The sequence below is a fragment of the Blennius ocellaris genome (assembly GCF_963422515.1).
Source record: "Blennius ocellaris genome assembly, chromosome: 6".
NCBI lineage: Eukaryota > Metazoa > Chordata > Actinopteri > Blenniiformes > Blenniidae > Blennius > Blennius ocellaris.
The window spans coordinates 23,549,652-23,610,863 of NC_137655.1; the positions used below are offsets into that span (position 1 = coordinate 23,549,652).

The window sequence follows — 61,212 nt, forward strand, 5'->3', positions numbered from 1 at the left end:
CTTACCTGCTGATGTTTATTTATATGAAGGCTACCATCAGAGATACAGGACTTTGCATTCTGGTTCGAGTCGTCTGCTGCATGAACCTACCACAACTCTCACATTTAATTGTGGTGTTCCACAGACACGGTTGTTTTTCTGGTTTCCTTGCCTTGTGATCAGGAAAGGAAAAATATGTCAGAAGTCTGATGTTCATGGAGGCCACAACTCTAATTCATTCAAATGGAAGTTGGTTTTCTGATACCTTCTGATACTGAAACTTGAGAGTAAGTTGGATAGTGTTGGATCACATGTGGCAACAACTCAAAGTAATCCTTTAAAGAACATTTATTCCTCCCAAACACAGGCTCATCTTTTAGCAGTATTTATATCATACAGTACAGGTTCAGCATCTTTACAATTCCTTTGGGATGTCCACAAAAAGTCCAAATGCAAAGTAGCAAAAGAACAAAGAGGTCAAAATTTTCCCAAAAATACGCAAAAAACCCACTGATGACCTGTTGCTACAGGCTGAACGCATCAGGCCTGTATCTAAAAGAGAAAACCTGCAAAATGCTTGCATTATGAAAAAAATAATTAAATAATATGAAGTTATTTAAAAAGATATTATTCAAGTGTAAACTTGTCCAAGACGGTAGTGACCATTAACACCATTTAAGTACCATTAAGTACCATTATGTACCACTGGATAGCGGACTTGTTGAAATGATGTAAACAAAAGTAAAAGCCACCCAGCCCAGTTGCTTTCCAGCCATGTTCCTCATGAACAGGAACAAAGACTGATGACTGAATGACACACGGGTCACATTGGTTTCTTGCTTCTGACTTGCTGCTTAAAGGAATGTTACAGTGGAATAGTGGAGTCGACACTTGAGGCAGTTCAGCATTGCATCACACTCATCTTTTAAGCAGATTACCAGTAATTGCATTCCTCTTAAAGCATGTACCAACACACACAAAGTCCCCTGCTTCACAGATGCACTTGCGCTCACTCAGGCAACCGACCTTGAAGTATTTATGCGAGTATGCGTGCTTCACACCGAGCGAGCAAGTCGACACGCGGCATGCCCTTCTGGCTCAGAGCTTCGGGTGGACAGGAACGGAAGCCTCACAGGTTCGTCTCATCCCACGTCGGATCATTGATGCTCTTCAGCACCCTCCTCACGACCTTCTCCAAATCTTTCCGTGCCCTCTGCTCCTCCTCCAGAGACCGCTTCATCTTCTTATTATCCTGCGTTGCAAAATAGGTACGTTGAAAGCAGATCTACGGAACACGTTCAATAACTCCGTATGTCACTCTTTAAAATCACCGCGTGCAAAAAGCTTGTAGGTAATTCATGACATCATCAGGCCAATCGTCCTTCGCGTTCACCTGTTTCAGCTCTTGGACCTCATCCCTCAGGGCGTAAACCACATCCACCAGGCTCCTTGGGGTTGAAAAAAAAAAATAGAAAACAATAAAGCATTACCGATTAAATGAAGTAAATCAGTTTGACTTGAGGTGACAATGTTAACTCAATGGCATGAAGAGCTAAAATGGTCAGAAATCTTTTGCAAATCTAATATGTAGTATTTCCTCCATTTTGAAAAAGAACAAAAGTCAAAAAAATAATAAAAATAATTATCCCATCAACAACTCTACGTGTGTTCAACTGTGCAAAGACAAACAAAAAAAAAACAACCTCAAGATATTAGAATTTGTACAAAAATAAAAAAAAATGTCATATGGCTCTAAAAAACAAGACGTACAACAAAGCGACTGATCTTACTTTTCTTCAGGGCCACTTTGTCCGTTGCGACTGGGATCCTCCATAAGAACTTTATCCTCTCCGGGAATGATCACGTGAAGCCCCGTTTCCCTTTGCGGTCCTGTTTCACAACAAAGGAGCACTCAACAATCGATGGCACTTCGTTCCGTTTCCCCCTCGTAACGTGGCTACAAGTCACTTTCTCAGACCGCAGTCTGAACTTTATTGGCGTCATCGATCACACCCCGGCCAAGAAAGCAAACACTACAGATGACAGTAGTAGTGTGTTAGTCATGCAGAGAAAAAACAAGAGTCAAAAGATAAGCGGAAGGAAATGAGGTGATAAGATCTTGCAAAAAAACAACAACAACATACCAAAACAAAACAAACCAAAATACAAGTGCAATCACATACAGTTGTCCAAACATGAAACCACACCGAACAGTCAGCTCCACTGCTGTATGAAAACAAATCACCAGAATGCCAGAGTCTACCAAATGACAGATTTATTCAAAACTCATCATACAGCGTTTGGGACTTGGGACACTTCAGCAGTGTAGAACAAATACACTGAAAGCGCTGTTCGCAGATAACACATGGTCACGTGTGTGAAGTCAACACAACATTAGAGCACAGAGAGGACGGTGCCGGTTAAAGACGGCTCGTCTCTTCACCCGGACCGTCCCACAGTTTGACTTAAGTTTCTTAAACCACGGAATACACCTGTCACAAAGTATAGCACATGATATAAGGACAGTGATATTCTTAGCTCAAATACTCATAGAGAACGTAGAGTGGATTTTTTTTTTTTTCCTTGCTCCAGGACATCTAGTATTTACAGAAAGGGAGACTATGTGCTCTTATTATTTCAAGTACGCTCTGACAGCATTCTGAGGTTGATACGAGTAGCTCACATAGAAATGTTCCTGTATAACCGCAGTCTCTTGTTTCTTTCGCCTTTTTTTCCCTCCCCCTCTTCTTCTTATTTGGACCGTCAATGCTATCAAAACACTGAAGGTGAGAATTTACACTACGAATGAGCATTTACTAACACTGAATACTCAGGTCTACCTTTTCAGATTATATCATACACATGTACTGTAGGCAGACGACAAAAAGTACAGAATTTAGAGTTTTTCCAACCATACCCCCCCATAACCCAACCCACCCACCCCTGGCCCATTACATGATTGTGCAAAATAAATTAAACACTTCATGTCATCATTTGAGTGTAAACCTTCATACAGAACAATATATTGTAAAAAAAAAAACCAAATAAACAACAACAAAATAAATTAAATTAACAGGAAACAAATGATTCTTGAAGGGATCATTTTGTAAACATCGACATATAGAACAAAATATAAATAAAAAAATATACAAAATAATAAATACAATAAAGAAATCATTTTGGAAACAGTTCCGACTGTAACCTGGACCAATATATTTTATATTTCACCTCACATTGCGTACTGTAAGAGGATGTTAACCTGTACTTTTAATACCAATACTGGAAAAATACTTCTTCATAAAAATAGTTATTAATGCAAGATAAGTGTGGGAAAGCCTCATAAGCCAGACGAGACCAAGGCAGGTGTGGCTTGTGAGGCCGAAGCATAGGTGCTAGTTTGCTGTGACACAAGGGATGTATTTTTCCGAGCGGTACGATGCTGACCGCTTCAAACTGTGGAGTCAGACGAATCCCTACTATCTAACTATTATTTAGCTTGTAATTTAGCAGTGCTTGACTAGTACACTATGTTTGGTTTGTTGTGAAACTTTATTTTGGGAACAGTCACTCGAAGGAAAAAGAAACATTTTTGATGCAAACCCGTTCTTCTGGCAGAAAACGCTACCTGATATACAAGCAGGCCCGTCGAGGCGGGAAATCATTCAAGACTCACATCCAAATTTGCATCTTTACATAGAAAACAGTGAAATGGTGGCATTTACTCTGTTTTGTCACATAGCGGCAATGGATTTTCTGCATCCAATGAGCTCAGAGAACTTGTGTTTGCAGCACTCACAGGACTGAAAATTGAATTTAAAAAAAATTAATTACTGAAGGGCAAATCTGAAAATTATAATCAATTGAGGAGACACCCAATATTCATCAGTATAATGTTATTGGTACACTGGCTTGTCATCTACTTGGTAAAATATTTGACAAGCGAGTGAAGACTATGTGATGATCTCCTCTTTCTGTAGCAGCTATGACAAGAGACAAAACCAAAAAAAAACAACTAACAGACTGAATTTCACAAACTATTAAAGTTAGCAAGGGCCCTTCTGAATATTCATCAGCTATCTGGATATGTTGAGCGTCGTTTTGCTTGGAACCGGCAGTGTGAATAAAACCAGCATTAGTGTGGAAAAAAAAAAAAAAGAGAATTTGGATCGAACCATTGCATGTTGTTATCAGACAGTGAGGGTGTCTGTGCCCCAACCTGTGTGTGTGTGTGCGTGTGTGCGTGTGTGCGTGTGTGTGTGTGTGTGTGTGTGTGTGTGTGTGTGTGTGTGTGTGTGTGTGTGTGTGTGTGTGTGTGTGTGTGTGTGTGTGTGTGTGTGTGCTTGTGTGTGTGCTTGTGCAGCGTCTGTGCTATGTTTGAGCATATATACCCTAAAAACACATACTGGAGAGAAGTAGTACATGATAAATAGAATACACTCGTTCCTGAATTGCATCTGAATATCAGACATGAAAAGCTCGGTACCCCCCCCAACCCCCCCGCCCCTCCCCACCCCTCCCCTCCCCCGCGCTCCACTCCTAAACCCCTGCACTCTCAGCTGACAGTCCAGCACATCTATGGTCAGACAAGGGGAGCCGTCACATTCAAGATAAATTAACAATAATTACTAAACACTTACTGCATGACTACAGAAAGAGAGGAGGCACATAAAAGGGAAAAAGTCAAAGGCAACAGGGAGATGCTTAAAACATCCTCAAACAAACCGTCAGAACATAAATAAACCAAATAAGTTATCAAAAAATGAACAAAGACAATAGAAAATAAATAGCTAAATTAAAAAAAAAACAAAAAGAAAACTAGTTCTTTAATACGTCGGAGATAAAAGAGGTAAGCGCGCTGTACGGTACATTGCAGCGCAGCGTGGCAGTACTGTACTTTCTTTAGTTCTGGTGGGAGATGCAGCTCTTGCGTGGCACCGAGCCCATCCTGTAACTGTGAGTGGTCCAGATGGAGTCATAGTCAGAGTCCTCCGACAGGTCGGAGGTCAGTTCTGGACGCGACACGCTGCTGCGGCGGCCCGGCGAGTCCACGCAGGACTGGTCCACGTCGGCCAGCACGTGGTTGTGCATCAGGTCGGTGCCCTGCCAGGCTGAGCGTGGCGGCGCCAAGCAACCCGCCGAGACGTGAATGCAGAGGAGAGGAAATGGTGGTCGAAAGGGACAACGGTGAAGGTGCGGGGGAGGGGGGGGGGGGGGGGGCGGGGGTGCAACACACAGTTCAACAAATGGCAAATCATAAAACCATAATGGACGGGACGATGGAAGAAATCAGAATACAGTGGAGAAAGCCAAAAATAATGAGTGAAGGGAGGAACTCAAGGTAAACCCAAGTGATGCCAACGAGTGAGGAATGGAGGAGAGACAGAAAGGAGAGAAGATATTGTTAGAAGGATCAGTTCAGAATAGCAGCCGTAAAGAAAGGCGCTGGGCACAAAACACAGGTAACAGTTACTCAAAAGATCATACGCTTCCGCGCAAACCCCTCTTCTCCAGTGTGCAAACGTGTGTGAGTGAGACTGAACGGTTTCTTACTCGAGTTCAGAGTCTGCCGGGTTTTGGCGCTGGTGCAGTATGCCTCGATGACTTTCAGGATCTGAGCGTCTTCTTCCAGAGCAGCTGTACCTGTGACAAGGAGAAGAGGGGAAGCGACTTACACTCCCAGAAGGGTTGCAGCAAAACATTTGGGATTTGTACACTAAAGACAATAATGCAGCATAAAAAAATACAAAAGTGATTTTGATGATGTCACTAAAATCGTTCCTCCCCACAGCAATAAGACTTTTTAACTCTTCTACCTCCGTCAGAGCCTCAATCATCACCACCTGGACTAAAATACATTGATACATTGATATATCATATATTTCATATGGCATATTGCATGTACATATACAAATATTTATACATGTGCAAGTACACTATTGCCATTGGTATTATTATTATTATTATTATTATTATTATTATAAGTTTACTATTGGTATTATTATTATTATTATTACTGATATATATATATATATATACATTGTTATTGTTATTTTATTGCTACCATATTGTTATTGTTATATTATTGCTACCATTATTAGTAGTACTATACACGAGTATTATACATTATTACACATTGTTATTATCTGTATTATTGTTATTATTATTATATAATGCCTACTTCTATGGCTCTGCCACTGCACCTTACTATTTATTTATCTTGCTTTTATCTCGTGCTTATTTCTAAGTGCCCATGTTCCGTTCTGTGTTTTACTTTATGTCTTACACCCAGATTTTTTTTAATTTAAATTTTTTACTTTTATTTCTATTCTATTGTATTTTATAATATTCGTATGTACCAGATTGCTGCAACAAAACAATTTCCCTTCGGGGATGAATAAAGTAATTATCTATCTATCTATCTATCTATCTATCTATCTATCTATCTATCTATCTATCTATCTATCTAATTGATGACTTTCAACTAAACTGCACATCAGTGGCCACAAAAGGAAGAACTTGCTTCTTAAAGGCAGCTGGTTTCCGTTGGGCTGCATTAACTGGATATTTGATGTTGAATGATTGCGAGAATCTGGGAAATGAAAATGCAAGTGCACTTCAACTGAACAATCAGAATATTAGTATTTTCCTGGAAATAGCTGTGATAAAAGTGGGGTCTTCTTATTCCTGGGAAGTTAGCAGGCGAAACGGAAGAAACGGAGCGCGAGAGAGGAGATAGCTGGAGCGAAATGCGCCATGCAGGAAATCGGAGCAAGACGCTGGGCTATGAAACGGTATGTAAACAGGAAATATGTGAGAAGTTTGGCCAAGCGCCACCTTTAAGCATGTGCGCATGTGTAGTTATCTGAATTCAAAAATGTTAACCGATGTTAAAATTCACGTCTTAAATAAATGCAAGTGTCGGAGCAGAATGGACATTTGCTCGTGTTACGCGGTGTCTTGGACGTCACAAGGGAAATGGCAGGTGAACTTTATGAGGGGGAACTTTCGCTTTTTGGGTAGGAGTTCCACCCAGAAGGAGAAAACAGTTTTTCACCTGTGAAGCAGGTATACGTCTGGATGTTTGTGAAATATGAGCATGTTGTGGATGTTAAAGAAGGAACAAGGCGATTAACCATAAATTATGACAGACTTTCAATTAGGTATCCTGGTTTAACATCTCTTAAAGTGTCTTAAAGCGTTGCTCGGCTTCTACACCAAGATTTGATCTTTTATCCAAACGTGAGTCTTGTAAAAGGTCAGGAGGGTCGTTTTAACTTTGGATTACCGAATAATGTTCAAGTAGAAACCAACTGGAACAACTATAATAAAGATAAGATGCAAAAACATCTGACTTTAAGGCATTCACACTCTTGAGATTCTGTTTCTGTTTATTCTGTACGTTTTACGGATCGCTAAAACGAGCAATCTTCGCCCGTTCGTCACCATTCAAATATTAAATCGTGCAGCTTTTTCGGCACTTTCCGGCCATGTTCCAGCTTGATCATATCTCGTCAACTTTTTACAATATTTCAACTTTTCCACATTACATTTTTACATGGAAGTGAATGGAGAGGAAAATGTAAACTCCTTCAACTTTGAACCCCGACAGCTCGGTCAAACTTTCAGCTAGAAACGTCTTTTTTCTATCTGTCACCAATTTTAAACTTCAAGTTTCATCAAGTTTTGAGCTGATTTTGGAGTTTAACATGGGTGTGTATTGGAGGCGAGAGTGCAGAGACTTTGGTTAGAGTGAGGGAAGCTGTTGGATTACAAAAAAAAAAAAACGTCTTTAACTCGTCGCCACGGTCACATTTCTTCGTCTTTCTCAACATATCATACATCAAACTAGAGCTACAGATCTTGTGCTTCTCACCAGGGGACACTTTTGTCTCAGAGAGACACGGTTCTCCCTCCATGGGATTTAATTGACAGGGAGAGCAGGATTTTCTGTAACCCGCTCCTATGTACTTTGACGAGTCATTTTCTCCCCAAATCCCAAAAGTTGGGACATTTGTTTCAAGTCCTCACGGGGAGACGGAACGTCGTGAGGACATGAGAAGCTCACTACATGTCCTTCAACTTCTTCTGGCGCCGACGGTGAAGACATTTTTCAACCAAGTGCCACGGTTCTCCAACTACAAGCGGCTGCCGGCGGGCAGGCAGCAGGAAGCATTACAGTTTGCCAGCAGCATTCACACTATCATGCATTTGCTGTGGGAAATGCAGATCATCTAGTTGACTTTTCAGTTCCAGACATCCTTGATTTTCTGCTAACATGTGTTATGTGTCTCACACTGAGCTCCAAGGTTTTCTCACTTACTCTTCCTCAAGGCAAATTCCTCTTCGGACTGTTTCCTTTCGGGTTTGCGTTTGGGAAGCAGCTTCTTCACACTCTTGGGACTTTTACTGAGATCCTGAATAAGCAGTGGATGAAGGAGGAGATGTGTGTCAAATCTGTTCTAAGAAAACACACGCACACGCACGCACGCACGCACACACACGCACACACACACACACACACACACCTCTTTGTAGCAGAGGGCTGCAGAGGGGCGTAGCGGCGGTGCGGGCCGCAGGCAGCTCAGACTCCAGGGTTTGGGGGTGTTGGGTGGCTCCAGGGGGCCCCACATCATGGTGCTGTGAGACGTTCCATGGGAGGATGGGTGTGGAAGGGTGTGGTAAGTCGGGGCGACTGTCATCGCCCTGCCCTCGGCTTGTCGTGATGGGGTGAGGGGGGTGAGAAGGGAGCTGAGGGGAAGCAAAACCACAAGGCCCAGTTACGACACAATAGAAGGAAAAGTGCATGAATTAGATCAATCAAAACCTTGTACACAGAAGTCAGCCACAATATTATGATCAAATATGTAGTTACAGTATGTGCTGGGGCTGCATTCAGCACAAAAAACTGGCCTTCTTCAAGCGCGCAGACAAACTCACTGGTTTTATTTCATTTACAGTGCTTCTCTACGTCTACAGTCCCTTCTCTGTATTCACAACGCCAATCTCCGTCGTATCCTTTTGGTCGGTCATGTCAGTTTTCAGCAGCAAATGACTGGAATCCTCTGCAACAGACTTTAAAACTTTATCTGCTCTCCTCTTTCACACATACCAGGAGGAGGAAATATGTGTTTCCCTGTATTTCTTTGTGCATTCATTGTTGCCTCTTGGCCAGCTTGTCATTGCAAATGAGAACTGGTTGTCAATTGATCTACTTTTCAAAATAAAATGAAAAAAAAAAAAAAAAAAAAAACTGCCTTGAGTAACTGAAGTTGGAGCTCTGAAGACTTGCTGGTACTACGATTGAGCAGCAGATCTTAAAACTCCTGTAAGTTTATCCAGCACAGAAGCTTAATGAGAATGACAGCTGGGAAATTTGAAGACACTCCAAACAATTTCTGAATTATATTATTTCTTTGAGACAGTCTGCTGTATCCTGCCGAATTCAGATGACCGCCACCTTGGACTAGGGATACTACAAAAGGGTGCGCCAGATCTGAAACAACACAGCCACTACATGTTTCCCAGCAGGACATTTCACAAAAGTGTCACAAAGCCTCAGCCAGGAAAGAATTTGTCCTGTAATGCATCCGCTTGTTCGCTCCTGCTGTCAAAGACATACTTTCAGCGTCGGTGATCATATCACCGAGAGCAGGGGTCAGCAACCTTTAATGCTCAAAGAGCCATTTGGACCCGTCTCGCTCTGCTCACAACACCCAGAGAGCCACACACATTTTATTTTGACACTCCCACAGGCAGACCATGCCAGGACGACACAACACACAAAACCTTTTCACTGCTGGTTGACAACTTACAACTAATAAACTTAAGTACATGAACTAAGCAACAAAAACACAACACAACACAATTATTACCGACACTACAAACCTAATATAACCCCCAATAATGACATTTAAAACACGACAAACAGAAACTCCCATGATGCATTGCAGCTCTCAGCTTCTTTATCGCTACACATTATTGGAAGATATATGTGGGAGATCTGGGATTGTTAGAACCATGAGTGTGAGTGGTGTGGCTTTCAATGTCCTTTAGTTGTGTAATTCACTAGAATTTGCCGTCACTCTCAACAAGTCTGCAACGAACCTCCCGGAACTGTCGGCGCTCCGCAGCGCGGTAGTTTTCCTGTGAAAGGTACAGGAAGCTCCCAGCTTCAGATACCAGTTGAGCCGCTGTCATGACCTGCAGCCGCAATTCTACGTTCTTCATGCCATTATTGTTGCGTATTGATGTTACATCGCTGCGTCGTTCACGACCTGCCTACATTTCACCCCACTCTTTGTAGCGGGACTGCGCTCTGGGTGCGCTTTGCTTCCTTACGTCCCTCCGGGATGAACTGCAGTGGGACAGAGGCTCAAGGAGCCGCAGTGGAGGGACGAAAGAGCCGCATGCGGCTCCGGAGCCGCGGGTTGCCGACCCCTGACCTAGATCATATTCATTACGGCTAATCGCTGTATGCAGGCGAGCTCGCCACAAAAATCCAACTGTAGCAGAAAACTTGTACGGGCTCTTGGATAGGCTTTAAATCCACCTTAAGATCGAAACCTGGATGTTTATAAAATTGAGAAAGCCTCAGGGCTGCAAAACAGCCATCAAAATGCAAAATGGCCACTTGAAAAGAAACGCATTCTGAGGACAAATGTTTATTATACGTTTATACACAGTTCATTAACCTCAATTGTGTACTACTGAAATTGTAGTGGAAGCAAACGGCAACTTGACAAGTTGGTTTAGTGTCATCTCTGATGATTGCTCAGCATTATATTAGCCAGCCTCTTATAGCATATTGATCACAACATGGGCGAAACGCGGCAAATATATATGCAGTTTTCTTACAGACTGACTGTCAGCATGTGGGTACATAATGAGGTGTTTCTGACCGTGTGGCAGGGAACAGTGAGCGGCTTGTGTCCGGGCGCCGTGGTGGCGGTGTGTTTGATCTGTCTGGTCAGGTGCTCCACCCAGTCCTGCAGGTCCTGCTGGTTGGTGCACGCCACCTGGAGGCGGTCAAACATGGTGCCTGAAAGGACAGGGCGGACGCTGCTGAACCCGATCCATGTCAAAGACCCCCCCCCCCCCCCCCCCCCCCCGGACGGCGTGCTCACGTCAAGATCTTACCATTGAGCTCAAATGAGTTTTTATGGGCTTCACAGTCTTCTAGTTTGGTCACGATCATTCCAGCCAGCGGCAATTTCCCCTGCACACAGAGAGCTCCATATTAGATACATGGGAAAAAAAAAACACTTCTTCAGTGAAAGACTGACAAGTGGTGTTAAGACAGTGATTTTCCATTGATTTCCATGTGAGCGATTACTGACCTGGAATATGAATCCACTCATCCTGGGGCTGGCAGACAACATGAGCAGGACGTGAGGGAAGAGCATGAGGTAGCGCTCATTCTTCTCCTGATGGAGGAGGAAACAAGGAAGAGGAAATATGTTTGGAGGGTGGAATTGATATAGAGGTTTGTGCAGATTCCAAACAGATTTTGTAAGATGTTATAAAAGATCCAGCAGAATAAAACAAGTGGGTCTGCTCAATTAATCGTGATTACCATTTTGGCTCCAGAAGATCCCAAAACTCATATAATGGAGGATGCTGTAGAGCCGATGAACGGGAGTCGGAGGCGGCATGTTCAGCAAGGAACTCCAAACTTTATTCTCCATTAATCCACACTTCTCAGTAACTCTTTTCTTTTTCCTCTTTCTCTCCAACATGAGAGCGCAGCGCCACACGCTGAGTAACACCAAAATACTACCGACTGGAAACCCTGCCTCTCTACAAAATAAAGTTCCCCACCACCCCACAGTAACTGGGTGAATTATGAACTTGACTGATCACCACAAAGTATTTATGTTGGACTTATTAATTGAAGTGTAGCTATTTCTTATTGTATTTTATTTATTTCTTGTTTTCAAAAGAGTGAGTGCAGCACAACAGTATATTCTCTTAATATGTTGGGCCCAGAATCCATGCTCTCCTTCAAGCAGTTCTCCCCCAAGAGCTCCCACACAGCTGCAAACCTGAAGCTTCCTTGCAGCGAAGCAGGGACCTACGAAAGCCCAGTCCATGGACGGTGCTGTTCCACAATGGAACCGTAAGAGAGCTTTTGTCTGCGCAGCGCTACTAGATTAGCCTGAAGCTAACCTGCAACTGCGCTTCCCAAGCGTCTCTCTCTCTCTCTCTCTCTCTCATTAACCACGTGTATCCCACCGCCGCGTGTGTTAACTGATTGATTCAAGCTCTACACATAGGCGCATTTAGCATCTGAACCGCTAACTTGTGCTGCCGTGATACATCCGTATCATCACTGGAGTTTGACTGTATGTCTCAACATCCACTTAAAGTCCTAGTGAAATGAAAATTCGGCTTCCAAAACACTCTGGCTGTCGCTTCTAGGGACATTTTTTATGCCAACTGGTCCAAGGGTAAAATGTTAAAACATGGCAATCTGCGAGAAAATAGCCGATAAACAGCGCTATTTTCGCTGCTGGGCGGAGCTTCTGACAATAATAGAGTGACGTCACTGGATGTGCACACGCCCAAGTTGTGTTTACATTATGGAGGATCAGAGTTTTGACGACGAAGAGGCTGAATTTAACGATATTTCATCATCATCGGGCATTTCAAACCCAGTGATTGATGAAGAAGACACAGAAGGGTCGTTCTGCCATCGATGACCCCATTTTGAACATGTTTGAGGAAGCAGAAGACGCTTCGTCCTCGATTCGTCCTCGTCTCCTCAGCCTCAGCAGCCGCCAGTTTTCACCGCGGATTTGAGGCTTCCTGACTTTGAAAGAACGACCCGGCTTCGTGGATCATGTCGAAGCGCTTTTCCGACTGCGCGGAATCACCGAAGAGGAGTCCAGGAATTACTTGATCATCTACTAGCCGCCCGAGCTAGTGGCTGGCCGCGCGAGCTAACGGCCTGTGCTCCTTTTCTCCTCTCTCAGGTCTCTTCCAGGCTCAATCTTTCGTCAAGGCTCATAAAACACCCACTATAACTTCAAAACACTGTTAAAACTTCAATATTTAAGAGGGAAGCAAGCCAATATATACACAACAGATCGAGATCTGCACATCTCTTGACGTCACGCTCACGAAAAAGGATTCCCCCGACTTCCTCGGCTGGAGATTCAAAATTCAAATAACTATGTTATGCGACAACAGTGGGGGGGCAGAGTCGGAGAAACCTTTTAAGTAGTAGCCCAACTATTAAAACACTACTTTTGCAAAGTAGTGTTTTACATTCCACTAGGCCTTTAAACTCCGGCGTAATATTAATGATTTTGCCCTGGTGAGACCGCTCGCCACGAGCGTCCCCCATGCATGCGCACGACAGACGTCTTGTTTATTTGATCGTCAAGCAACCGCCGGTCTTTCTCCCAGAAAGAGAGAGTCAAACGCCTCTAGTGGCTGTGTGGGTCATCGCAATCTCTCTCTACGCCCACCTGGTGGTCGCATCAAGTCATTGCACTCTCCCTCCCCTTGTGGTCGTCACGGTCACCGCCTCGAACCCAACGCCTGCCTCCCTCTGGCATCCATTCAAGATCATTACACCCACTCACACTGACCCTTCAAGGTCCGCCGCCACCTGGTGGACACTCATGGTCATTACATCCCCACTCAGACTCCCACACACACTCTTTCTTTGAACAGTGTTTCCTGTTTAATAGATCAGATCTCCGCGTCAGATGACGTTTATTACTTGATACAAATTCAAAAACCTAATTGTGTAAATAATCATGATTTCAATATTGCCCAAAATAATCCTGATTATGATTTTTTTCCATAATGGAGCAGCCCCCAAAAACAATTTTAATATTATTAGAGAAAAAGTTAATTGGTGAGAGGGAACTGTACAGAACATATTGGTAAAATCTGTCGAATCACAAGTGGGAGTATAAAAGCACAGAATTGTTTCAGTACGTTGTTGGTCCTAAACACTTCTAGGGGTTGTCAAATATAATGTGTTGATCTGTTGAATAAATTACTTTGTTTTGGCCTGTAGAAATATGCATTTTTTTCCATGAAGAACAATTCAAGTTTTCACAAAATTCCAGTGAAAGATGCTCTGAAAGTAACTAACTGATGGATCTGATGGAGATCCAGAAACAGAAGAAAAAGCTGCGACAACAGGCATGAAAAGAATAAACACAACAATCCAGGAGCTTCACAGACTGCTTGTCATAAAGTCCCGACACAAAGATATAAAGAAAGAAATACAAAAAAAGGACTGTCAATAAGCACGACTTCTATTTTCAACCCAGCAACTCAAGTTGTTCACAAGCTAGTGAATATGAATTATTTTCTTGGACCAGATGATGAATAATCATGATTAATCCATGGTTCCCCTGTGGATAACTTGATTAAATCTTTAATTGTTCGTTTCTATTATTAGCCAGAACAGCACTGAGACACACTAGTTAGAGCAGTGTGGCAGTAGCACCATCAATATACTGTCCAGGCAAACAGAAAAGTTCAGTTTTCCACATATATTTAATTTTAAAAGTAAAAGTTTTACTTGTTTTAGAGATACTACACAAACCAAATTAATACAAGCTTTCTAAGATTTTCTATTTGTCATGAAAACACAGTCCCTCAAGAATTCATAGTTATCACAAATTAAAATTAAAAAATGCTTGAATGTTTCTGTTTTAACTTTTATGAATGAAAATATATCAGTACATACGAGTAATAATCGTGAACTTCAAAATAGCATTTTAGTTTTCTGAGATGCATCTAAAAGCTCAAAGCACAACAGCAAAGAAGGTATCGCACTTTAAAGGACCCATATTATACTAAATCGACTTTTCTGTGCTTTAAACGTCATAAAAGTGCTATTTGGGGTTCATATACATCCCCAAAGTGCTTTTTTTCATTGATTCCTTCAAGCTTGAGTTCGAGGGCGATCTTTCTCTGTTCTAACTGGTGGGGGAGCTCAACACACTGATTCAATTTGGTGACGGGGCACAGAGCTGGAGAAGCCTGCCTCCAGGAAGATTGAGAGAAAATGTGTTTTCAGGTGCAAGTATGTGTCCACACTTCACCAAAGACTGCTTCCAGAACTACGGGTACTTTGAAACTGGACTTACTCAGAAGTTCATCTTGAAACCTGCTGCTATTCCCACAATAAAACACGCATGAGCATAGGATGGACTGTGAAACATGAAATATAGCAAAATATGGGTCCTTTAAACACATTTTCATCTGAATCAGAATATTTTTTATTACCAGGTTCTATAAAAAAAAAAAAAAGTTACATTTCCACAGTACGAGGAATTGTTTTTAGCCATTAGAGACCTAGAATTTTGAATCAAACATTAAGTGGCAGGTCATTAATGGGACAAACTAGGAGTTCAGCACCACATTCTGCTGCAAGCGTTATTGTGTAAATGAAGTGAAGGGACTGAAACAAATGCCTGTGCTCATAGCCGAGTCAGCACTTTCAGGCCTCGCGTTTGTTTCTCACATGTAACCAATTTATTATGAATCTCTGAGACAAACTGAATCAAAGTTTACTGATGGATGTTCAATGCTGTATTAACAGTAGGAATATAGAACATGTTAAGACTCGTGTGAGTGTTTAGATGACTGTTGGTAGTATTTTGCAACAAGTGGTGTGTGTACCTCTGACACGTGGCTCTGGACTAAGACCTGGCTCATGTAGATGACTGAGCCCAGAGTTTTGATGTCGTCTCCTTCCCACAGCCGGATGGACTCGGTGAGAATCTGCAGCTCCAGCTCCTTGCGCTTGCGTACCTCCTGGCACTGCGCCTGCCGTGATGGGAACCGACAGACAACTGCTTCAAGAGTGGCTTTTAATTCAATTCCCCCACATATCAATCTGGTTATGTGACGTGCCTGACTAGGAAGGAAGTGAGAACAGCTTACAGAAAGGTTTTTGAAAGTCGCCATGCACTTCTGAATGTCCGGCCTGTCGGGATGATTCTCCTGGATGGATGGAAACATGTTGCTCATTGAACACACTGCGTAGCACAGGCCTTGACTTTTGTGCATCAACACATACCTCCATGTGCCTTTCCAGCTCTTTGAGTAAGGTGGGGTATTTGTCCAGTCTCATAAAAGGTTTACTGAGGCCTGTGGTCAGGGTGAGGATCCCCGGTGTGACTGCCCCGTGGCCCTCCATGAACTCCCCCAATACTTCACTGCAGGAGGATGAGAAAAGAGAAAAACTCCGTTATTAAGATTCCCTTTACATTGATGCAGAGAAACTAGACACGGAGGACTTTTACACCCTTTGTGTACACGCCACAGCAGACCTCATTTGGGTTGCACACACCTGCGATCAGGTAAAGAAGGCCCGACAGAACTTTGCTTCCGCAGAGAATTCAGAGAAACTCGCCTCCTTCATCATTTCGTAAGCTTCAAAAAGACTTCTGACATGTTGCTGCAGCAAGAGTTTCTTCAGACATTTAAACTGGCAAAATAATTAAAAAGTCAACCGAGACCGTTGACATCACCTGAAGCATATACAGATTTACAGAGCCTCATCATATACACCAAAACAACAGCTTTTACCAACAAGCAGTCAAACTTAATACATGTTCTGAGTTTAGTTTTCAGTTTAACTTAGTTTTCTTGCATAGATATTTTAGTTGTCTGTACATCGTTTTGCGTTTTACTTGTATATATTCTATTCTGTGTTCATTTTAAATATCTGCTGCACAGTATCTCATTGTTTCTTCAAAGGAATAACAAAACACAACATTTTCAATTGGCACTATACAACTTTATTCAAACAAAATCACCAATATAATGTAGGCAATTAACTCTTAGCCAAAAAAACTCTCACACACATACGAAAGCAGCTAATAAATTCATTGTCGATTACTCCTGTAGAGTATTTTTTCAACTTACTGTGGCTTTAGAGAAGAGCAGAAAACACGCTGTTGTATTATTATTGTCATTTTTCCACAATTATTTGAGCAGAATTTAGTTTTTCCCCATTTTTAGTCACACTTACAGATTAAAAAACAAATCTATGAAGTGGACAAGTTATGTTGACAAACAGCAATCTTAAATAATAAGACCATAGCTGAAACCTAATTTGTTGCAGTTTAATCAAGAAATTACACAATACTGAATTATAAAAATGCATCTTATATTTATAGTATATTAATTAGATAAATAAGAACATTTCAATTAAAATCTACATTTGAAAAAAGGGCTAGTAATGAAGCTTGACAAACTTTTCTTCAACACATCTCTCTGTAACTGGATACTGTCTGGACTTTCTCGCTTGTCAGCCAGAAAAGGAAACAACACCTCCAACAAGCCACAATGAGCAGGGCCCCCTGCTGTGTGCTTGGCCCCACCTCAGTTCACCTGGCTGACCCGAGACGACCCGGCCAGATTCACTCCAACCACAATATTGTGTGTCTGAAGACGCAGACGTGGTGGGTTTGAATCAAGAACAGAAATGATCGATGTCTTCAGCCAGGAAGTGGAGGCACTGCCTCAGAACATGGAGAAAACTAATGAGATGAGTAATGACTTAAGAAAAGGCGGCTGCATCCACAAAAACTGGTAAATCAGTGATCGTGAAATATGTCGGACAGTCGGTCATTACCGATAAAAATGCCCTTGGTCCGGTTAATATCCTCTTAAAACCGGTCTCATGTCCGAATTTATTTCATTTATCACTCTCAGGGCTGGACATTAAGGCTTGTCTGAATGCCCGGGGCTCGTAAAAGCTTTGCTCGGGCCATTGAATCATTTTTATCTACCCACCTTGCCCGAACAAGTTAGTGGTTTGTTTGCAATATTTTGACGTTTCTTTTCCGATCCAACCTGCGGAGATTTTAGATCCATGAAGCCTCGTCCGCTTCACTGTTGCTGAAATGACTCCAGAAGCAGTGCTGCCAGATCAGATTGACAGTTTCCAGCCCAACCACATCTTAGAACCCACCTATTCCAATAAAAACCAGCCCAAACCATGAAGTTGCATGTACCATGAACCAGCACAATGTATTTTTTTTTCCGCCTGATGTAAACGAAAACCGCCCAATCTGGTGACACTGTCCACAAGTGTTTCCCTGCTGCTGCTCTGCAAAATGTGGAATGGATTTCCTGAACGGAGGCAGGTCTCAATGAGACACGGAGTAATGAGTCAGGAAATCCATTCCATGAGGAGCCAGCGAGGAGGCTAGGAAAGTTAGCATTGTGGCTATCATCCTTTTCATGACAACATCTCGCTGTTTGGACGTATTTTACGTTCAAAAAACCACAAAGCATCGACGTGGATGTTTGCAAAGCTGTCGTATAGCAAGGCGCTCTGCCACCAGACGTCACCATTTTAAAATGCCAGCTGGCCGAGGAGAACAGCTCATTCCTCCGCGGTAGCAAGCGATTCTCCATGTGGCTACGTCCTACTCCACGCTTAAAGCGTCAGAGCTGAAAACATTCTGTTTGTGCTGCGTTGCTAAATAATTTCTCCAGGAATTAATAAAGTGATTCTGAGGTTTTAAGGATGGACCTAGTTTATTATGATAGGATGACGTCACACAGACCCCCACATTGTCCAAAGGGAACAAAAATAGTTTGTACTGCTTCCTTTTCTGACCTTATACTAACATCAAGTTGTCTTTAGAGAGAATACATGTAAACATTTGTACATTTCACACTTTCCTGTGGAGACAAGTTTATTACAGCCACATATAAAAAAATATTTTCATCACACTTTATTTCGGTCCAGTAAAAACAGCATGATCACTGGACCAGGTAAAACATTTTGGCACTTCACGATCCCTGTAAATCAACACAACTCTCATTATAGAAGCTGAGAAAACAGCTAAGAAATACAAATGCAGGCGTGTACGGAAGGCCTCAACAGTAACAACCATCCTCATCATCCCTCTCATGACTTCTTTGCACTTTTGCTTTCTGAAGGAAGACATGAGAGCAGCCCTAAACCTCTTCATCTGATTGACCAACACAGCAGCCAGTGAGAAAGCGCTCCTTCTCTTACATGTACAAAACGCAGTCAAAGTCGTTAAGCATTAAGACATTTCTCAATCGATTTGTTGTGTTAATGCGGGAGAAGCCGTGTGGTGAAGCGGCTGATGGTCACATGGAAAAGAGAAAGAGGTCCTGTGGATGTGTGACAGAGCCGGTGTGTCAGACGGACTGGTTTCTGTGGTAACTGTGTACCAACTGGGCCAGCGGTTGATCGCAGCTCACAGCAGATGTGAGAGATGAAAGAGAGACACATAATACTACTAGGAATAGTATATAAAAGCTGTTCCACAGTATTTATGCAAAGATTTTTTTTCCTCCACTACATGCAGTCTTAAAGATTTTTTACTTTGACATGTACATTTGCCCAGTCAATCGTACACCAATGGCAACGGCTGCCATGCAAGACGTTTCTCATAAAGATTCAGTTTACTTAATTAAGCCATTTCTCTCTATGTCACCTGGAGTAAGCATTTAGATCATGCTACTCCTGTGCTCTTTTTAACACTGATAATTAAACAATAGAACCAATAACTATAACTGGAACAACAACTATACAACCGGTCTCCATCAAAATGTCTTGTCATAAAGTGTCAATAGCACAAATACCTGCTTCTATTTCTTATGTAAGAAGTTGCAATCACTTGAACTCAAAATAAAGATCAAACCGATGTACCTGTACTGGGTGAGGACATTTACTGCAGAGGGATGGTTGGAGCAGTAGCCAATATAGAGAGCTTTCATCTGTGGCATGAGGTTGAGGAAGAAGCCACCCACCCTTTGTTGGGTCTCTGGAAGTCTAAAGAGAAGCAAAAAGATATTTAAGTAAACGTTCTGATCTCAAGAGAACAAAATGGCCATTTGTCACAAGCTAAAAACTTTACAAAATGCAGGAAAATGCTGTGATGTGCAGAATTTGGTCTAAGTCAATATCCCCGCAGTACATGCAGTTTAACACTCGAGGTCTCTGCTTATCCTGAGGCAGTGAGGATGATGCTGCAGTGTTGCTGTGTGTGCAGGATGAGACTAACTTGGTGCACTCCTCTAGCGACTGAACAAGCATCTGCTGGAAGGTGCTGATCTCCTCCAGGTTTCCCAGAATGAGAGCGACGTCCAAGCAGCTCAGTCTGCAGGACAACAAGAGAAGACACAGCAAGATGGTGACGACACAATCGGCACATGGAAATCAGATTAATCAAGATTTATGTGACAGAAGAATCCCACAAGCACAACCTGCTTTACTGGCTCAGATCTATAAATGAGTCTTACTTGTCAATGTTCTGAAGAGGTCGCAGATAGTTCGTCAGGAGATTCTGAAGATCCTTGGAGTATTCTGTCTCGGTTTCTAAAATGTTCTGTAACACCTAAAAGAAAAAAAAGAAGAAAAAAAAAAAGACAAAAGCTGGTGCAATAGATGTGCTGCTATAGATGAAATGACAGTATTCTGACAGGTTAGTGTGAAAATCTGAATAACAAAAGCATTCAAACTATTAGATATTAAGTGAAAAGGTGATTCTAAAATGTACACTTGGATCCCATGTTTGAGTAATCATATTGGCAGCGATAAACCACTATGTTCATTCACCTTTCTTCACATTATGCTGCATTTTATTACTGCTCATATGGGTTGATGTCAGGCAGTTGGGATATTCTTGTTAATATTGTGCTATGCAAATAAAACTGCCTTGCATTAGTGTAAATAATGAGTGTGTCTACATAATAAATTCAATATTAGCAAACCATAACCAAGAAGACAGTTCCTCTCAAGGAGGAAACACGGGAAAGATAAACAATGGTGATGAGACCTTTGACTGTGACTTCAATCCTGTGGTCTCAAATTGGAAAGTGAGACGGATGCAGGGCAGCCTGAGATTCACATCATCTGCTTCCCTGTAGCGTGCAGTGTGACCGCTGCTGCAAACGGTCTCCCAAATCCATGTCACGTAATGTCGCAGGCCTTCAACTAATAGGGCTGCTGAAACTGCAGGTGATTTATAGATATGAAAGTATAGATGCAGACATGCTCTCCTACCAGGTTATAGTACGTCTTGCTGATTGCTGTAGTGTCGAAGCCTTTGGGGGGGCTCTTGAGGGTTCCAGACTTGGGAGACACTTGTTTGTCTACGGCCAGAAAAAAGAAGAGACGAGTTAGAGTACAGAAAAGTGTTTCAGCAACAAGAAGCTCTAAACTGATGTACGTCCATCAGATGGTCAGTAAGATGAACTGGACCGTCATTTTTTTCAGTACAAACATTTGTATACAATCTTCACACCAAACAGACAATGTGCTAATGATTTTTGAAGAGTCTGATCACAAACAAAAAAAAATATATATATTTTGGCAACATTTCTGACTTATACTGAGGAAAGGTAGAAATACATGAGAAGCACACAAGTCTCTCCACAGCTTGATTCAACAAATCTAGTGTCCGAGTCAAACAGTCAAACGACTCCATACGTTTCAATATAAAAAAGGGACAAACAGTAATCATGGTACTCACCCGAGCCTTTGATCTCACGCACATAGTTGCTTGGAAACCACCCGGTCCTGCCACTGAGCATCCCCTCCCACCAGCCGCCCTCCTCCTGACGCGTCACGCCGATGATGTCCCCCTTGTTGAAGGTGAGCTCATCCTCGTTGGTCTGCTGGAAGTTGAACCGCGCCTTCACCAGCAGCTGCTGTCCACTGTTCTCGGACATGTCCTGGATGGACGAGGCGGAGAAGCAAACCGGCTTTTTTTTTTTGAAGCATCGTACGACAGTTCTTACACTTCTATCAATATTGTACGTTTGCAAGTGTGGCAAATTAAGTTTTAATTTTTATCTGTTTGACTTTTTATGTGTTATTTCCATTAAAAAAACAAAAAACTATACCTCCGTAAACAAGGCTGTATCGATTTGTAACAGGAAAACTCAGATTTGTTCAAACGAAAGAGTGTGAAGGCCCATTGTTCTCCTATCGGTTACCTCAAGAGACGAGGTGTAATCATAATAACAGAAAATACTACACACGGGTGTGTGCAGCCTGGAACTTTCCCTATATAATTTACTGGAATGAAAACAGTGACAAAGCATTAAAAAAAAAATCAATCAATCAATCAATGCGCTAATTTGCTGAAGTAACCACTTCAAGTTATTATTGATTATTCATTCCACACCTCTCAGACACTTGCTCATCCAAAAAGAAAAGCAGTGAATGCTTACACTACCACATTTTTATTTGATTGAATAATATATGGCAGGTAGTTAAGTCTTTAAATTCCACGGTGTGGTTGGTTCATATCCACTGCGGCCGCCTTACCAGACTACGAAACTGGTTCTGCAGCAGCTTGGAGGATCGGCCCAGCGAAGCCTGCAAGGACAGAGACTCAAACGACTTGATGCGGAGAGCCGAGGAGTGCCGGGCGCACACCGAGTCACTGCCCACGCCGATATCTGAACACAAGACAGCAGAATAGAAATACACCAGACCTGGTAGCTGGAGTCAGCACCCACACACATTATCAAAATAAAACAAAACAAAAAACCACCCACATGCATTCTACATACATTTGTAATTTTATTTCAAAATTTTTTTACTGACCTGCTGTCTCTTTATTCAAAGCAACAAGGCTGCTCAGCACCTTTGAAAAGTTCAGTCCCAGCAGCAGGTCGCTGGCCTCAAACGGCTGTGGAGGGAAGCCAGGACAGTGTCAGTGGCAGAAAGTCATTGATTCATTAATTTCCCATTTAGACCAGGTCGCTAATTCCAGCACAGCAGAACTGTGTCATGAGTTGGCCGCGGTGCATGCGCTGAGGAGTTCATCGATGAGTCCCGTCATCTCTGACGGCCGTAATGGGGAAAAAACACAGACGCTCGGCAGACATCGGTGGCTGAGCAGCGGCTACAGACGACACCATTCATTACAAGTGGTACTGGAAGAACCCAGCTCCGAGAGCGAGCGAGAGAGTGACAGACATTCATTCACTAATTCACCTCAAAATGCAGTTATTTGTACTTTACTCAATAAAGTTGTTATAGTGCCAGTTCTAAACTTAAAAAAAATAAATAAAAAAGTGACAAGAAAGTTACATTTCCCACGATTGAGTTCTATGATCCTTCATCAACTCGAAGATATTCGATTCATATCAAAACAACAGGGACGAGTGACACTTGATTGGTTTGCTGATTTTTCTAAATCACCGATTGGAAAAAAAAAAATACAAAATACAAAATTTCAAAATTGAAGTGCAAGTTACTTGCTGGACATTCTTTACCATCATTCATTAACCTCACTTGCATGTTATTGGACTATGAAGGGAAATTGGGAGTAGCTGGAGAAAACCCAGCCATCAAGAGAGACAACATGTGAACTCAACATGGAAAGCCAAAGAATTAAACACTGGGCACTTATACGACAGACCCCGACTTACATCTAAATGCAGACATATAAAGAACTGATGGTCCCTTTGTGCCCAACAGGCAGGAATCACTTCAGAGAAAAGGTATACAGTAAAAGCTCGAAATATGTTATCTGGGTGATAGAATTTTAGTACTTTGAAAGTATGTTTTGGTACTTCTGCTTAACCAAAGATGCTTTTTTTTAAAAGACAAATATCTTTTTTCAAGTCAAGTGAAGGATGACTACACTGATTTGTCGCATATAGAAAAGTTGCCATGTAACTTACTTAACCATATCATGGTAAAAACTGAAAAAGCATACACGTACATATTAGTTTACTCAGAAATATGCACGATTTATTGTAATCCAGCCAAGCGTCGGCACAGATACAGACCGATACCATACAACAACATGTCACAAGAAGTGATTCATCATGTATGCAGATTATAATCAGGCTGATTAATTTTCTCCTGATTCACCTGATCAACTCACCAAGTAAATATTGCAGCACTAATTATGTAGAGCTTCTTTCCATCATGTCCTATGAAGTACTTTCAGTGTTGTTAATGAAATAAACGCTACATGTGATGACTGTTGCATAGAAGTGCTCTGTTTATTTGCAAAAAAACTAATGTGGTGAAAGTTGCATCAATGACAGAGGTGTGTGTGCGTGTGCGTGTGCGTGTGCGTGTGTGTGTGTGCGTGTCCTATGATTGAAAGGGCACCTGAACTGGAGGTTCCCTATATTCTCTTTAATCCTACGACCTGAAGTTGAATGAAACATTTTAGAAAATTGAAAGACAAACAAATTAAACAAAGACGACATCAAATAATTAAAACCAAACTTCAATAAGTCGGTACTAAATCCTGTGTTAGCACTGAAGACTGAAATCGCAAACCACATTCAAGCTCCTACTTTTGGTTCCGTTATCAACACGGTTGAAGATTAGGAAATAATAATAACAACAACAATAATAACAATAATATTACATTTGTCCCTCAGCTGCAGTTGAATTGTAAACGCTATCTGTATCACCATCACCACAACTCTCATTGGCCGGCCAGCGACTGCGTCTCCTGCGATGACTGCGGTCGCTTTCTCTTTTCCCTGAGCAACTAACAACGTGGAGTAACTAGTTACTCTCGCTTCAGTTACTTTGAGGATGAGTGGCTGTGAGGTGGGAGTCACTTCCATCTTCTGCTCTGATTGCAGACGTGTGCTCCGGGCGATAAGCCAATGAATGTCTTTGAGAGAGCGTGCGCCTGGAAATCACAGTGTTGGAAGTCTGACTCTCCCTGGTGAGGCATTCCGGTGGAAGCGCTTTCTTCCTCATCCACCCACAAGATTCAAAGTAGAAATGTTTTTTTGTTCTTCCCACCACTATATCTGGATAGCGCGAGCTCTTCCTCCACCCTGAAGTCACATTAACACATGACGAGTGGCGGCGCATGAAAGACTCGAGCGTGAAGGTAATGACTAATGGTACAAGCTTGGGCTCGTCTGCCGGGGTCTCAGCGTCACAGTGGAGGAGGGATCCTCAGAGCAGGTTGAGACAATAACACAACACCCCTCTGTGACTCAACACGCTACAACTGTGCAACAAATCACCCCCACACTGTAATGATGCATGGGATGAGCACGTAGCAGCGCGGGGTACCACAACAAACCGCCCCGTATACACTAGCATATACACCATATGGCGACATGGTAGACATCAATGTGTGAGAGTACTCCAGTAATCCTCCACATTAATGCACTACAAGATTGTATACAAATGTACATCCAGGACACAAGTCTAATTACTTATATATACGCTATAAAATAATCCAACGCGTTTCCTTCCAGCTGACCTTACCCTCCGAGGTTGTTCCCTTTATTCCTCTCAATTTCTAAATAATAGCTTTAAACATGTCGCCGATCCATTTTCTGTACGGCAAAACAGTGAAAGGTTCTTCCCTGGCCAAGTTGGTCACCTGACCACGCTGCCGCTGATCATGTGTTTCAGTTACTGAAGACAAAAAGCCTGGGTAAACTGAGCCTGACGAGGTTTGGCAAATCTGATTAGAGAAATCAGACAGGGAAATTGTGCGTCTTGTGATAAACAAAAGCTGCTGCTGTCTGTGTAAAGCCCATGCACCTCACTGAAATCAACTGTATATATATATAAGTTGAAATAATGTCTGATGAATATTTCCTGTTATAAATTCGTCCCACATTGTTAGTTAACAGACAAAGATCTTGGTTTTACTGCCGAGCAGGGAAAGGCAATGCCCCATTTTGGGTATCTGGCAAAAACAATGACAATATAGAATGGAAAATTCATTCTGTACAGTTCAGGTTTGTCGTTCATGGACACTGCGACGTGGCATAAAAGTAGATTAAAAAAAAATTAAGCTGGACACCCTTTACAGTGACACTGCTGCCGCAGATATATGCGATCAAGAAAATATTCTCACCTATGGATAAAAGGTATGCTGCATTTAGACTAATGTTTATATGTATATGTATATGTATGTATATACCATGTTTGACATTCAAACAGCAGAGCAAACAAACCTCTCATTATTTAGATTAAACACTAGCTTGGCTTTATTGGCAAAGGCAACGATCACTTCCTGTGGTCAGAACCATTAGAGGTTAAAAGATCAGTAGCTGCAGCTGCCCGAGTTTCAAACACAGTCTGCAGCACGTGAACTTAACTAAACACGCCATCCAGCACATACCCAGTTGGCATATTCCAATTTAAATTTAAATGTATTTAAAGGAAGCTGGTCAGTTCTCTCTGTGCTCTACATATAAGCGGCCTCCGCTCTAATCGGCTGTCCTGACGACCTGGGGTCAGAGCCAGCAGTGCTCAGAGCGCTGGAGAAGATCCATCTTCGCTCCACAGATGGTGAGGAGGAGAACTGCCATGTCCCAAATCAGTGGAATTCTGCTTTGGCCAGTTCACTCAAAGAAAGCCAGTTGCATATATTTGATCACAAACATGAGTGTGACAGAATGAAAAGGACAGGGTGAGAGTGTGTGTAGCCAAAAGCATTCCGCTGGGAGCAAGACCTCAAGGAGTGGATAGGGTAAGAGGAACCGCAGATTATTGCCGCAACCTGGTCCGTGTCGCCAGCCTAAACAAACGGAGATCTCCCCCAGTCCAATAACAATGCACGTCTTCTGCTCTCCCTATAATGTGACTGCTGAATGGCGTGTGTCGGACCAGCCCCACCTCTGGCCCAGTCCCTCTGCAGGCAGAAGCTGTGCTCAAACACTGAACTTCATTGTCGCGCTGGGAAGGTTCAATGACCCCCCCCTCTATGGCACTGTCCAACACTGGGCCAAGACAAACACTGTGTCCTTCATTTTCTCCGGATTACAGGGTTATTCTCACTGACCAAACCTGCAAAATACTTCTCTAAAGAAATGAACAGGGAATTCCTCAATCTGTAAACATTTATATGAGGCAGTAACTATCACGTTAAGACCAAACCTGCCTCCATAACAGCTGTCCTACGTCTCGGTGGCTGCAGTGGTGACATGATTCAGGTGATACGAGGAGGTGGCCACAATACAGTCACGCATAAGCCAGGCTTAGGACGTGAAGCACACGATCCAGGCGTTTTTTGTCTTTGTTTTTGTTTTTTTTCTCCAACATCGGTGTTACTCTGACAGGATTTAGTTAGTATGGATGCTGGTAATAAAGCAGAAGTATCGCTCCAGAGCGGTCAGGCGAGGCTCTCCTCGCCGAGCGATGGTTGATTGTTCTCGGCTGCTTATTCCCTCCTCCTCCTCCTCCTCCTCCTCCTCCTCCTCTTTCTGTCAGGGACTCGTCCGTCCCATTCCATGGACGCATTGTCTATTGTGCCCCTCCGAACCGCTCCGTAGCACAAACACTGTCCTAAATAAAACACCAAAATAAAAACACGCGAAATGTGTGCTTTAAAGAGTGCTTACCTCGACGCGAAACGCCGTGCAGCCCTTGAGAAACTCCTTTATGTTGCTCAAGCACTCGGCGTCGTTCTTCGGATCCGGGTAAATCTGCACAGACGGAAACGCTGGTTTAGAAAGAGAACTTCCACTTCACGCTTCGTTTTTCCCCCATTTGGCTCGCGCGTGCGGCGGCCGGCCGAAACGTTGGTGGAGCTTTTCAATAGAAACAAAAATCTTCTCGTGCTTCGACGTCAGAAAGAGAGAGAGAGGGAGAGAGAGAGAGACGCTCAGACGCACGACGCAGGATGCACAGCGCGGCGCGCAGCGGGGAAGTGCAAGAAGCTGCCTGCCTGGAGGAGCTCTGGGTCGGGGGAAATGACGTGTATAAACAGGGATCCCCCGCCGATCAGCACACAATCTGGACGGATAAATACTGTTACGTGGACTGGAAAAGAGCCCGGCTTTCACCTTCTGAGTGCAATATCCATAAGTAGGCCGAAGAAGTACATTTCATAAGCCTACAAATCAAGAAGGGTGCCAAATATTGATCCATATGCTTCTTTCTGCAGTCAAGCTCCTCCTGATTCCTCTTTTCTACAAATGTCCAGAATCTTGGAACATTCTGGGTCATCACTTCCTCCAATAATGCTTACTCCCTGACTTTTAACTCTTTTTATTTTTTGTAATGAAAATCCTCCAGAATAGAATAGAATAGAATAACTTTATTGTCATTACATGTCTCCTATAATAACAGAACACGTGCTGCTCAATTTGTGCATCAATATAAAAAGCAAAAGAAATTGTACACATAAGATAAATATAGAAATATAAAGTGTAAAAGCGGTGAACTCCTGATGTGCTTCAGTTGCCTCAGGGGTTTCATGACAACCTCCCTCGAATTATATTTGGATCAATACAAAGTTGATCAAGTCTAATCATTTATTAAAAAAAATAAAAAAATACATATTGGCTGGAATCACACCTTTAAATCTCGGGGTGTCAAACCGGAGTTAAATGCTTACAAGGATGACCAATTCTGATCACTTATATTGATGAAAGGAAAAAAACAACAACGAAAGAATTTCAACTGAAATTTGTGTGCGCCTCTGAAATATGGCTGGTGGAAGTCAAAGCTTTGCAACGTGATCAAATCTTATGACTTGTAACAAGTTTATTTCTTCAACAAAAACCACAATTGTCATAATTTGTTTCCTGTTTTTTTTTTTGTGTGTTTTTTTGTACATGTTTCAGTAATTCCATCCATACAAACAGCTACAGTGACTCATGAAAACACTCAGGGTCATCTTAACACTTTCCAATGGAAATTACTCGACAACAATAAGCAAACTTGACACTGGTAAACGGTATAAAAACCGGTAAGCAAACACTGTTCAACAATCTGTATTCCAAAACAGGTTTTTTTCTTCCATTTCTTTTTTAATCAATGAAATGATCAACACTTTAAAAAAGCTGTTCAAATTCAATCTTGGCATACTCTGCCTTTGGCTGTAGTCTGTTGGGATCAGCTCCAGCACCTTGCAACACTGCGTTGGATTAAGCAGAATAGAAGATGAGATGATCTGATGAGAATCTGAAGGAGAATTGCAGATTTTTTTATGAACAAAATTCAAGGTTGCTGATATTAGGTGTCATAGAACCATGCGTGTAAATGAATAATTGATGTACTTATATTGCAACAGAACGAAGGCAAAACTTCTGCCATTTATATGTATTCTATTATAAATATTCACTATTATACCAGTCTGGACCAATTCAATTCAAACTATACTAAAATAAACTTCACAATGCAGTTCCAAACATTACCGTCCTAATGACTCAATGTCTGCCTGGTAAACAGTCATATCAGTTCCTAACTGCAACTGAAGACATCACATAGATAAAACACATTTTATTCCAAACTATCTCTCTAAATATATAAAGGAAGTGTCTTCATTTTGTTTTCAATACATGACAGAAAAGGTGATCTAACTCACCATTTCATACAAAAAGTTAATGAAAATGGAGATCGACATTAACCTGGGTCTTTCCTTATTAACTTTTTGTATTTATTTATTTTCTAAACTGTGTAATGTAATATATAACGATATATAGTATTCTTCAGCTTGTACAAAGAATGCTTTTGGATTATGGGAGAATGGTGGTCAGAAAAGGTGATTCTTCTTCTTTAAGAATTGCTTACAAATACACACGTCCATTAGATGTTTGGCTGTCTGAACATTTTTCCAAATTATTCTGGCCGGGACTTTTACTGAGCAACTTCAAAAGCTTGAGTTACTTTCGACAGCCATTGTCTATGACATGTACTTCAATGTATTGTGCTTCAACACCGTCTCACCTAGACCAGGAGGTTCAGCCGGACAGTGTTGGACACAATCATAAGTCAGGAAATCCTTTGTCCTGTCCATGATGGCGAGCAATCCGGGCCCACCTCACTTCACTGCGTGGACGATGTTTTCCGATGCTGCGCCCTTGTTAAACCATTTTAACAAGCAACATGTTTCCCTGAATAGTTGAACCTTAATATCATCGGTTCACAAAACATTTCTCCATTAGTGCCGAGTCTCAGGGTCTCTTGGCTCAACATTATGCATGGACTGATTCAAGCCTGTAGCTGTTGAATTTTGTATTTTGGAGTCAACTTGTCTGGGCATTCGTTTTGAGTGAGCATAATCAAAATCATAAATTATTCCCATTGGTGTAAAATTAATGAAAGTGATAATTCATCGCCTGACTGGCCGAATAGGATGACTTGAAGTCAATTATTCTTGATTTAAGGCCACCTCTGCTTTTGTAAAGCAGGGTTGACATCAGCAGAGGTGACTTGTAGCGAAATCCAAATGTTTGCATATATTTCATGAGCAAAGTTCGACACTGGACTCAATTCTTTCATTGATTTAACTATGGATGTGACGACTCCTTGTAGTCATTAGCCTGAGGGTTCGTCTACATTTTCCAGCATTACTTTGCTCATGTTCCATTGCTATAGTAAGTAAAGATATGAAATATCTCAACTGTCTAAATGTTGATAGGGTCAAGCACTCTGGCTTCTATTTATATGTGTGTGCATATCAGTACGAGAAGATTTTCCTGCCTTTGTGTGTGTGTGTGTGTGTGTATATATATATATATAAACCATATATATATGGCCATCTCTCCATCTTCTGATCAGATACAGATGAATAATACATGTGGAAGATAATACATGTGGAAGTGAGGTTGGATATGCTTCCATATCACGGCCTTGCATCTGTGCAATATGATGATCGGAGAGGAAACTGGGGAAGCAACGGCAGTGAGGCGAGCAAGAAGTGTCTTTGTTCATCTTTGTTCAATAAAGTAACGTAACCAGAATCCAGCGACTGGCATTTGGTCCAGATTTGTCCCGCATCTCCCGCTTTGTTTTAGCCAAACGCAGAGAAACAATTCAGCAAGAATGCGATAAAACTTGATGTGATTTCAATCAATCCTCTACTGGTTTTAGTTTGCGGACTGGGAAAAGTGGTGTTTCACACCCACACCTGAAGAGCAGATCAGTAGCACTGCAGTAAAACGGCTAACAAAGTTACCTCAAAGCTAAAGCATCGGGGTAGATTCACACAAACGTGCTATCGGCTGCAGAAATTCTGTCTTGGGGAGCGACAGACTTTCCTCTTCGACGTTTCTCTTCAGATAAACACTGCGGCAGTTTAGATATTGGATTATACACGTTTCTAAATAAAATTTGAGGTTGTCCTTTTTCCACTTACTTTAAATGTGAGCATTTTCAGGGTTTACTATTGGCACTACAACAAAACCAACATAGTTAGACAATTTAGGAAGATATTATTGTAACGTTTAAAAGCCCAGCCCAGTTGTGGTCAAGCATGTGGCCTCTTGTACTAAAAACACCCCTGGCTTTAAAGTATAGCTCAGTGTTTATTCTTTAAGCGCAATTACTGTTGTGACTGTAAGTCTACAAAATGCAAATTAAGATAATCATTGTCAAAAATAGATGGAAAATAAATACAGATAATCAGCCTGTGTATGATTTTTTATTTGTATTTTTTTTTTTTGGGGGGGGGGGGGGACTTCCAACATGATCTCTATCAACAATACAAATCTTGGCAATCACAATTATTAAAAACAATTCAGTTTATATTGATGTTTTTTGAAATCAACTTATAAAGGACCCAAATAGTTTGTTATTGTTGTTAGTTTTTATTTTGAAGGTGCTGGTATTACTTGTTCTTCCAGAAGTTACATTAGGAAATTGCAGCTTTTATTTTGAGGGGCTATAAAGCCGGAAGTCCAGTGAAATGAGGCAGAAACAGCAGAGAATACAAATAAGTTACACTTTATAAAGTTTATTTTTTCACAGCACCTGGTTGATAGAGGCACAAGGTTTGTACACATTTCGAGTACTATGTAGATGTATTTGTTTGCAGTTTGTAGTCGTTTTTTGTAGTCTCTTATACTCGCAAGATGGAAGCCTCTGAAAACTTAAATGGTAAAGACTCAGACCAGCCGATAAATGACAATGTCAAGCCAGTGAAAAGGAGGAACCATGGTCACTCAAGGATTCCCACAGAAAAGATGCTGGCATTTCAGACAGAGGAGGCTCACAAAAAGGAGAAAGGGCTCATACGTCTTTATGAACAATGGAAAACTCAGGCACGAAAGGCTCGGGAACAGCTTAAAGAAGACATACCTGACATCCAATTTGCACCTCTTATAGATACACTACAAAGCAGTACAGAAGATATTACCAACTGTTATGAAGATATCAGAGATCACCTGACACCATCTAGTGAGACAAGACGTCGTATTGATGCATGTGAGACAGTCACAAGGACATTGTCAAAATTGCCTATGAACAGATCTCAGGTGTTGGATGGAGAGTTTGGCAGTGAAACAGTAAAACATTGTCTTCGTAAGCTGAGGAAGAAATATGTTGCTGGTTCAATCTATGGCTCCACAATTACTCTGCCAATTCAACATTCATGAAATTCAAGCCATTCCTCTGCAAGCTCCATTGTGGCTGCTAAAAGAGCAGATGCTGCAGCAGAGTTAGCAGCAAAGGAAGCAGACTATGCAATGACATTGGAGGAGGAAAGACAAAAAGAGAAGATTCAGCTCCTCGAAGAACAGCAAAGGTGAGATCTTGAAGCCCAAAAACAAGAGCTTGAAAGACAAAAGGCTGAGAAAGATGTCAAAGCTGCACGAGCTAGATTGTTCGGTTATAATCAGGAAATAACACAGGAGGAAGGTGTTTTCTCAGCTAATACAAACTTTTACAGTCAGCAATGTGTCTCTTCGTCTCAACCTGTGATCTCAGCTCCCTTTCAGCAGCCCAATTTTGCTCCAACTGTTGCACCTCCCCCAAGGACAGATGTGTCTTATCTTGCTCAGACGGTGCAAGATGCTATTTCACTAAACAGACTCCCGATGCCCGAACCACCTGTGTTTACTGGTGATCCAATTCACTTCATTGAGTGGGAGGCTTCATTCATTGCACTCATAGACGGAAAGAACATTTCTTCTGCTGACAAGCTGCATTATTTGAGAAGGTATGTAGGAGGTCCAGCCAGAAAGACTTTGAATGGCATCTTTTTCAGAAGTGATGTGGAGGCCTACAACGATGTATGGAATCGTCTTAATCATAGGTATGGTCAGCCCTTTGTTATACAGCAAGCATTTCGAGAAAGACTGGCACATTGGCCAAAGAGTCAGCCAAAGGATGCAAATAATTTTAGGATGTTTGCTGATTTTCTTCATGCATGTGAAGAAGCCATCCCTCATGTAAAAGGCCTTGACATTTTGAATGACAGCGAAGAAAATTAAAAACTGGTGCAAAAGTTACCAGTGTCATGGTGGAATCGCCAAGTCACTCAAGTTATGCAGAATGAGCAGGAATATCCAAGCTTTCAAGATTTTGTCACATTCATGCTAATGGGAGCAGAGATCACTTTGCAACTCCATCACTTCCTACCACGCTCTTCACACAGCAGAGTCTCATACGGGCAAGCATCACTTTAAAGAGAAAACCAAATCCAGTGTTTTTGCTACGCAGTCAGTTACTGAGAATGACAGAGAAGTCAAGTAAAACATAGATGTAAGGCCGCCATGTATGCTCTGTCAAGATACCAAACATCATCTGCATGCTTGTCCTCAGTTCAAAGAGAAAACACTGGATGAAAATAGAACTTATGTAAAGGAAAAGAAATTCTGCTTTGCTTTTTTGAAACCAGGCCACGGTGCAAGCCATTGTCGTCACAGACTGTCATGTGTCACGTGTAAGGGACCGTATCCAACCTGTCTCCATGATAATAATTTCAGAGCAAAGCAAGCTGCAGTCTCACACCAGAACCCCAGAGACGACGAAGCAACAACTGTCTCTCAACAATGAAACTGAAGAGTCGTCCAATAACACTTCAATGATTGTCCCAGTTTGGGTTTCTTCTGACAGCAATCCAGGTACAGAAAAACTTGTCTACGCTCTGCTCGACACACCAAGTGACACAACCTTTATCGAGAAAGAAGTCAGCTACAGCTTACAAACCAAGGCAATTCCTGTAAAACTGAAGTTAACCACCATGCTCGTCAAAGATGAAATAGTGTACAGTGATAAGGTTTCCAGTCTCAGAGTGCGAGGTTACAACTCAACAGTCCTCATTCATCTCCCTTCAGCCTACACTATAGATTCCAGTGAATCGAACACACATTCCGACCTGTGAAACAGCAAGGCAGTGGAGTCATCTCTCAACAATAGCAGATGAAATCCCACCACAGCTGGATTGTGAAGTTGGTCTCTTAATAAGATACATCTGCTCAAGGGCACTGGCACCACGGCAAGTAATCTCGGGAGGAGATAACGAACCTTACGCAGTTTGCACAGATCTAGGATGGAGCATTGTGGGTTGTGCACCAGCTCATCTTGATGAATCAAGCAGCACTAACATATGCCACAGAGTAGCTGTCAGAGAGCTTCCACCAGTGACTCAGATGCCCTTAAGGTTCTTGAGCGTGACTTTAAAGACAGCGGCAAAGACACCAAAACTGTGTCTCAAGATGACATCCGATTCCTGAACATCTTAGAGGAAGGTATCCAGAGAAACACATATGGCCATTTTGAGATGCCGGTTTTGCATGATGGAAAAATGGAGACCTGAGTACAGAGCAACAGGAGTACCGCATGAAAGTTCACCTTTGTGGCGCTGCATTATTAAGTGGTTGCGCCAATTATGGACTAAATTATCTGGCCAAGGAGAATGAGAACCCGTTTCCTCTTGCCTCGCAGTTTGCAAATCAGTGCTGCAAAGCAGACCGTCGTCAGAATGTGCCATTGAAGTGGAGGCACTGGACCTTGCTTTCAAAGACCCCATCATGGAGAGAGCCTTGGGGATCCACTGGCACATTGAATCGACACTTTCAGATTTCAAATCTGTTTAAAGGACCAACCAGCAACACGTCGAGGTATTCTGTCCACAGTTGCATCCATTTTTGACCCCCGAGGGCTCGTGGCTCCAGTCCTGCTCACAGGAAAAAGAGTGTTACAGTGAATGTGGGATGACCCTCTGCTTGGTGAACTCCCAGTTTGGAAACATTGGAAAGATGATCTTGCAAATTTGGAGAAAATCAACATACCTCGCTGTTATGTTGCAACTGACTTTGGGAAAGTTGTGAAAAAAGAACTACTCCATTTCTCTGACGCAGGCACATATGGATATGGCCAGTGCTCATACTTGAGATATGTCAATGAAGATGGAAGTGTTTTCTGTGCTCTGGTAACAGCAAAATCCAGAGTAGCTCTCATAAAGGTAACGACAATCCCAAGGCTAGAGTTAACAGCTGCAGTGGTTTCAATGACAGCAAGCAACACTTTAAAGGAAGAGCTCGGTCTTAAAAGACACTGATGAAAACTTTTGGACTGATTCTAAAGTAGTTCTTGGGTATATCAACAATGAGGCACGGCGCTTCCACACATTTGTGTCGAACAGGATACAAAGGATACACCTCAGCACAACTCAACAGTGGAGATATGTTCCAACAAAAAAGAACCCTCCAGACCTTGCTTCAAGAGGTTCAAATGCAAGTAAACGCTGTTCTTCAAAGTGGTTCGCAGGGCCTCAGTTCTTATGGGAGAAGGACTTACCTCCAGCTGCAGAAGTGCTCACAGAAACCCCTGTGGGAGATCCTGAAGAAAAAAAAGTGCAGACGCTGAATGTACAAACCAGAGCAATCAAGCCTAATAGAATGTTTGTCAAAGTTCTCTTCTTGGTACAAAGTCATGCAGGCTGTTGCGCATCTTCTTCGATGTGCCCGGGGCAATAAGTCAAAAGATCACAACGGTGGAAGAACGAGAAAATGCAAAGTGTGTTATCATAAGAGACCTGCAACGACAGGTGTATCCACAAGAGGTCAAGTTGCTCAGCAACGGAAAATGTCTTCCATCTCAAAGTAACCTTTACCACCTGGATGTTTTTCTTGATCAATTATCAAGAAATCTTGATCAACTGTTGCTACTCATATGAACCAGTGTGTCCAATGTCGAAAACTCAGGAGATTTGCTGAAGAGCAGCAGATGGCAGATCTACCATCAGAGCGGGTTAATCCATCTCCACCATTCACCTATTGCAGAATGGACCATTTCGGTCCATTTCTAACCCGACAAGAACGCAAAGTGAATTAACGTTAGGGACTGCTTTTTACCTGCCTTTGCTGTCGAGCTGTTCATATTGAGATGTTAGATGACATGCCAACAGATGCCTTCATTAATAGCCTTCGATGTTTCATTACCTTGAGAGGAGCAGTGGCTCAAATACGTTGTGACCAAGAGACTAACTTTGTTGGAGCTAAAAATTTGTTGAATGCAGCTTTAATGCAACTGGATGCTAACCATCTCACCACATTTCTCGCAGAGAAGCAGTGTGATTTTGTGATGAACGCTCCTCATTCAAGCCACGTTAGAGGTGTGTGGGAGAGACAGATCTGAACATTTAGGAATGTTCTGCGTTCCACACTCGCACTCTCAACAAACAGACTGGATGATTCCTCCCTGTGGACATTCTTCTATGAGGCTATGGCTATTGCCAATGGTCGTCCGCTCACAGTCAATAACCTAAGCGATCCAGGCGGTCCTGAGCCACTAACGCCCAATCACCTGCTGTCCATGAAACCTTTAGTTGCCCTACCACCACCTGTCACATTCATAAGAGAAGACATGTATGCAAGGAAGAGGTGGCATCAGGTGTAATATCTTGCTGAGCAGCTTTGGAGCCGTTGGAAAAGAGAATACCTGTCCAATATTGCCACCAGGCAGCACTGACACTCACCAAGGAGAAACTTCAAGGGTGGCGACATCGTCATGGAAAAGGCTGAAGATCTTCCAAGGAATGAGTGGAGACTGGCCAAAGTTGTAAAAACAGTGGCTGTGAAGATTCGTCTTGGAGACCAGAAGATGGAAAAGAAGAGACAGTGTGCTAGCAGGCCATCTGTTGTGGAACGCCCTGTTCAGAAGCCAATATTGCTTCTATAGACTGTTTGATAGCCCTCTTCACTCCATAACCATATCCTTTCTAGTATGAGGTGTTAAATGTATGAACAACCTCATAGATTTGTTGCTATAGTGTGTACTTTAGTATTTAGTAGAGGTCAAAGGTAATTCTTGAGAAAATTATTTGTGTTTTTACTCCCAACATTGTTTTGAGAAACATGCATAATTTGGTGGGAGTGTGAAGGGATCCAAATAGTTTGTTACTACTGTTCGTTTTTATTTTTGAAGGTGCTGGTATTACTTGTTCTTCCGGAAGTTACATTAGGAAATTGCAGCTTTTATTTTGAAGGGCTATAAAGCCGGAAGTCCAGTGAAACGAGGCAGAAACAGCAGAGAATACAAATAAGTTACACTTTATAAAGTTTTTTTTTTTTTCAAAGCACCTGGTTGATAGAGGCACAATGTTTGTACACATTTCAAGACGATGTAGATTTATTTGTTTGCAGTTTGTAGTTGTTTTTTGTAGTCTCTTTGGGTTTAAGTCAGAGTGCTTATGCTAATGTTTTCTTCATTCATTTCTTTTAGCTATTACGGTGTGTACATGGATGTGGAAAAGATAGGTTTTTGTGTGAACAATATAACTTTGTGAACCATCAGTAAAGGAGTCAGGTCTTCAGTCAACCGGGGATGCTACACAACTTATTTGTGGTAAATCGTCTCTGGCCTCAGAAACCCCATTTTAAATGTGTTTCTGCATGTCCCACACATGGGGCAGCAGCAAGAGTTTAATATGCCCTTCCACAGCACAGTGATTTAACCTATCACAGATTCCAAGTTTTGGGAAATCTTCTTAGTTTTTTGGGAATAAAACACATTTAATCCGCTATATGTAACAGCAGCAAGCTGGATTTCACCCATCACAAGGATAAATAAATTAATCTCTCAGTTCCTGTTTCAGACGTAATTCAGGATGCAGTCCCATCATTTAAGGAGGCTGAAGTTTCATAAACATCTGATGCGCTTCTGTCTGCACAGAAATGTGCAATTCAATCAATTTGAAGGAGGAAAATGGAAGAAACTGTTCGCCATTTCACATGTAAATCATCGGGATTGTGAAAAGGTGCAGGCAAGCTCTGAGCGGAACATTTGTCCGGGAAAACATTGCCTCCTTAAGGTGGTTTTCTTAACGCACACGCAAAAGACTGCGCTGTGTCTTTAAAAGGGGAGAGAGGGGTCCATCTCCGCCAGTGCGCCTTTGCAGTCAATGGCGGCTCACTCCTACAGCAATGGGCTGTGCTCAGATAGCCACTCATCCCTGGATGGTTATTCTGTGTGCACTGTGTGTATTAAAATACGTTGACATACGAGGCGCATCGTCCTGGATTAAAGAGGAATATAAAACAGGCGCTTCAAGCCACAACGCGCTCCTGTTGTGCGTTTTAGACGTGCCTTTAAATTCATGTCGAAACTAGGCCTCCATCGTAAAGACTAATAAGCGAGACAAGGTTCAACAACACCCCTTGATACATTTGACGACTCAATATTCTGTTTGCTGCAGTTTTCGGAGAAGATCCGCAAACAACGGCCTTTCTCCTTTAACGCGCCGACATGTACCAATGTGTGTGTGTGTGTGTGTGTGTGTAAGTGTGTGTGCGGCCACAGTGCTGCCATCGCAGACAATAACATGGACTGCCGTGACCTACAAAAGAAATTGCCTCACGGATCAGTGGGCAGAAAAAGAGGCCAGACAACAAACCGCGTCGGTTTCACGGATCCGGGCTGCGCGCAGCAGACACTCCGACGGGGCGGGCGGGTTTCTGGGTTTAATGCGGGAGCGGAGGAGGTGGGGACGGGGGGGGGGGGGGGGTGTGTGTGTGTGTGTGTGTGTGATGATGTGTGTTGCTCTTACTTTTTCTGTGGACCCCGGGCTGAGCCGCTCCAGCAGTCTGCACAAGACCACCCCATCTTTCAGGGAGGTCTGCAGGAACGCTTCGGGATCCGAGATGGTCTTTTTCGGCGATTCCAGCACCCCGAGCGTAATCAACCACGTAACCGTCTGTTCGGCCGAATTCATGTCCAGAGACAAGCAGATCCTCCCTCAACAAAGACGCCGTGTTTTGCTATCTGTACAGCTCACCGCCCAGGTTACGATGTCATCTGTGCGTTATGAGAGAAACAGCATTAACCCCCCCTCCCTCCCTCCCCCCCATTAATTAATTAGGAAACAAACGGGGATAAAAGGATGCATAAGATGTGTGTGTAGGGAGAGATGCTGCAGAAGAGCCAGTATATTCACCTCGGGTGGATGCAGATGACGGCTGGCTGGTGTGAATTTGGCAGGTCTGGTTTCTTCCCTTCAGTGGTCTGTTTTCCCCCCCTCGAACATGGAAAACTGTCAGTTGCGGTTCGCTGTGACGCGCCGAGGCAGTGGACTGCATACATGCGCATCTCAGCCGCCGGCAGCCGCTCGTCTATTGGATGACATCACAGGAGCGGTACAAGCCAGTCCAACCAGTTGTTAGAGCACTTCAGTGTGTCGTGAATAGGCTTTCACTGCACGGCTTTGCATATCCTGCTCTTTTATCCGTTTATTAGAACCGCGCCACGGGGTTATCTGTTGTTATCTGCTGTAAGCTGCGTTTTTCTTTCTTTCTTTCTTTCTTTCTTTTTTTTTTTTTGGACAGGCCTCAATTCAAAAGGGGAAGCAGCTGTGCAGACACGTCACCCGCTTATTCTCTATTTGAAGACATATTCTGAAAGAATAAAACAGCTCTAAGTGACCTCTTCCTAGAAATTAAACGTGGCGCTCTTCATTATGTAAGGACAAATATATACATACAAAAAACTGTTATAATATTTAGTTCACCTCCACTGAATTACAGCAGCGATTTTGTGTATAGAAACTTTATATGGAACTTATAATGACTCATAAATACAAGTAAAATGTAGTGACTCCCTAAAAGCATTATTATATTTATTAAATGACTTATTGAGAAATAAAATTTAAAAAAGAGTTTAAGATCCATGTAATTTAAGACAACACGACCTAACCAGTAGGTGAAACCTTTATAAACAGTTAAAAAGATGGAACTGGGCATTGAAGAGTATTATGTTTGCTTTGTAAAGACGAACTAATATAATCAAGATAATTCACAGGGCCAATAAAAGACCAGTACTTCTTACTCTGGCCACTGTGTGGCGCCATTTGTTCAGTGCATCTTCTGATCTGTCTCGTCTTTTCATTTCAGTCAGTCAATGTTATAGGAGACGCATGCAGTTAATCTCATAACCTGTGCGAACTCAGTAAGGATCACTCTGTAATTTAATAAGCAAATGTCACTAAAAATAATTCAGGAAAGCCTGAGAAAAATACATAAATTAACAAAATAGTTTGACGCTCTGTGAAATGATTGTCATTGTGAGCAAACTATTTCAATAAGCCGTACCTTTATTTATCAAGTAGTGAACATTAAATTAATCTAACTGGAGTTTCCTTGACTCAAGCTTGTCAACCTTGTCAAGTTGAGTTGGTGACATGTAATTCATAAACAACTTAGTTCCTCCCACTGCAGCTGATCAATCTAAGAAGACTGTGAAAGACTGTGATGTAACGTCGGCAAGAAGATGCTGTCGCTCAAAATCTAGAACTCTATCCACACTCTTTATCCAACTCAAAGTTGCAGGACTCTGGTAGATACACCCTGGACAGATCACCAAATAAACAAGTTATAATGTTAGAGTTAAACTGACCAACCAGAGGGAAAGAGCACAACATAAGTAAACGATAGTGCAAACAGTTGAAGTAGTTGAACCTAACAGCAATCATCACACCCCTCCATCTGAACGTGTGTGTGTGTGTGTGTGTGTGTGTGTGTGTGTGTGTGTGTGTGTGTGTGTGTGTGTGTGTGTGTGTGTGTGTGTGTGTGTGTGTGTGTGTGTGTGTGTGTGTGTGTGTGTGTGTGTGTGTGTCTCGTCAAGAGGGCTGACTCTGGAGGCCAGCCAGGCTCTAAACAGGCATCGTCGAGGGACGCCGCCGTACCATGGAGGTCCTGTCTCCATGGGTCTGTAACCATGGGTGCTACCGTGAGGCTTGGCGACTGGCCCTGGGCGTTTCATGTACCTCCATCCCTTAAAATGGGAGCCACAATAAAATGCTATGAGCGCAAAGAGGAAGATTTAGATGGAGAATAAAAGTTTCCCGCAATATCAAGATCATATCTCCTCAGTCAATCAAGACATATCGGGCATAGTGGCTTCTCTATCATATACAACTGAAATTATCCTTGAATCAGTGGTTCCATATCAGATTGAGTCACAAAATTACAAACAAGCATCATTAAATGTGTTTTCCATCAATGTCAATAACACATGATGAGCATGTAACTAAAGTTTTTTTCCACATTTTCTGTTCAAATACACTATCTTAATCTGACTGTGTAGCTATCGGCTCTAATAAATCAAATTATAATCCAGGAGTTAAACACAGGCTGGAAAAATATCACTTTCCACATGTTTGATGGAGGAAGATGGATATTGACGACAAATACATGCTAAAAGGTCAACAATGTGATTAGTAATGTCTTTTTTTAATGTCTTGTTCATTTACATCATTATTGAGTTTAGGATCCATTCCCATGAAACACATTTACTCTTCAAAGTAACAAAAGAACATGCAAAGCAAATTAAACTTTCTTTGAAAACCCAAAAATACTCCCAAAAGAATGTGTTCAACCATAAAAAATGCCTCTTTGTATAAACTTAATAAACTCAGGTAAGTTTATAAAGCCCAAAGGACAAAAGAATGTTATTCTTTTTGCCACAAAATGTTTTTAATTTACAGCACATTGCAGAATAAATTAACTTCAACATCTGAATTGACAACAAGATTGTGTCAAACACTGTCACGCAGTTATCTCGAGTTTTCCCTCTGCTCCGTCTGACAGGTGCCATAAACAAATGCATTGTCCTGGGAGTGCTGCTTGAACTCAAAGTCAGCTTTATTCAATTAGATATTTTTTTCCTGCTTTTATAAATTTTGTGCAACTAAAACTGGGCTAATGTTAGGTTTGTGGTTTGATCAGGCCAGAGGCCATCACCATGTGTCTATACTGACGGTCTCAGTCGGTGAACACTTCCTGTGTGGCTCCAAGTTCATTCAAACCTGATCTGTGTTCAGGCAAAAGCGTATTAGGATGAATAACAGATAAACTACACAAGCTCCCAACCGCCAGAAAGTTCAAATAAGGCAGTCTTTTCTCTTCATTTAAATGACACCTTTCTTGTCCATTGTTGGGAACATCTGGACTGTGAGGGAGGTTAAAGCGCATTAAAAAAAAAAAAAAAAAGCAGACTGAGTTTGTTTTATGAACCCGAGATAAGATTGTTACAAAGCACCCCTTGTTTTATCTGGATTAAGTTTTGTTTGAGGCTTACCGCTCACACACAGATCCACATATTTGCTTTGTTAGGCCAACATTTGATACTGAAGTTAACACATTAGCAGAGCTGCCTGGTTTCCATTCAGTTTTCTCTCACCTCTTCAGGAAATAGTGGTGTAGGCTTCAGGTCCTTTCAGGACAAAAAGTGTGACCAAATACTTTGTTTCTGCAACAGTTTCTGAATAAAATACAGTGTTATAGAGAGGGGGAAAATCATGATATACCACAAAAAAAAAACGTTTATTGCTATTCTGCAAATAATGAGATATGTGAATTGTATTCTTTTTAGTATTGCTTGACTTTACACTTGACTCTTCTTCTGTGTCATTTCCAGTGCGATAAGGCGGAGCAGCAAACATCTGTAACAACACAACACTATAAACAGACTATCAAAGCTTGCTAATAAATATAGAATAACATTTAACAGGTAAAACTTACTCAAGAAAGGAAGTGAACACAAAGTCTGGAAGATAATACTGGTAATGGAAATACAAAAACTGATGAAAGGCTCATCCACGTTTGAGTTTTTATATAGAGAACAAACTGCATATGTCATATGCATATATCATTATACTATATCAACTCATTGCACAGAACAAATATTCTATCTAAACTACCAAATGGAAGGAACTATTTGAATGAAAAAAAAAGTTAATTATTATTATTAAGGTATTATTTCGTAGTATTTCTTGTAATGGCATAAACACAACAATGGTTGACTTTTTGACTTTATAAAATCACCTCTTGTTCACTGTTAGTGCACCGAATTGATTGTATTCCATTTGAAAATGTGAAGGAATGTGCTTGAACTTCAGTAACTTATGAAAAAAAACTACTGCACATATATCAGTTTAAAAAAAACCACAGACACCAAATATAGTATGTCACATTTAATGTTCCTTTAGAAGTAACACATTACATAGAAGGGGAGTAATAAGGTATAGGGAATCATTAAGGAGGGCTGAAGCCCATTGAAATATCAATGTTACACCACTTAGCAAAAAGTTTAGTTCATCATTATCGTGTGACAGTTTATCTTTATACTGACTTGAAACTAAAGTCTTGAAATCTAAAAATCTTTAAACTGAAAAATTACCGTAAAAATTTAGATAAACCAATTATCGGGCAAGTGATCGTGTTTGAAAACTTCTTTATTGATTCATGTTTTTTTATGTTTGAAAACTAATAGATGAAGGTTTAAGGCATTTACAGAAAACACAGAAACACATTTCACTCAATTTTGCTTGTGTAGGATTTTGAGATTTTGTATAAACCCTTTGGCTTTTAACATTCTACACAATGATGCCTTTGGCCAGTTTCCCCATGAAAGCATCTCCTATTACCACTATATTTAATTATTCATAAACCAAATGACAATACCATCTTGGTTGTTTAATGTCAAACTTTGAAATAAGTTTCAAGAATTCCTCAAGAAATCCATATATCCTGCTTAGACACATTTTTAAACTGTATATCTTGAAATGTGTACAATTGTGGTCAGTTTTAAACTTTTGCCAGGGATTTTACTATTTATAAATAAATGTTTTCTGACATTTAAACGCATATGGCGTAAGTTAAACCTGGAAAAACCTTTCAAAACAGATTTAAATGTGATCTATAATGGCTGCAGTGGAAAGTGTTAACACATACTTGATCAAGTCCTAAAGGCTCTCAGTGGCCAAGTATAAACCTTTACTGGAGCTGCAGACATTTTAAAATGTGTGGTCAGGTGTGTTTACAGGGTTCTACCCCAAGTGATGACAAAAAAAAACAAAACAAAACAATAAACGAAACAAGTCATAGGTCATAGCAGCGCCTTGCTCACTGGCCTTAACTCCATACCATTGTGCGTCTTTTCGATTTGTCATCAGCTCCGAGTGGCTCTGACACTCAGATCGGAGTGTGATACGTCTCCTCTCAGAGTCGTGATCCCCCCCCGATCCCCCCCCCCCCTGCTTGAGCTGCCCGTGTGTCATCTCTGACGTCTCCCGGACCGCCTCCGCTCGCCCCCCTCCGAGACGCGCTCTCTCACGCTCACGCTCTCACACACACACACACACACACACACACACACACACACACACACACACACACACACACACACACACACACACACACACACACACACACACGGTGTGGCTGTTGCGCGGCGGCGGATCCACGCTTGAAGCGCCGCCGGGGAGAGATGCCAGTTTAGAGCGCCGCATCCGGCAACTCGACTCTTCACTGGAATGGACGCCGGAGGAGAGCGCTGACCATCCAGGAACCATGCCTACTGTCCTGGTCGGCAAAGGGAAACTTTCCATTGTCCGCTTTCTCCTCCGATGCGCATATTCTCAGGTGAGAATGTCCACAGTTTCGAGACTGGCTTTGCTTGGATGATGTTATTCGGCTTTGTATCAGAGCTGTGCATGTTTATAGTCCGTGCTTTCGGAACGACACCAAATTCTGCTAGATTTTAAATCGATGTAAATACCAATACAGTTAATTAATTGGGATTGTAATGGCAGCACAGGTGTGCAGTTGTGCTTAATTATGCATCAATATTAAATGAATTGAATCCAATGTCTTCACATTATTTGATAGTAGCCACAAAGGGGGGGGGTAAAAAAAAAAAAAAAAAACTGAATTGAGCATAACATCAGTAATTGTGGATAGTTAAAGAATGTAACAGGTGGTTAGTTGTCTGGTTGGCTGCATTCTGCTTGTTGCAGGTGTATGATGGCCTTGTGGTTGGTTTTTGCCCCAGGAGGTTTCACTCATCTGGGTGTTGCACCAGCATTGTAGCCGTGATGCTTGTGGGCATGGATGTGAGAAACACACTGCACATGATATAACTCGCACTAATGGGCCTGTGAGTGTAAACTCATGAAGCGGCAGGCTGGGCATTTGCCTTGGCACAGGCAGAGAGCTAACATGCTGACCGTGTCTGTGTTTACGTGTTCTTTTAATGTTGGTGCCTTTGGCCTCATAACTGCCTTGTGGTCTGTAAGAATCAGACAGTTTTCACACACACTGTTTTCCGGCCTCAAGCGTCCACTCCAGCCATTCAGACACAGACTGTAGTGAGTCATGTATGCAAGAGGAGACACACACTAGAGTGCACAACAAAAGTGGGCAAGACAGGGCAAGAATTCAAATCACCCCCCCCCAAAATATAGGTGAAATATAAAACGTGTTAAAGGGGAGACTGATGGAAATGTTTGCATTTAAAATATAAGAAGGTATAATGTCATTATTAATGTAATAAGAAGACGACAGAAATGAAAATGAAGTGAGACAAACCTGAACCAGACTGATATAAAGACAGAGAGGATACATTCATACAAGTGTAGTTAAAAGAAAGCAGCAGTTTTGTGGGTAATTTGAACAGCAGGATCATCTGGTACCATGCATGTACACATTCACACACACAAAACAAACCTCACAATCAGAATGAAACACACTCCCACATGCGTGGCTCACACAGTTCCTTCCTCTTGTCTTAATGTCCACATGCTTCTCAAGTTTTGTACAGAAGGGGTGAATGTAGGAATTGTGAGCAGAATTGTTGAGACAGGGAGAAATACGTGAGAGGAAACACAGTAGGAAATACAGGAGGAGGCTGAGTGTGTGTGTGTGTGTGTGTGTGTGTGTGGGGGGGGGGGGATTGCTTAATATGGATGGAAACAGAAAGTTGCTTGCAACAGAATCAGCATCCGCAGATCCTCTGCAGCTGTGATTTCTAAGATGAGTCATTCACAAGCTTCAAAGTCCTCGAACTCTCACAGTCACCGAGGGAGACGTGAGGTTTACAGTACGGCGCTGCACCGAGCCGACAGTGGATAAAAGGGCGGGAACCTGAACGCAGGAGGTGACTTTGTCTGGGGTGTGCGAGGCAGAGTGAGTCAACACTTGGCGAAATGAATCAAGTCCAGGTTGTTACTGAGTGTGAACGCGCCCTGTGGGGGTGAGTGTGTTTACTAATTGTCCAAAGCAAAAGGAGAATCCCACTCGCATGGTGCCACCACTGAAGATGCTCAATAATAGTTTCTGTGCAGAATCCAAAGCCGCATGTCCGGCACCAGCTTCCAGAGTTGCTAATCCAAACCTCTCTGTGATGCCTTGAAGTGCTACAAAAGTCCCTGTCACTAAACGTATCTGTCACTGTTCACTTTCTGAGTCATTGTGGAGTAACTCGATCCTTCTGTTTGCACAGGTAACAGGAACCCAACATAGCAGCCGTGCCAAAGATATTTTCAAGGTAAGAAATGACTGTTGATGCCCAACCAGTGTGTGTTACACCGTCTTCATGTCACATTCTCCCCGTGTATCGAATTCATGACCATGTTTATGTTACGAAAAGTCCAAGTTAAAAAGAAGAAGAAGAAGAAAAGAAATGACTTGTGTCTGATGGTATTTTGTATTTTTAAAAGCAAAACAACCAACACTTAGTTCACTTTGAACCTCTTCTCATGAAATGAATTGCTTCATGTGGGAAAGTCATTTACCACAGCTCCATTTGATCGTATCTTTTTGCACAGATTTAGTCGTTTTGAGATTGTCTTTAAGCAGTACAGTGAGTACTGTACTGCTTTCGATTGCTGAGAGAGAAGGAAACGTGCTGCCGAACACAAAGGGCTTTAATGTGCATCATAATCACTTCATTTCTGATGGGCTTATACGTTTAGGAATATCACTGACATTAAGCAACATAAATGACGATGTTACACAGTTCTTAAGGATTCAACATGCTGTCTTTAAATGTTAGATCTATAATATTTTGAACAATGCAAACGTATCTTATGTTTGTACATTAGAGGAAACAATTCAAAGCTTTTAGGGGATTCTTGGAAGTGGCTGTGTGTAGAGAATACTGAATTTAACTAACTGATTGTTGGACTTTAACATCACTGGTTTTATGAGGTTCTTCCCCAAACTTGGAGGCTCCTATTTCTTCTCCATGTCCCACCATTGGCGTGGGACAAAGAGCAGGAGCAGGCTGCAAGAGCAGAAACACAATGAGGCTCAGGGTGGGAAAGGTTGGGAGGAGGATAGCAACACATAATGTTCAATCTGGGAGACCTTGTTGTTGGTGGAAGGAGGAGGAAAAAGTGGGTGAGGGCTGGTGCTGTGTCCTTGGTGACTGAGGAAGGAGAGATAATGAAGTGAAAGGATGAGCAGAGACAGGAAACACTTGCCCTCCAGGGCTTAGAGCGGAGGGAGGGGGGAGAAAACAAGGGGAGAGAGGAGTTAGAGTCGCCTGATAGGTTTGTAGAAATGTGCCATTTTAGGAGCATATTTCACTGATTGAATGAAATAAGTGCCCTGAGAGCAGAGTCTTTGAAAAATTTGGCATTTAAGGGAATAACCAACGAAATCCACTTGGCATTTAACTCATAATAAATTACATAATAGATCTTGTTTCGGGGATCAGTGTGAAAAGTGTAATGTACAGAACATATAAACAAAATACAGATTTGGTTCAGTGTGTACAGCACACAACATTGTATAATGACTCACTTCCAGCCACATACTGATACTTTGAAAAGAGATAAGAAAGACAAGCATTTCAACTCCCCCAACCTCATGTACTGGAGACCCGACGCATGTGAAAGCAATTGCAATCTACCAGTGCAACAGTCTTTAACATGTTGAATGAAGCTTCGCTTACCATGTATCCTGATCTCACACACACACACACACACACACAAACAAACAATTTTGCTGTATTTTATTTCGCTAAAAGTGTTAAAGAAGCCTAATGATCAGGCCATGCTTATAATCATGGAGCTGGTTTTACATGACTGATGATCTTGATTAATCCCCCCCCCCCAAAAAAAAAAAAAAACAACAAAACAAACTACTGGTATTATTGCAGGGGCAAAATAGTAAATGTATGGAATTAAGGCAGGATATTTTGTAAGCATCCACAGGTTTGTTTGGTCTGTGTGTGAATGCAGGAGATTATAATCAGATCCGGAGCAAAGACAGTTTACCTTTTGTGGTGGTTTTAATTTTGAATGCTGAAGCTAGAGAGAGGGGGTGGGGGTGGGGGGGGGGGGGGGGGGGGGTGCTGAGGTGAGCCACATTCTTGTTACAGTCTCAGGTAGCATCATCCTTATTTATCGCAGACAAAGAAATAAACATTTTACCGCAGGGTAAGTGGTGACATGTGGAAACATCATCACAAATCCATGAGCAGTATGAAGTTTAGCAAATAGTATTTTAATGAATAGAATCTCAAATCTGTTAAATCACCATGAGAACATGTGCCTCTTTCAGCTTTACTGACTCATTTTGAAAAAATTAATACCGGTAGTCAAAGACAATCACATTAATTGAACTTGAAAGGGGCACATAACACAGTGGTTTGTACTTTTGCCTCACGGTGAGGAGGCTCCTTGTTCGGGTCCCGTAACTTCTCTGGAGTGAACATGCTTTTGGCATGCACACGCTCCACCTATCGCTTTGTGTTTCACCTTTGATGAAATCAATTCAATTCAAAATACTTTATTTATCACCAAGGGGCCATTTTAAAACAGCCCACATTCAAATCATGTAAGAGAACCATATTAATTCCATAATGCTTACCACTGGACTGTATGTAGTTTAGGTGGTGTCGTGGTTAGCACGCTTGCTTTCCTTTGAGAATGACCCCGGTGGACGTCCGGGCTCTGGGGCTTTTAACACTTCATGTTATCTCCCTGTGTGCAAAGTGGATGATCTTCACTGGCTACTCCGGTTTCCTTCCACAGTTCAGAAAAATGCTTTTGAGGTTTATCGTGACTCTAAACATTGCCTCTGTGTGTGTGTGTGTGTGTGTGTGTGTGTGTGTGTGTGTGTGTGTGTGTGTGTGTGTGTGTGTGTGTGTGTGTGTGTGTGTGTGTGTGTGCTGCTATGGCCTGCTGACCTGTGATAAAAGAAATGGATGGATGTTCCACCAGTGACTCAAACTCTGGTGTAACAATTATTGCTTCATAAGTAGTGGGTTGGTCTTCTATTCACTCGTTTCAAATTGAAGTCCAACAGTACATTTCCAAGCAATTTGATTGAGAAAAGTATTTTTTCCCCCTCTTTTCCACTCTGGGATTCATGGCACTTTGCAGCAGCTCAGTGATTGTGGCCGTTACACCGAAAACTCAGTATCACTTTTTACACATCGAGCCAACTGACACCTCTCATGCTCATCTCCCCAGGGTCTCCATACAAGCAACAAATGCGCTGATGCGCCATTTTGCAGTTCGCTGATTGCACGAGGCGGCAAAGCTCTGAAACTCTGCAGTCACACCTTGCAAAATGCATCATCCTATCCGGTTTCATTTCTATCAGATCTCACTTACAATACACAGGTGGTGATTTGTTCAAATGCAAATCAAACACTTAATGCATTCATTTTCATAGCAAATCAGCAGCAGAAGCTTTGATGAGTCATATCTTGTAATGTACAACACACCAACTGAGTGATTGCAGCTGCTTCACATGCCGTTTATATCTGGCAACCTGCAGCCCACGGAGTTCACGTAGTCACAGGCAGCCACACGTTTCCTGTTTAGGGGAAACAACACACGTTTCAAGAGTCTGCTGGTAAACTCTCCTCTGTGCAAATGATCGAGATACGTTGGTTTAAAATATAAATGCATAAGAAAAGTTTTCATTTCACAAGTACCTTGCCTTGTAAGTTTGATGTTCGTTTCTGTCACACAGGACATGACTCAGTCCTGGCCGGCCCAGCAAGCCTTAGGAGGAGACCAGGCACAGCGAATCCTCTACAACTCAAAGGTGTGCATCTGCTTTGGGTTCTTTTTTATGTCTTCATGCTTGATTTTACAGTCCACCGACAGGTATTTCAAAGTACATCGTTATAATAAAGAAAAAAGGTCAAATGTCCCATGAGACATTTGAACTGGTACAAAAAGTGAAAATCTTCCCCCAGGACTCCCTTGGTGGGAAACCACAGATTTATATTGGGGTTCTGAGGCTTTTCTTGCTCCAAGGTGATCAAAAATAGATTTGCTTATTTGAAAAAAAAAAAAACCCCAACTAACTATTGAAAGCCATCTTCTAGAAACTAGTACAGACCTGGGAAACTATCAAGTTTTGGTCTGTGCAGCTTTTTCAAAGGCAGTGCAGGGGTTCCAAGTTCAAAAGTTAAGAATCAAATCTATATATTTACATCAGATTGTGTTTTCTTGTTGACCATATGGATATAAGATTTTAAAAGAAGAAAGGAGTAAAGATGTTTTCTGTCATGAGCTGGACTGTGTTGATGTCTTATGAGTTCAAGGCTATAAATTGTTTAAAATATTTGTCCCTCTTTCTTTAGGATTCAAAACAGCTGACAACGCAGCAGAGACAAAGTATGTGTCCCTGCTTCATTGGCTTTCTGTGACGGACAATATACGGGATAATTAAAAGAGGTTCCCTGTTAACATATGGTTTTGTCACCTCTCTCAGGTCGGGGAGATGTTCAGCTGCGGATGACCCGCCATCCTCACGTGGCACCTCACAAATCGTAAGAAACATGATCCACTAAAGGGTCAGCGGACCCGAACCGCTGCTGTGGCACGCAAACAGACAATAAAATACATCACACACATACAGGGATAGGTCCATCTGAGCAGCAACTTTAAAATACATCATGGACTTCAGCAAGTGGAGGAGAAAGCCTTTGAGGAAAAGCTGGAGAGGCGCAGAACCAATGAGGTGATATAGACGCGCAGGGTCCGTCTGCTAACAGTGTTTGAGGCTTCGAGTCAGGTCAAAGGTCACTCAGCATTCCTGAATGTTGTCAGCAGAGACCGATGTGCTCCTGTTTGTTAACAGTTTCCATCCTCCTTTTAATGTGAAGCACATGTTCTATCGTGTAGGACAACTGCATGTCGCACATTATCCGCCAACCTTTCTGACGTAACACAGCAGCTTCTCCTGGTTAACTTTCTAAAGCAAAACAATACACATTTCAATCGGTAAACATTAAAGTTAAGATGGAGCTGATTCATCCTCACAGAATGTCATCTTAGATTTACAGGATGGTGAAGAGCTGAATTCTTTGTTTTCATTTCATCTTTGTATACTGGAACGCTGGATGCCAAGTAACAAAAAGCCACAAAAAACAAAGATACTAAATTAAGTTTCCCCTCCCTTTGTGTTTAGAATGAATGAATTGTATGTAAGACTTTCTTGGAGAACACATGTTAAGTTGGTTCACATCCACTGTAACTCACTGGCACACTTCTTTGTAGGATCGTACATCCCTGCAGCCATATCTTTCATCATTACATTTTTTTTTGTTTTGCGACTGTGTGTTTGTTTACAGCATGCTTGCTGATGACTTGAAGCTGAGCAGCGATGAAGATGACACACAGAGGGTAGGTAGCTCTCCCCTTCCCATATTGTTGACATATTAGCCATAATTTGATGTGAGCCGGTCATGATGAGATGCTGGAGGAGGCAGGCAGACTGTGGGAGAGAGTGTGAAAGCTGAGAAGGAAGACGAACGCGCAAAGAAAAGCAAAACAGAGACTGTTAGTAGGCGCATGTCAGCTCTGGCTGAGGGATGCCTGTTTTTTTTTTTTGGGGGGGGGGGGGGGGTTGTTGCAGAGTTTAATGATGTGCTCACACACTCATATGTTAGGTATGTGAAGACAATAAAGCAGCTGCAGTAGTCATGTGTGAAGTGTAGCAGGCAGACTTCTTTTCACTGCTGTTCTGGATTATAAGAACCTGTTTTGTGTCCTTTCAGGCCATTCATGACTCAGCTTCCTGGGACAGACACAGGTAGCAAGCTTGCCGACAAATTTGAAGATGTGGATTGGATTTTAGCAGCTTTTTAGTTTGCCTAAGTCTGTCTGTGACTATACGCTCCACTCCGCTGGTGTACCTTCACTGACCCCTCTCTGATGTTTGTGTGTGTGTGTGTTGACTGACAGCCTGTCAGCACAGCGAGCTCACACACATGGCAGGCGGGTGAGACATTCCAGCTCCGACTCCTCGGGCTCAGACTCCATTGCTGAGTCCAACAGCAGCAGCCTTCATTCCCAGAGTCCCAGCCAGAGTCCAGAGGCTCACCCAGGTCCTGCGCTACCGGGCAACCCTCTGCCCCCACCACAGTGCAACGATAAGGAGGTACACACTCTGAGTCTGCATCTTTTCTGCTCCCGATTTTCTCTCGTTCTGCTCCTCTGTTTGTGTGCCTTTGGTTGAATTCTCTACAGGGAGTGGTGGCCTCAAAGCTGTTGATGGCAGGTGTGGGGAGGGACAGAGGAATGAGGAATGCCTATGAGCTGGAGAGGAGAGAGGATTGGAAAGGGGTGGGGGGTGGGGGGGGGGATGCATTGGGAATTAGTGGCTTGGTGTCATGTCAACCGGCTGTGTCTTAAAGAGGAAAGCCCTGAGGAGGTGCAGGCCATTTAGATTTGAGGTCATGTTGACATCAACAACTAGAGTTCCCTTTTTAAAGAAACAGAACTGCACAGGAGAGTGTGGCGCCCTTTCGTGTTATTGTTCCTAATGATTACTGGAGGGATCGTTTAAAGTTGAAGTGTAGTATGTGGTAGGTATGATGGTCGTTTGGAGCTGTGGGGGCTGGATTGAGACCAGAGCTATATGGGCAATGAAGGGGAAACCTGCTCCGTTTTTATGAATGGAAGGCCCTGTACACCATAGCAGTCTGTATTACTGAACATGCACTACATTGGGCCCCTATAGAGAGGAAAGGAGGGGCAGCATGTGTTTATGGGGGGTGTAAAACATGTGTTTTTCATTTACTTGGACTGTGTGAGTGTCTCCCAAGGAAAGGATGGGGGTTGGAGTTGTGGAAGCAGAAAATCCAGCGTTCCAGGTAGTGAGAGAAAAAGGGAGGGGCAGAACAGAAAGAGGGAGGGCAGAGACGGTACAAGAGATGCAGTGTCTCCTCTGGAAAGAGGGTGAGGGATGAAGGGAGGTGTGTGTGGGGGGAGGAGGGGGGGGGGGGTCTGTTTGACTTGAAGAGTGGAGATTTAATTTAGCTCCTGGATAGCTACGATAGAAAAAGAGAACACTTAGAGAGAGAAGTTTGCCCTCGAGCCGTGAGTACTTGCTTTGGTTTTTATGAGTGTGAAAATCTCCTGCCTTCTTGTGTGTTCTTCTGGTTCTTCTGATTGGCAACATGAGAAAACGTGAAGTGAGCTATTGGTCATATTGGGAGGAAAGTTGAGCTCCTCTCAGCCCTGAGACGTGAATCCATCCCTCTCACTGTGAGACTGAAGGAAGCAAGCTCGTGAAGGTTATAATGTCAGTTGGATGTTTTACATTTTTTCAGTATGAGTCATGGTTTTGTCATTTAGAGTGTAAGTATGCTTTTTTTTTTTTCTTTTAAAGCGGATTCACATGTTAAGTGATACAGTTTATTCTCAAAAGTTCTTACAGATTGTCTTTCTGTACAGACATTTGTTGTCACATTAAATCATCATGCAGTCTCGGTTTGTACTTAATTATTTAATTACTCTATAAAGAGAGGTGATCTGACATGTTACTTTAAAAAGTATCTTGACTTACTGTCACTGTACGTGATCGTGAAACTAAAGGAGTGTTACTTTACCAGTGCTGTGTTAAGAGTGTTAGTTCTCTGCTATATAAGATTTCAACTGTCAACCATTCCCACAAAGTTGCCTTTGTGCAATTTAGACTTTTATTTCAAACCTTTTCAGTGCAATAGATAAGAATGATGACATTTTAATTTGTTTTATGGATTACTTTACTGCAAATAATGAACAAATGGTTAAAGGTAGAGTTAGATTAGATTGCACTGTGGCCTTCCCATGTGGAGTATTTTAGCTGCTCCGGAAACATGATGGAATTTATTCATGTATATGTTATAATTACAATATAGGTTGACGTTTGTTCACCTACAATGTAAACACAGATAAGTCAAACTTATTTCAAGACATGAATGGAAGAATGCCAGACACTATAAGCTCACTTAACATGTTTCCTTTCACCAAGGTGTGTGAGTGTGCACGTGTCAATTTATGTATAACATTTCTGCAGTTATTCTAAATGTGGCTATTATAGTTTAAATGTAATAATTGTCATTTCTCTCTTTGTGATGTTTTTTTTTTTTTTTTTAAGACCAGTCATCCCTCTGCTGCCCAGTGGCAGTTGAATAAATGGTTAAAGAGGTCCCAGAAAACATCTGCCAGCAGTGATCACCATCACACTCAAAGTGATCCTCACAACCAGCCGGCCCCCTCACCAGCCCCGTCGTGGGACAGCAACCAGGAGTACAGCCCCAGCCAAAGCCCAATTCCAAGCCCACAGTTCAATTGCAGCCAAAACTGCTCCCTGCCAAGTCCCAGTTACAGCTTTTGCCCCAGCCCCAGCCCCTTCCCCAGCACTTGTCCTAGTCCTAGCCCAAGTCCAAGACGCAGCCCAATCCTCAGTCCGGTTCCGAGTTTGTGCCCCAGTCCGTATGCGAGTCCAAGAGCGAGCTGTAGCGCAAGCCCTTCACCAAGAGAACCTCCGAGAAGTCCGAGTCCGAGTCTACGTCCTCCATCAGGAATTAATCACTATCCCGAGGTTCTGATTCAAAACCACACTAGTGTAACAACAAATCCCCACAGGACAAAAAATAGGCCATGGATTGCCCCGGTGCCTAACGCTGCCGTAAAGAGCAAGCCCACAACTAATCCTCATCCTCAGCTAAATCATCTGCACACATCCAAAGCTCGACCCGCTCAGGATCTGGACCAAACTCAAAGCAATTCCAAGGCTTCTGCGGCTTTTCGTCCTAATCAGAACCAAAGCCACAAATCCAGATCCAGGTCTGACATTCATCAGAGCTCTAAACACCTTGCTGACGCTCCGAAAGCTAAAAACTCATTATATGTTGAGCACATCGACAGTAGCAGATCTAGCCATAAGCTCTGGCCTTGTGTTCAACCCAGCTCACAACACAGCACCACAAGGGCAAAACACTTGGCTCCCACTAATCGTGAAAGCTCCACTGGTTATAGTTCTCATTCCCAATCTACCTCTAAAGCTTCCAGCAATTCTGCTCCTGCTATAAAACACCGATCCAACTCTTGGGAGGCCACAGCACAAACTTCTGTACATGTTGATCACGCTAAATCAGTACAGAAGAAACTCCAAAGTAAGAAACAAGAGGTGGATTGCAGAAGGGATCATTTGATCCACTCAGAGCGGAGAAAACGCGAGAGGAAGGAGGACAGACACAGAGAAAAACAGCAAGGGAAACGGAACAGAAAGGAAGACAGGAGGCTGGCGGAGGACCAACAACGGAGGCGTCCCTGGATCCAAAGTTCGGCTGAAGAAGAGGAGGAGGAGGAAGAAGAAAGGGAGGAGGAGGAAGAGGAGGGAGAAATAGACCAACAAAGGATAGAGAGTGCAAGAGAAGACAACAGAAGGAAGAGGGAGCAGCACCACAGGCACGAATGGCAAACAGCTCAGGCCAGACAGAGAGTATCCACCAACACACAGCGACGCCACCTTCAGGACAACACACACCATCAGGGCAGGACGAAAAAGGGAGGGAGGAGCGAGGGAGAGAAAGGGTCACAGCCCGGTTCATCACCTCCTTCTTGTTCCCCCTCTCCATTGAGACTGTCCTCATCGTCTGCTTCTTCGTCCTGCGGTTCTGATTCAGAATCTGAACAGCAGGCCCAGATCAGCAAAGTCAGAGCAGACTCCACCTCTCAGAAGAGACTCATTAGAAAAGGACACCCAAGCCTTAGCAGACGTGACGCCAGCAGGCTGAAGGTGTTGCACCAGAGAGGATCCGACTCTGCACATCCCAGTGAAGGGCAGCAGAAACTCTACACGCTTGTCCCATTTGGGCGAGGAGACAAGACTGGGCTCTACTCCCAGCGGGGGCTGAGAAATCTAGTGGTGCATATTGACCTTAGCCTTCTAAAGAGGGTCCCGGACAGCACCACTGTTTCTCCTGCAAAAGCAACCTCCTCTTCTTCATCAAACAAAGACAAGCAGAAAGAGACCATGAAACACCTGTATCCTCCTGAGATGCCAACGAAAGACAACAAAAGGAAACGCAAGGTAGTCGAGATGTAGTTTTTTTTTGTGTGTATTAGGCCATAAGTTTGTGTACTTGGATTGTTCCTGAAAGCACGGCCGTATGTTTTTGACCAGCTGGAGAATGGCGTGCCACACAGAGAAACCAAGAAAAGCCTTCCTTATGCCAATGACCTGCCAGGCCACACAGAGTCTTCCACTCCTGCAGCTGAGAACCTTGTGACTGAAACCATGCATAACGGGTAACTGCACACACACACCACTTCCTCCCTTACAAGCGGCATCGCACAAATCTCGTACTTACTTATATGCCTCACAATATATGACATTTACATGACTGCAGTGTGCGGCTGGGTATGATTGCAGGTACCTGGAGGAGTACTTGGACAACAAGAGGCCACTGTCTCCCCTGTCTCCCCTGTCGCCGGTGCCGCAGAGCGGTGAGGCAACCAAGCCTACCTCCAAAACAGAGACTGCAGACCCGCCTCACACTCACAAAAATAGGGACAAAACTAAGGTCTCTGCTCTCAGGGTGAGACAAAAAAGCTGCTTTTCTTAACTTTATAGAATGCAAACTTTTGGGTTTATCTCACTGGTTTTTGATCACACAGCCCAAAACAGAGGTGGACTGTGTAAAGGTGTCAAAGCCGCTTCATCCACCATCTGAGTCCTGGGCGCCTGCGGGACTCAGGGGGTCTGTGCCAAACCACAAAACGTAAGCAAACCTACTTGATCCACACAATGTAGTGCCCACACTCCCGACGTGTCACATCAAGACACCGCAAATACAAAAGTATTGTGACTTCCTAATGATAAAACACACCCCGAATAGTCGTTCCCACTAATTACACGTTTTTTTCGGTTTATCTCTGCAGTTCTCACCATGCCGAGTACTACTTACATGAAGCTAAAAGGATGAAACACCGTGCTGATGCCATGGTGAGTCCTTCACTCGTGAATCAAGGTGTGGACAGAGATGTTACACACAGACACAGCAAACCCATGTCTGGATGGATGGATGGACGGAGCAGTGACATTACAACAGTTTTCATTTGATTGTAATGTAATTCACACGCAATAATCTGCTAAATAGTTTCACAATGTGTGATGGTGTCTGTCAAAGAAACATCACATGTGCACATAGTTTGTTAGTCCAAAAAAACTAAACTTTTATTCCGTGCCATATAAGAATTTTTAACATATAAATTAAACTACAATTAAAACAAGCGCCACGGAGATCTGTAAACAGCTTTGTTTAGCATAAAACAAAAACTCTATCCAGGGGTGTAACATTTAAATTATACAACTTGTGAGTTTGGAATTTGCTTAGTGTGTACAAATGGAAAAACCTGTGTCCACACTCAGTTATGAGAATTACCTCGGTCAAAGGCATACAAAGAAATTCCATGGTCAACTTTCTCTGTTGCATTTAATGTGATCTACCATCTTGTGTTAGTTCTGACTGTGTGCAACTCTTCAAACTGAACTCTAAAAGTAACCTTAAAACCCTTCTTATGTCACGCTTGTCATTTCTTCCTGCAGGTGGATAAACTGGGGAAGGCTGTGAACTATGTCGACGCCGCCCTATCCTTCATGGAGTGCGGGCAAGCAATGGAGGAGGGCCCACTTGAAGCAAAGTCTCCGTACACTATGTACTCGGAGACAGTGGAGCTCATTCGGTAAAGCTATTCGCTGGCACCAAAAGCAGCTACAATCATTTGAATTTGGACACGACACGCAAACAGGAACTGCAGCTTCACTGGCAACGGTTTTGTGTTTTAAGGTACGCAATGAGGCTGAAGAGCCACTCTGGCCCTGGGGCAAGACAGGAAGACAAACAGCTGGCGGTTCTGTGGTACGTGTGTCATCTCCTGTGTTTATACCACATCTATCATCGCTCTGAAGGACCTGCGTTTTGAGGAAGATTTGTGGTCTGTCTGAGTTTCAATGGCTTGTGCTTTTGTGTCCACAGTTTCCGCTGCCTTGCTCTGCTTTACTGGCAGATGTTCCGCTTAAAGAAGGACCATGCATTGAAGTACTCCAAAGTGCTCTTGGACTACTTTAAGGTTAATCTCAAAGCAAATTTAAACAGGCATAGGAAAATCATCTTGTTGATTGACATCCTGCAAGAATGTAGGTGTGGATCACTAATAGTTTGTTTTGATGGTATTACAGAGTTCTCAAAAAGTGCCTACAACACTGCCCTGCTGGAGTGACTGTGGAAAGTAGGTGGATGATACCGTTATACCATTATATAATGATCATTATATAATGTATAATATACAATTATATATATATATATATATATATATATATATATATACATTATATACACACACACACACACACACACACACACACACACACACACACACACACACACACACACACACACCAGGTCCCTCCATTAGGTACACCTAGCCAGTAATATGTTGGAACCCACCACATGTCAGGAATCAAATGAAAACGTGTGACTTTTGTGTATTTTGGGAGACTTCGCCACTTGCGTGTATACCATTCCATTTTGAGCCACCATTATCAGTGATAACGTGGAGAGAAATACAGTCTCTCGAAACATTTTAAAATACTGATTTTTAATAAGAAGGAGAACTTGGATTCTCTGTTGACTATATTTAATGTCATGGCAGCAAACAAAGCCTGCCTAATCCTTTGTTTTCTGCCGTTACTGTCTGTTGCTGCCACTCCCAGGGTCATCGGAGGAGCCCCAGCCTCACTCTCACCGAATGCCAAGCACCTCAGCTGGGGTTCACATGGGGCCAGCAGCTCTGCGTCCCTCATAAGCATTCCCCAACGTATCCACCAGATGGCAGCAAATCACTTGAACATTACCAACAGTGTCTTGTACAGCTATGAGTACTGGGAGGTGGCAGACAATCTTGCAAAGGAGAATAAAGGTACTTGTGGTGAAGAAGATGAAAACGCAGCAATTTCACAATTCCTGCATTTGTAAGATTTAAGAGTGCTGTTGATCTTTTCTCTTTTTTTTTTTCTTCCAGAGTTCTTCAACTACTTGAATACTTTGTCTGGGCCATTGACTCTTCACAGTAGCATTGCACACACTGTCCAGTACACCAGGCAGGCTCTCCAGTGGATACGTATCAGTGCCAAACTCAACTAATATGGAATGGATTTACTATGGCATGTCCACTGGATTTCAAGACCTCATTTAATGTGGAAAAGGCAAAACTGTGGATCGCTATGCAGCTCTCAGGACCGCAGTGATACCCCGTGCAAGGGTGGGAGACCAGGCTGGATGAAAACCCATAGAGCCTTGTTTTTTTATCCTCTTTGTATGCTGGAGTGCATATGTTTTCATACTGCATGCGAAGCCTTCTGAAGGAGCCGCCTCACTGAACTGCTTTCACATACAGCACGTTCTTCCTCATGGTTGGATTAAGCAAGAAGAATTGTGTGAACTGTGGACGACTGGAGTCTGGAATCATTTTGCCAAATATTGTTTCAATCTCCAAGAACTCACAATGACAACTCTTTACATTTTGGAATAAAAGTGTCACCTTGCGGACTTTAACTTTGGGGCCAAAAATAGGTGAAGACACCTTTAACATGCCAGTGATTGGTATCACTTTTCTCCAACTGGAAAACCCATCGTTTTGCTATTGATGGCTGTAATGTCTTTGAAGTATCAAATATTTTCATTTCTATGTTTTTACTGTGCAATACCTGATGGGATATCTGCAAAAAGCAAACATGTAACTGAATAAAATGTTGGCTGGCTGCCAATATTCAAGGTACCTTTTTTATTTTGTCTGGGTTTTGGAAGTAACATTGTGGGACTGAATGAAACAGTGAGTTTGAGATTTCTCTTCAACATGTGTGGTTTTTCAACCTGGTTCATGAGTGTGGCATCAGAGACACTTCCATATTTTAACTGCAGTAGCATTGTCACAAATATTCAGATTTAAGAGTTCAAATATTGACTGAAAATCCAGAGAAAGATGGTGTACGAACTACTTTTTTTTGTTCATTTTCATATATTTTCACAATGATTGGAATTACAAATGACCGGACTAGACATTCTGAAGTTAAATATCATGATATTGTGCAATCATAGCACAGAAGTCTTCATCCCATCCCACGATTCAATGCTTCCTCTCTCCAAACCCAAAGTTGTCTGCTGAGCATCTCAATTAATGTCCATTCACAATGTATTTCCATTGTTTTGAGCAGGGCTATGAACTCACTTCAGTATAGGGGCCACATACGCTTTCATCTCAAACTGCAATAAGCTATCAATTTAAACCTTTTCTCCAGACTCAGTACAAAGAAGTACGAATCGAAGCGGGGTTGGCCGTTGCTCTTCATATCTGGTGTCGCTGAGACACACCTGTATTTATACCCATGGGGCATTTTAGAATCTATAATCCCCTTCAAACACTTTTTTTTTTAAATTATTATTATTATTCTTGTAGACTGCCTGGAAGAAAACTTCAGGGAGAACATGCAAACTCAACATATCGTTTCTGCTCCCTCTGTTATGGTCATTGTACCCACTCTTTCGTTTCATGTCTCTTGTCTGTCATGTTGTGAGAAACATCTCTGTTCATGTGATGAGTGTGTGGAGCTCCTGTCATGTGCACGTTCCCCCCTTTCATTCCCTGTGTCTTGTACATCTGCTTTGGAGCGATCAGCAGTTTCTTGTCCCCCCCTCCCCCGTACTTGTGCTGTGACTATCTGCTTGCCTGCGTTTTGACCCTGTCCCCGCCTGACTTGCTTTTGGATTGTGGACGCACTCGATATTGTCTCGTTTGAGCTCATCCCTGTTTGTTAGTCGTGTGTTTGAATCCCCACTTCTGGTGTCATTGCAATGTCCAGAGCCACGGGTTATATGGTTGATGTTACGGATATTGCGTATTGTTTCATTGGCAGGTTGCTTTCATGCATCGTTTCTGAACATTATGCATGACCGATTTAGCATTCTGGCAAAGCCTGGATTCTTTTTTTATATACATACTG

At 42.4% G+C, this 61,212-nt stretch overlaps 2 protein-coding genes across 2 annotated transcripts; one reads left to right on the forward strand and one right to left on the reverse strand.

The window, feature by feature from the left end:
* Window positions 1-384: 384 nt before the first annotated feature.
* On the reverse strand, window positions 385-39,174 carry arhgef7a (Rho guanine nucleotide exchange factor (GEF) 7a). Its single transcript, XM_080498469.1, is given in 23 exon segments — window positions 385-1,231; window positions 1,373-1,427; window positions 1,770-1,869; window positions 5,530-5,619; window positions 8,300-8,393; window positions 8,505-8,714; window positions 8,716-8,727; window positions 10,878-11,017; window positions 11,116-11,194; window positions 11,316-11,402; window positions 15,628-15,774; window positions 15,892-15,951; window positions 16,028-16,166; window positions 19,652-19,774; window positions 20,007-20,102; window positions 20,245-20,339; window positions 21,008-21,096; window positions 21,477-21,678; window positions 22,277-22,410; window positions 22,559-22,643; window positions 27,304-27,387; window positions 38,682-38,967; window positions 39,069-39,174. Coding segments are annotated over 22 exon segments (2,409 nt in total). The 5' UTR covers window positions 38,847-38,967; window positions 39,069-39,174; the 3' UTR covers window positions 385-1,108.
* A 5,304-nt stretch (window positions 39,175-44,478) lies between these two features.
* Window positions 44,479-59,856, forward strand: aff3 (AF4/FMR2 family, member 3; the record flags this gene model as incomplete). The annotated part of the gene is made up of 19 exons (XM_080498559.1): window positions 44,479-44,550; window positions 46,409-46,453; window positions 49,897-49,971; window positions 50,516-50,549; window positions 50,647-50,704; window positions 51,509-51,560; window positions 51,935-51,969; window positions 52,122-52,317; window positions 54,301-56,241; window positions 56,335-56,459; window positions 56,584-56,749; window positions 56,829-56,932; window positions 57,093-57,156; window positions 57,760-57,896; window positions 58,001-58,072; window positions 58,190-58,283; window positions 58,393-58,442; window positions 58,927-59,132; window positions 59,235-59,856. 19 exons carry the CDS (start codon window positions 44,479-44,481, stop codon window positions 59,354-59,356), a joined length of 3,648 nt encoding a protein of 1,215 aa, XP_080354685.1. The 3' UTR covers window positions 59,357-59,856.
* Between the last annotated feature and the right edge of the window lie 1,356 nt (window positions 59,857-61,212).